Below are 70,918 nucleotides of genomic sequence, written 5' to 3' on the forward strand. Positions count from 1 at the left end.
CTCACCTGCTCAACAAGGAGCTGGCAAATCCCTCCAGTTGAGGAGTGAAGGATGAAGTTTAATCTGTTTCCAGGCCTAGGTGTCAGAGCTTGACCCAAAGAGAGGACCCTAAAGGGAGGAGTTCTATTGGCTGCAGTCCACAGGCAAGGAAGGAGTTTTTTTTCCGCAGGAGTTTTTTCTGCAGAGAGTCCCACCCTCACCCACAGCCATGAGGAACAGAGAGCATCGGCCCCTCAGCCCCATGGGCACAGCAGCCAGGAGGACCCTGCAGGGCCCCCCCCAGCCAAGGTCATTGCCAGGAGCCTGAGACCCAGCGAGAGGCTTCTCTCTCCCAAGGTCCCCACCTCGGCCAGCTTCAGGGGCTCTGGGCTGAGGACAATGCTCACAGTCCCTCCCACGGCTGCCAATGCCCCCACCCCACCCCACCCCCAACACAGCAAAGCATCTGTCTCTAAGACCCTCTTCCTTCTTCTCCAGCACAGGCTCTGCATTTTAAGGGGCGATCCCAGCCACCTCCCTTTGGGGATCCGTGAGCCTCGCACTCCCCCTTCTGGTGAAGCTCGAGGAGGAGACGGTGCCCAGAGCGGAGGGCTGGGTGTCTGAGGCCGAGGTGAACAGCAGTCCCATGTCCCCTCCCTATCCCCAGCTCACCTTCTGGGCACCCAGGGACCTCGGAGTCCTTGGCCAGTACAGACTCTTAAAAATCCTTCTTCTTCTCTTTCCTGGCAGCTGACGCACGCACGGGACAGCACTGTCTCCTCTCGGGCTCAATGACGTCACAGCCTCAAGAGGGCCACCCAGTGTCCCCTCCTGCAGCCGCCTAGGGCTCCTGGGGACACTGTTCTGCTGGCAGGTTTTCACCGGAAGGAACGTGAGCACATCCCTGACACTCTGACCGACGTGATGGGGTATGAAAACAGGCTGTTTTCTGTCTCCATTTCTGCGGTGGCCCCGAAGGCTGAGAACACATCAGTCGTCACCAAGCGCTTGCCGAGGTTCCAATGAGGTGCTCACCACGTGGGCGGGAGTAGCCCAGGCCGTGGGAAAGGCTATTTAAAAAAAAAAAATCCTGGTCCTCTATCCACCTCCAGAGACTCTGACGTGACTGGACTGGGTGTGTCCTGGACACGGGGACCTTTCCAGGTTCCCCAAAGGAGAATCATCAGACCAGTGGCTAGGGGGCTTTCTCAGACACCCCATACACATACTCCAAGCACACACTTGCCTGGGTGTAACGTGTGGCCCCGGGTGCCTGCCCATACACGTGTGGAGAAACGAGATTAAAAAAATACCAGTCCCGCCCTAGCCGGTTTGGCTCAGTGGATAGAGCATCGGCCTAGGGACCTAAGGGTCCCAGGTTCGATTCCGGCCAAGGGCACATACCTTGGTTGCAGGCTCCTCCCCAGCCTGGGCCCTGGTCTGGGCTCGTACAGGAGGCAACCAATCAATGTGTTTCTCATACATCGATGTTTCTCTCTGTCTTTCCCTCTCTCTTCCACTCTCCCTCTAAAAAAAATAAAATAAAAAATCAATGGAAAAATATGCTCAGGGGGACTCCACTCGCCCCGATGCTCCTGGCCTTTGGACAATTAAGTGACAGAGACAGAAACTCCTTCGTGTTTGAACTTCCTTCCCTCTGGGGTCTCTTTGTCACTGCACTTCAGCCTGGGCCTCGGCTGACCCAACCGGTGACTCTTTCAGGCTCTGGTCATCGCTACTGAGATCCACGTGGGCTCGGTTCCTCTTTAGGATCCTGGCAGCATAGGAGTGGGTTGAGCTTCTCCTTCTTTCCGGACACTGTTGCCAGTCGATGAAGAGGATGGATTGCGTTCCTTCGATCTCATTTCAGAGCAGCTTTGCAAAGAAAGCCATCACGTTTGCTGGCCCCTCACCTTCCAAGGGGGACCTGGCCTATTTCACTTATTCTGGGAGGAAAAGGCTCCTGACCCCAAGGTGAGTGACCTTTTGTGAGCCCACGGGAGTGGATTCTGTAGAATCTAAACCTCAAAGCTCTTTCCGTGTGGAAGCTGTGTTTCCCACAGGGCCGGCGAGCCCAGGCTTTGGCCACGCACCTACCCGCCATTCATCCTTAAAAGTGCGCAGACGGGTGACTCAGCAGCCCCAGTATTTATGGGCTAAGTGAGGTAAGTTGTCTGGGGTGAAAAGCAAATGTGGGGCCCTTATCTACTAATTGAATTCCGATAGAGCGGAGGATGAAAGGGGAGGGCATAATGAGTGGCTGGGCAAACCCCTTGAATTTATTTTTCTCCTGATGACTTCCCATGCATCCTTCGGGAAACGTTTTACTCACCCTGTAACCCTTCATCTCAACCCACCGTCCAATCCAAGTCGGATCCCAGCAGGACCCCTCGGGCGATGCTGCAGGGCTTTGGGCAGAAACAAATGACACGAGGCACCTGGTCAGCATCGCAGGGCGTAGCCTATCATTTATTTCAGGGTTCTCGGCAGGGGCACTGATATCGGACCAGGTAACCTTTGTTGTGGAGGGATAGGGGCCGTCCTGCGCACAGTAGGGTGTTCAGCAGCATCCCTGGCCTCTACCCACTCGATGCAGGTAGCTTCCCCAGCCAGTCCTGACAACCGAGACTGTCTCCAGGCACGGCTCAGTGTCCCCTGGGGCCAACGTTGTCCCCTGGTGGAGAGCCACTGCTCTAGATGAATTCCATGCAGCAAGGAGTCACTGCCGCAGCCCCGGGGCCTAGCACAGTGCCTGGCACATGGCAGGGGCTCAATAAAGACCTGTTGCATAAATGTCTGGAGAAGGGTTGGGAGGGGCACACCGAGGCCCGGCCCTGCAGAGGCGCCCACTGGATGGGTACAGCAGGCACGACAGTGTGCGCTCAGATCTCCTGCTCAGGCTTCCCACAGGTGCTCCCAGCCAATGGCCTTGCCTGGTGAGGGCGCTAATGCAGAGGACAAGACGCAGGTCACCTCTGACAGTGGCTTTGGCTGAGGGACACCCCAACAGCCTGGCCAAAACTTTCTTGGGACTGGGCTCCCTTCAGAGACTCTCCCTGCCCACTCCTCCCTCCCCAGAGGTCAGCCCAGCACCATGGTCCGGAGGCCCGCACCGCTTCTGCAGCTCCTACTCGTCATTCTTCCCAGGTGTTTCCCCAGCAGAGCCCGTGCCCCTGCCCGTGCCCACCTTGGCATCTGCTTCTTGCTGGATCTGAGCAGCACACCTGGCCTTCTAGAAGGGTGCCTTTCCCCGGCCCCCTGCCTGGGTGGTGCCACACCCTAGGGCATCTCCCTGGCGAGCTCCATTGCTAAAGCATCACGCACAAGCCAGTTGGTAGCTCATACATAACTAAGAACACCAGACACACACACACATTTCAATCCAAGAGACTCTTACAAGTTAACCTTTTATCGGTTTTAAGGCAGCAAGTAAAGCCATTTTATCCACATGCCGAAGGAGGGAAGGTCAGAGGGTGGGAGGGAATTGGCCAGTGGAGCCCTGACAAAGCACGCTTCCCCCAAATCCACGTCATCTCGTCTCTCGGCCCCCAAGTATGATCTTAATGCACTTCGGTTCGAGAGCGTCCCGTTGCCTCATCCAGCAGAGTCTGCCCGGAGCACCTGCTTGGTCCCAGGCCCCGACTCAGCCAGCTGTGCCCTAGGCCAGGCTCTCCCAGGGGCAGATGACCTCCTTCTTGATGGCCTGGTCACCCGAGGCCCCTGGCCCCGTGTCCTCCGAGTCCATCAGGTAGGTTCCACTCTCCACAGGCACATCCATTTTGATCTGAAAAAAGCTTCAGACGCAAGAGGAAAGCAAGTATGGGGAGTGCAGGGGGAACACCAAATGGAAAGAATCAGTAGACATGCACACCCAGAGACATATGTGTACACATGCACACATAGAGACATATGCACATATATGCACGCATGCACACGCTCACTCACCTGGCCTGAGAAGGTCCTTCCTTCTGGGCCAATAGCCATGAGCCCAATTGGCCCTGGACACTCTAAGCAGGATGCCTTTCCTACCCCCTCCAAACCTCTTTCCCCCCCACACACCGCCGTCACGATGACCTTGGCCGCTCCTCCCCCAGAGGCCTGGGGCTTACACTTGGAGACCCAGCCCTTCCAGCCCATGCCACACCCACCATTGGTGTGAAGCAGCAAAGCAGTGGCATGCAAGGCACATGGCGAAGAAATGAGACACGACAGAGACGCAGTGGCGGTGAGCTTGGCTTGGTTTGTGCTGCTGTTTTATTGTGCAAGGGAACCAGGAGAAGTGGGGGGAGGAGCATGAAATATATACGCATGTGCATGCCCACAGACATGTGCACCCATGCACGTATGTGCACGCCCACAGAAATATGCACACTTATGCACATGTGTACCGACAGACATCTGCTCACATACCCACACACGTGCATACACACACACAGCACCCACCCCCACGGGTTCTTACTTTGTCACTCTCCTGGATTTCAGCCGTGGCAGCTGCTGACCCACATCCCCTAGGGGCTGCACCTTCCCATGGGACACAGGGGGGCACTTGGGCGAGAGCCTGGCAAAGACGGGGGAGGCCAAACAGCCTCGTCTCAGAAAACTGCTGAAGGACAGAGCCATGCGGGCCTTGAGAGGGGCCCTGGGCGGGGGCCGGGGCCAGGGGCAGTCGGCGGAGGCCTCGCCGGTGTCTGCGTTGGAGGGTCCTTGGCCAGCACCGGGTCCACCGGCCTCGCCCTTCTGCTCCGAGCCTTCCAAGGCCAGCGTAATGGGCGAGGGGCAGACGGTGCTGCTGGGCCTCCGCATGAAGCGGCCTGGCGAGGGGAAGGGCTTCCTGGGGGAGCGGCAGGAGGAGGAGAAGGGGCTGGAAGGAGAGGGGGGCACGCAAGTCCCCGTGTACACGGCCAGGTGGGGGCTGGGCGCAGCGGGCTGGCCAGGCTGCGGGGAAGGAGAGAGAGCTCAGAGTGAGTTGGGTGGCTGGTCATGGGCCCAGGGGCTGCCCTCTGATAACTCGGCCCCTGCCCGTGCCCAAAGCACAGGTCTGGAAAGGGCGCCCAAAGCCACCTGTGACGATGGCGCAGACACAGGCCTTCTGCCAAGCCCTGTCCCAAGCCCTGGTCCCCAGACTTGGGCCCTGCATCCCAAGGCACAGACGGGTCCTCCTCCAGGCCTGGGATGCTGGGGTGAGGCCAGGTGAATTTCCAACCCCCCCTCAGGTCCAGTCCCCCAGTGAGAAATGCTCAGTACCTGCCACACGCCGTCATCCCTTCTCTATTCTTGGTTCCCAACCTCAGGGCTGGAGGCATCGGGAACATTTTAATAGAGTGACAGAGATGGCAGGAGAGGCCCCAGCTGGTGCCTGGCTGACTCTTCCAGGCCTGAGACCACCCACACTGACCTGAACCCCTACCTGTGTCCACAGACACGCCTGGGGGATGGATGGCCTGGACCCAGCACCTCCCCGTGCCTCCTGCGGGCAGAGCAAGTGGTTGGGAGGAAAGACTGCGTGTGGGACCTGACAAGCCGGGAGAAGGAGGCAGGCAATACGGGCGGGAGGTTACTCATTGGAGAAGTGGCTCAACCTCCCTGGGCCACCGAGACCCCCGTGTCTGGTAGCACCGGGGCGGGAGGGCGGGGTCAGGCGTGCTTCAGCCAAAGGACCCTGAGAGAGCCTGCCTGAGCTGGAAAATTAAAATCGGCAAGTTCAGGGAGCTCCTCTCTGTCACCTCTCTTCCCTTCCCAGGGTCATGGGCCAGGGTTGGCTGTGTCCCCTCCTGCAAGGACCTGAGGACGCGCTGATGCGGATTGCCATCCCATTGCCTGTGGGGTTTGGCTAGGACATGGGGTCCTGAGAGTGAACTAAAACACCAAACCCACGAAGTAAGCTTTGTTAGGAGAAATAAAGACACCAAAGTGCTCCTCTGCCTTCAGCTGACTGACTGAGGACACCCCCCTCCCCACTCCTCTCCCCCATCCATTCACTTGACTCCTACTTCCTCAGAATTAGTGATAAACTCCTGTTATAATCCCCACTTTACAGATAAAAACACTGAAGCTCATGGAGATGACGCAACTTGACCAAGATCACACAGCTTATGACAGGAGGAGCCCCTCCCTATACTCCCACCCACCCCCAATTCTGTGCCCTCTCCCCCACCTCACTCCTTCCCCAACTCCTCCTCTTTTCCAGGATGAAGCACAGTACAGGTAAGGAAGGTGGCCACTGTCCTACTTCACTCACCTGGCCTGAGAAGGTCCTTCCTTCTGGGCCAATAGCCATGAGCCCAATTGGCCCTGGACACTCTAAGCAGGATGCCTTTCCTACCCCCTCCCAACCTCTCCCCCCCCCCCCCCCCGCCACAGCCGTCACGATGACCTTGGCCGCTCCTCCCCCAGAGGCCTTGGGCTTACACTTGGAGACCCAGCCCTTCCAGCCCATGCCACACCCACCATTGGTGTGAAGCAGCAAAGCAGTGGCATGCAAGGCACATGGCGAAGAAATGAGACACGACAGAGACGCAGTGACGGTGAGCTTGGCTTGGTTTGTGCTGCTGTTTTATTGTGCAAGGGAACCAGGAGAAGTGGGGGGGGGGGAGCATGAAATGGGCAGGTGTGTTGACATGAGGACACAATCACAGGATCGAAATGAAAGGCAAAGCAGATGGCGCAAGAGGAGCGATTCGTTTTCCGTCTAGAAACTGAGTGAGAATTCTAATGAGACCTGTGCCACCTGAACTCCTACTTCCTGGGAGCAGGCAGGTGAGGAGAGGGCTGCATTCAGGCTGAGCAGGCAGTGTGCGCCGTCACCCCCTCTAGTCCCTTCTCACTCGCCCTTTCCTCGCCGTCCCCAAAAGCCAATGAGCAAAGTTGACCCCATGAAGGAACATCCACATGGGTGAGCACCTCCTCTCATCCTCAGCCCCGCACAGTCCTTCTCATTTGGACCTTTACTTCAGCCATGGAACTCAGGACCAAAGGACGGACCAGTCACTACACTATTGCTAGCCAGTCCTCTCGCAGGAGCTGCAGGCAGAGGACAGGAACCAACGCCCTAATCTCCTCCCCTTGGACATGTCCTAATGGTCCCTAGAGAGCTGGGAGGGCTACCCTGCAAGACTTTGAGAGAGAAGAGAAGTAAGATGGTTTAGGTATACCTCGGGAAATGCCCTACATATTAAAAAATAACGAATCACTGTATTGGACAACACTGGCAGGTATAAGAAAGCACCAGCTTACTCTAAGACCATGAAGCTACTAGGGATGGTGAGGAGGATGGTGATGATGATGATGATGGGGTGATGATAGTGATGGTGAGGATGATCATAATGGTAGTGCTGCTGATGGCGGTGAGGATGAGGATGCTGGTGACGGTGAGGATGCTGGTGATGGTAGGGATGATAGTAACGAGGGTGATGGTGATGATCATAATTGTTGTGCAGATAATATCAGCAGCTAGCCTTTACGGAGCACTTATTACATGCCAGGCATTGTCCTAAGCACTCCACTGATATTTTCTTGTCTCTGGCCCACCCACCCTTAGTAATTGTGACTAAGAACAAGCTCAAGAGACACGTCTTAGCAGGGCCTTTCCAGGCAGGTGTAACAGAGGCGTGCAGTGACGTGCATCTATCTATAGGGAAAACCTGCAACTAGTCTCTTGGCGGGATCTCCAACTGCTTTAGAAGCAACGTCTAAGTTGGAGAGATAAGACGGGATGAGGCGCTTCACCGAGCTATTGAAACAAATGTGCCTGACAGAACTATGCCTGGGCTGAGTAAGGGGCAGAGAGGTCTTCTCTTTAATTTTTCAAAGCAAATGATGGAACACAAATCCGCCTGTTTTCTCTCTGATTCTCACTACCAGGACCCCGCTGTGAGATAGGTGGTCACACAGCAACTGAGTCAGGGGACCTCCCCCCGCCCACTGCCCCTTGGTCGTTGGGGTGAAGAGCTAAGCTCACGTTGCCATGGTATTGGGAAGCCCACCATGAAGGAGGTCAGAGGAGTGATTCATTTTCCCACTGATCGGGGATGGACTCTTCTAGACTCTGACCCTGCCTTTGCTTGCCTCTCCCAAGTGCCTGCCCCCGCCACCCCCGGCAATGGCAGATTTATTTAGGAGGCAGCTCTCTTTTGAGTTGGCTCCTACGGTCCAGCTTGCTCATGACCTGGGTGATGTCCACCGTGTTGGCTGCTTCCCGAGCTTTGGCTTCCTCCTCCAGCTGCCTCAGGATGACGGGGCTCGGGCTGGAGCGCAGGTGACGCCGCATAAATGGGAGGCTGGAGCTGGAAGGAGGGACGGCGCTGGTGGTTAGCAGAAAGCCACAAGGCTTGCCCAACCATGGCCTCTCAACACCCGGTTTGGAGGTGGGGCTGGGAGGCCAGAGCTGGACTTGTTCCCTCATGCTCCTGGTGAACTTCAGGTGGGGCTCTCAGAGGTGTGTCCAACCTCAGCCCTTTTCTCTTCCCTTGGAGCATGGGACCAGAGTGAGTCCCAACTGCCATCCGATTTTAGACGAGGCACCAGGGAGCCTGCTTGGATGGCGATGATTAGACACACCTACAATCTTTCAAAGTCAACCTGTCATCCTAACTTCCTGCAGGCTCTTCCTGAAGGAGGGAGCGAGGAGGGTTTGGGTTCCTGCCTCAAGGGAGAGTTGGAGCAAAGCCAAGGTTCTGGGAAGGAGAAGAGCTGGGCTGGTTAAGAGGTCAGTGGGCCGAGAAAGGGGAAAGGGGCCTGAAGAGGGTTGGGGAGCTGTTGGCCTCATGCACATGCACCCAGGGAGTCAGAACCTTCCACGGAGGTTAAACGTGGATTCCTGGGACCAAACTCTCTTGATGTGGCCTTGGAAGAAGCCAGGACAGCGCTCCAGGGGTCTGACTCATATGGGGGAGAGGGAGCCTCTACGCCACCCACAGGCTTGGAGACAAACATTTAGCAGCAAAGGGAGATTTAAAACCCAGGACATCCCCAAATTTCTGGACTACAGGAGCCTGTAGAACTCTATCTACCCTAGGGAGGAGGAGGGCTCCCCCACAGCGAGGCATGCCTAATACTAGATCTCCCCCCAGCCCTGCCAAGGGAAGGCAGAGAGCTCGATGTAACTTGTTCTAGAAAAATGAAGTTTTATACATAGCTTTATACCTGCACATCATGGAACAAACTCACACTCGCCATAACCCCACACAGTTACAGGCGGAGCTTCAATGTCACAAAAGCATTCCCACGCGTATTCCCGCCCACAGCAGCAGTAACAGCATCGCCCGGCTCCAACACCAGCGCCTCGCGCCGCGCCGCACCTGCGGCCTGATGCCAAGGCAGCCCTCCCGGCACCCGGTGCCCAGGAGAAGATCCTCGCTGATTCCTCCGTCTGCCCGGCTCACAGAGCTTCTGGAGAGAGCAGGGCGAGACTCCCCTTCCTTCCCCACTACTTCCTGGCAGGACTTGTGGAGCGATTATGGCCCTTTCTTGTGGCTTAAAGGAGACGCTTTCAAATCCCCAGGGACCCTGAACTCCCTTCCTTCCCCGGGTAACCGAGAAGAATGGCACCACAGAGACCTCCTTTCTCTCCTTTTCATAACAGCGCCATTATCCTCGAGAATGAAACCGAGTTGGGTTTTTTTTTAAGCTCCTTTGATAAAGGCTCCGGTCCAACCACCGTTCTTTTGAATTGACTGGAGATGCTGGATAGGAGCCCAGCGTGGGCTGAGCTGGCAAGCGGGGACATTGACTAACGCCGCCGGGACAGGTCACGCATCGGCGCTAGGAACACCTCCGCCAAAGTCCCGCGTCTTTGGTTACTATTTTGAATCTTCAATCCCCATCGATCAGAGATTTTCAACCGGTGTGCTGCAAGAATGTTTAAAACATGCAATACCTGCCTATCTAGTCAGGGGCACTGACCTCTTCTCCCTAAGAGTGTCAAATAAAAAAATGATGACAGCCAACACAGCAATAGCTGTCCGGTGTGAATGCCCTGTCTTAAACCATAAATATATAGGTCATATAACAGAGTTACATTTATATATATATATATATATATATATATATATATATATATATATATACACACACACACACATATGTATGTGTGTGTGTGTGTGTGTGTGTGTGTGTGTGTGTGTGTGTATTGATTTCAGAGAGGAATGGAGAGGGAGAGAGAGAAGCCTCAATGATGAGAGAAAGTCATTGATTGGCTGCCTCCTGCACGCCCCAAACCCGGGCATGTGCCCTGACCAGGAATCGAACCGTGACCTCCTGGTTCATAGGTCTATGCTCAACCACTGAGCCACACCGGCCAGGCACAGAGTTGCATCTTATTGGTCACATCGCATAATCAAGTTGCATCTGACTGGTTAATTCTTGGTACCACAAATCCGTATGTACAAGTAGAGACACCTGATTTTTTTTAAGTAATTTTGGAGCAAAAAGGGTAGGTGATTACTACTATTTATTTTTTTTTTTGTAAATCAATCAAAATTATAACTTTTTTGTCAAATTGGCAAAAAATGTATTTTTTGGTGTGCTGCAGAATTTTAGTAATTAGTTTATGTGTGCCATGAGATGACAAAGGTCAAAAATTGCTACCATAGAGGTTTCTTTTTGCCAAAAGGAGAGCTCAAACTGCCCCCTCAGAACACGATTTCATGCTTCGTGCCAGGGCTCTGCCAGATGAGATGACCTACATCCCCAGTGAGGAAGGGGCAGGGGAAGGCGCTGACTAACAGACCCTTCCTCACTGAAATCAATTATATATAGTATATATACTTGAGGCCCAGTGCACGGATTCATGCACCGATGGGGTCCCTCAGCCTGGCCTGCTCCCTCTCACAATCTGGGACCCCTTGGGGGATGTCGGGCTGCTGGTTTCGGCCCAATCCCCGCACCGGCAGTCCGACATCCCCCGAGGGATGTAGTAGTGCACGAAGCAGCAGGCAGCCGGGGAGGAGCCCTACCCAGGCCAGGCGCTGAGCCACTCGGGCTCATCCCAGCCCCATTGCACCCGCCACCACAGCTGTGCTCACCAGCTGTGAGCCAGGCTTCTGGGGCCCGTTGGTCAGCTGAGCAGCGCTCCCGCTGTGGGAGTGCACTGACCACTAGGGAGCAGCTTCTGCGTTGAGCATCTGCCCCCTGGTGGTCAGTGCGCATCATAGCAACCGGTCAAACGGTTGACTGGTTGTTTAGGGTTTTATATATATAGATTTAAAAACAAAACCAATGCGTTACAAAAAAATAAATAAAAATGTTTTGATTTAAAAAACACCAATGAGTTGCTTCTATTTGTGATAAGTGTAACTATAAGTCTAATAAGACTCTTGCAAACCAGCACAAGAGGAAAACAGCTCATTGGCCGTAATGATGAAGGAAATCTTGCTAGGATGATTTCAGGGCATCCTGAGGCCAATGAGGCAATCATACCTTGAGAAATACTTCCCAGTCCCCAGTATTTCCACCAAACACACATCTCTCAACCATGGCCACTGGGCTGGAAGAGACCCTCGATTGTCTGTAAACAAAAACAGCAGGCATCCGGCAGGCACAGGCCTTCCACTTGCCTTCTCTTGGTGGTTTCCTGAGGTTCAATCGCCTTGGCCAGCATTTCCTTATAGATGGGAGATTTCAAATAGCGAGCATAGGAATCCTAGTGGGAACGAGAGAAAAACAGTAATTACGAGAGGGAACGTGTCAAATCAAATGAACACGCTTGCCGTTTTCAAGCCCTCCCTCGGCAATTAGATAGCGAGGTTAAGAGAATGTGTCTCCTTGCGTGAAAGGCATTTATGTCCATGTGTGTCCAAAGCAACGGATCTCCAGGGTGGTCCCAACCAGCAGCCCTGTGTTCACCTGGCAACATGCTAGACATGCACATCCCCAGACATGCACCTCCTGAACCAGAAACTCTGGGGGGTGGGACGATCTGAGTCTTCACAAGCCTCCAGCTGATTCGACTGCCCTTGAAGTTCAGTCATCGGAGTCTGTAGCCCCCACCCAAAACCCACGTCCCAGTTCTTCAGCGAAGCAAGCTTGAGACGAGAGGACACCTGTAGCCAACCTGCGCCCCCAATACCTTCTTCCAATGCAGATGAGCAGCATGCGCGGGGAGCCACGTCGAAGCCCACTAACCTCCCCTTTCTGCCCTGAGTGTGGTATGAGGGCAAGAGAAAATCAAAGACCCGGGCTCAGACGCCTCCCGTGTAGACAGCTCCTGAGACCCTAGACAGGTTCAGAGCCGTCGCTTCATGAATGCTTGCTACTTCCAAGCACACTCCAAGCCAGTCTAGGCACAGCAAATACGGGGCAAAGCCCACGGCGGCCACCAGGGATCGAGGATTCTTGCTATTTATTGAAGGAGCGCCATTCCAAGGACTGAGGGGTGGCTCACAGTTGTTCGTATGGAGAACGGCATGCAGGTTATGATTATTGCAATAGCTTCATTAACTGTGTTTTGAGTACTCACAGCTGTAAGTCTACACTTGCCCACCCCAGTATATGTCATTATGAAGTTACCCACGACTCTGGTTTGTTCTGGCTAGTGCTGGCCTCCCTGGCTGTCTCCCTAAAAGTTTTTTTGGTGTGTTTTTTTTTTTAAGAATCAAAATGTATTTTTTTAAGAAAGTGTATTTTAAAATACACTAAGGAAGACCATTATTAAAGAAATCCTGCTGTAAGTCTTCTTATAAGGAAGGCACAGAAAAAGCCCGCTAATGAAAAATGAATGGTAAAAAATGGCTCATCTGGCTTGGTAAGATATTTAAATTGTGACATATTTTCAAAGCAAAGTAAAACCATTCTTTCTAATGCAATAAACACAAAAGGCAACGTAAAAGAAATATAATAAGTGAAACTAATAGAAAATGATATTCACACAAACCTACATCATGTAACGAAGTTTCTAGAGATACTTCGCCATCGAAGGGATAATTGAAGGAATAATTGCCGAGTGAGAAATGGAAGCAACTGAAGGAAGTCTCGTGGGGGGTGGCACCGGGTAGCAGCCATACTAGACAACTCCCCGAAGGCTACGCCTGAGCCCCAAATTCTAATCTCTTAAGAAAGTGATGGAAATAACATTGCAATAACTATGTATGGTGCCGGGTGGGCACTGGAAATATCGGGGGAACACTGCGTAAAGTACATTATTATCTAACCATTACACCTGAAACTAATACAAAATAATATTGAATATAAACAATAATTGAAAAATAACATTTAAAAGAACAAAAATACTAACTTTTAAATTTTTAAAAAAATAAAACAGTAATAGATACTATGTAACTTTCATATCAACGAAAGGAAAGGAAAAGGAAATGTTTAAGGGATTGATTTTCTCTCAGGTTCCCGTTTCTTTTTTAAACACTGTCCTGCAGAGTCCCACATTCACTTTTCATTAATAACCCAGAAGGCTGTCTGACTTCTCACAGGGTTTTGCCACCATCACACACACACAAAACCCTCCCTGTGGGACATCTGCTCTGGGCTGGGCCACCAGGACTCCCGCCATCCACAGGAGGGAGGGAGGGAGGGCGGGCTCAGCCTTCGGCTTTGAGGGGCGCAGCTTGAATCTGGGCTCCACCTCTGGGGAGATCCCCCCCCCGCCCCCGCCCGAGCAAACTCCTAGACTCCGGAGAAGCCATCCCCACCTCGTGGGCTGTCTTTGATACAAAGTTCCATGCTTTGCTGAGCGGCTGCGTCTTGTAAACCCTCAGTCAATAGAAGCTCTCAGAGCAACACTATCATGACAAAGGCATTACTGCAGAGCGAGAGGCCCAGTGGAACCGCATGGCATCTACAGCATCCACGGGGGTCCTCCCAGCCAGCCAGCTTGGGGGCACAAGGGGGTTCCAGCCCAGGGCACGGATGGAAGAGACAGCTTTTAGGGAGACAACACCCGCAAAACTGTACCCACATGCTGTGTCCCTTTCCCCGTATCCAAAGAACTCTCCAGGCACCTGCCCCACCCCCACCCCACCCCCAGCATCATCAGCAAAGACCAACCTTCTTCATGAGCATGTAAATGTGGGTTTGCGCAGCGTCCAGCACGTAGCGGTGCGGGTGCCTCAGCCCCTTGACCGTGATGTCCATGGTTTTGCCATCGATGTTGATCCACCGCCTCGCCCCTGGGGCCAGGAATAGCCTGGGGCGGGGAGGGAAATGTTAGCAAAAAGGAGCTAAACCAAGCCGGTTAATAAAACGGTCACAGCTGCCTGGCTGGTGTGGCTCAGTAGCTGAGCGACGACCTATCAACCAGGAAAGTCACAGTTCGATTTCCAATCAGGGCACGTGCAGGAGGCAGCCGATCAATGATTCTCTCTCATCATTGATGTTTCTATCTCTCTCTCCCTCTCCCTTCCTCTCTGAAGTCAATAAAAATATATGATTTTTTAATATAATTAAACTAGCTTTCCCGTTGCAGGAAAATTCCTGCAATGGGATTTCCTGCTGCACTCTACCCCGCCTCTGTTCCTCCCTTGCCGCCCGCCCCGCCTTCTCCTCCAGCCCGCCAGCGTTTCCCTTCGCCCCCGGCCCCGCCTCCGCCCCGCCCTTGCCGCCTGTCTCGCCTTCTCCTCCAGCCCACCCGCGTTTCCCTTCACCCCCGGCCCCGCCTCCGCCCCGCCCTTGTCACCAGCCCCGCCTTCTCCTCCAGCCCACCCGAGTTTCCCTTCAGCCCCCGGCCCCGCCTCCGCTCCGCCCTTGTCCCCCGCCTCACCTTCTCCTCCAGCCCGCCTGCGTTTCCCTTTGGCCCTGCCTCCGCCCCGCCTCCGCTCCGCCCTTGTCACCAGCCCCGCCTTCTCCTCCAGCCCGCCCGCGTTTCCCTCCGCCCCCCGCCCCGCCTCCGCCCCGCCCTTGTCGCCGGCCCCGCCTTCTCCTCCAGCCCGCCTGCGTTTCCCTTCGGCCCTGGCCCCGCCTCCGCTCCGCCCTTGCCACCGGCCCCACCTTCTCCTCCAGCCCGCCTTCGTTTCCCTTCGCCTATGGCCCTGACTTCGCTCCTCCCTTCTCCTCCCCCCGCCCCCCTGGCTTGCTTGCTTCTTCGAAGCTTTACTCCCCTTTGCAGCTCTTGGCTTCTTTCGACACTGTCTTGATATGCAAATTAGCTGCCATCTTTGTTGGGGCAATTTGCATACTCGTCCTGATTGGTTGGTGGGCGTGGCTTGGCTAGTGGGCGTGGCTTAGGTGTAGCGAAGGTGCGGTCAATTTGCATATTTGTCTATTATTAGATAAGATATATTTTTATTTATTATTTTTTTTAAGTTCGCAGCTGCTTGAGCAGGAGAGACTGACATGACTCAGGTGTCCGGGTTGGAAGGGTCCCTTTTTAGGAGACAGGAAGCATTTGAACAGGTTGCCAATTCGGAGGAGAGGCAGGCCCTCGGAGGGACAGACTTGTTGCTACACTCAGCGAGTGGGGGTAGAGCCGGTAACTGCAACATAAGTGTTGTGCCCACAGCTGTATCCCAAGCTGGGCTCACAGTCCCGGACACTCCCTTCCCCGCATGGGCCTCACTTCCCTAAGATGGCCTGAGGAATAGGTTTCCCCACCTCACCTATTCTCTCTCTCTCTCTCTCTTCTCTCTCTCTCTCTCTCTCTCTCTCTCTTCCTCTCTCTCTCTCTCTCTCTCTCTCCTTCTCTCTCTCTCTCTCTCTCTCTCTCTCTCTCTCTCTCATGCACGCAGGCACGAGCACACCTCTCAGGAGGCCTAAGGGGGTTTAGACAGAGCGCTGTCATTCAGGGCAGCTTGCTTCTTTAACTCCTAAGGAAGCACCTTCCCCCAGGATCAGGGGGATCCTTCCGCAGTGGCAGTGAGCTATTTATAGCATGGCAGGTGCAGGGTTGAGCTGGCTGACACCAGGGGTGTGCGATGACGGGGGTGGGGGAGAGGCCTCTCCAACAAGGTGGCTAATCCTCACTTGTAAATCTCCTCCGCTTTCTCCTTGACCTTGGACTGATCTCCGTACTTCAGATCCTCGCAGGCTTCCCAGAAGCCCAGATTCTCTCCTGCACAGGGAGACAAAAGCCAGACAGGAAACCAGCAGGGGGAAGAACAGAGGAGAAGCGGGTCAGCCAGGATAGATTCAGTTCCCCAGCTGTGCGGTGCCTGTGGGCCGGGCAAAACAACGAGCAGCCACGCCGACCCGTTAGCCTGTGTCTGCTGCACACGTGTCTTTGGCAGGAGCTCGAGGGACGTCGCCATGTCCAGCTGTGCATGTCTCCTGTGACCACTGCTCTGCCCCCAAGGACACAAGCTCAGCTCACGTCAGCCCCCAGAGGCTGCCGTGCTCTCTGTCCTGGAAGTTAGGGGTAGCAAATGTGTGAACAAGGCCACACATGCATTGCTCTGCGATAGGGCCCCGTCTACAAAAATGTGGTGTGTCCACACAATGGAATATTATTCAGTCGTGAAAAGGAATGAGGCATGGAAATGTGCTACCACGTGGATGAACCTTGAAAACACTGTGCTAAGTGAAAGAAGACAAAAGGACACCTGCTTTATGATTCCGTGTACGTGAAACGTCCAAAGGAGGCAAATCCGCGACGATGGAAAGCAGATTAGTGGTTGCCTAGGGCTGGGGGCAGGGAGGACGTGCGGACGGAGGAAGGGAGAAGACCAGGAAATTTCTAATGGTGGTGAGAGTGGTGAGAGTGTTCTAGAATTGTATAGTGGTAAATGATGCACAACTTTGTGAATAAACTAAAACCACTGAATAATACCCTTTAAAAGGGTATGTGGGTCATGGCATGTGAATTATATGGTATGTGAATTTATGGCATGTAAAGTATATCTCAATTTTATGATTTTTTTATAAAGATGATTATTTTAATATATTTTATTGATTTTTTTACAGAGAGGAAGGGAGAGGGATAGAGAGTTACAAACATCGATGAGAAACATCCATCAGCTGCCTCCTGCACACCCCCTACTGGGGATGTGTCCACAACCAACGTACATGCCCTTGACCGGAATCGAACCTGGGATCCTTCAGTCAGCAGGCCAACGCTCTATCCACTGAGCCAAACCAGTTAGGGCTTAATGATTTTTTAATTAAATTAGAAAACTGATGATTCACCTGCCCTGTTCATTCCTGAAGCCTCCGGAATGTCATGAGGAGATCACCAATAGCGCTATTTTGATAATGCAGGGAAATCCTTTCCACAGATTTTATTACTAAGTAATGCGTAGGTGGGAGAGACTTGGGGTGTGGTTTGTGACTTTGCCACTAGATGGCACCCTTTCCACTCATTGGCCAGATGCTTCTGTCTGGTGCTAAAAGCACTCCCCTTCCCCAACCATCGACAGTGGGTTTTCCTATAGCATGGCAATTAGGCTGGATCTGAGAGAAGGATTTTCAAGAATCCATATTATAGTGTAATGTGTTGCATCAAACCGGCTAATGGCATGTCCCTCGAGGGTACTTTCAGGAACAACCCCACAGACAGGTGGGCCTTGGGGAATACGCAGCTGAATGATGAGGCTATAATGTGGTGTTCCCCAGAGCTGGGGGCTTTGTAAGGAAGTAAATGAACCCCATAAAAGTAAATATTTCAGCCCTGGCGGTGTGGCTCGGTTGGGCGTCCTCCCATGAGAAAGGTTGCTGGTTCGATTCCTGGTCAGGGCACATCCCCGGGTTTCCGGCTCCATCCCCAGTAGAGGGCATGCAGGAGGCATTGGATCAATGTTTCTCTCTCTCTCTCTCTCTCTCTCTCTCTCTCTCTCTCTCTCTCTCTCTCTCCCCCCCCCTCTAAAAAAAATCAATAAAATATATTTTTTATAAAAGTAAATATTTCAGTATAAGCATGGAAGCCAGTGGAATGCTCAGCCTAGTGAAATTGGCCCTGCCCTGACCTATGACTCCCCAGGGGTTTCTCAGTGCTGTATATGTAAGAAGTTGCAAGTGTCTACCATGTGAGACATCCAGAGATGGGATCGATCTAGAATGTGGCCCCACCCATGCCATTAAAATCCGCACCCTCCTAAGCCCCGGATGGAAGCGGCGCTGGAGAGCGGCTATCCATTATGGCCACATATTAGAATCACCTGGGGAGTTTTCAAACCTTGGGAAATTCCACCCCAAATCAATTAAAAAGGAACCTCTGGGATGGGACCCAGGCGAGCAGTCTAAACTATCCCCAGGTGACTGGAATGGGCAGCCAGGGTGGAGAAGCTGAGCTGCAGGGGGAACAACAAGAGAAAGCTTGCTTTCCACCTCCCTCCTCGTCGGATTTGCCCTGGGAGCTGCACGGAGCGCCAGGCGCCACAGGAGCTGGTGACCCCAGGATCAGGGTAAGGAATGGGGCAGCCAGCAGGGAGGGGGAGCTTGAAAATGTGAATAATATTCATGTGAGCAAATGAAATTCCCCCCCAACCGTGAGGCCCCTGGGGAACCCTGTGCTAGACACGACAGGAGTGCTTCTAAATGTTAAATCTTTTTTTTTTTTTTAATCAAAGACCCACCACTGAATTCTTTCTTGAGAAAGTACTGGAAGCTCTGGCGCCCCTTGGGGTCTCGAATCAATTCACTGAAGTTGATGGCCCACCGTTCCACGCGCATCTTGGTTGGGATTTCCACCCTGCAGGGAGGACACTGTATAAATGCACCGGACACTCCGTGGGAGGGGGGCTGTGCCAGGCGGCGGCCTGGACTGGGGTGAGGCCTTTAGCTCCCTCCATCAGTCCCACGGCCCCGAGCTCCATCCAGTCCCCCCCACCCTCATTTCTGCACAAACGTGCAATCACTCGTTAGGAAAACACATCCTCAGACAGGGCCCCTGGGCCTCCCAGCAGGAGCTGGCCACCCCACCGTGAGAAGGACCGGCCCAGCGGGCAGCCCGTGCTCTCAGCCTTTGGGGCAAAGGAACAGGAAGGCCTGCTCCGGGGCCTGTGGAGGCCGACCAGCAGAGAGCCAGGCTGCACGCCAGGCCAGGGGGAATTCCAGAACAGCCCTGCAATGGGTGCCATGGCCACAGCCACCCCCTGGATGGCGGTCACCCACCGCACAGCTGGCCCTTTACCTTCAGGCCACACGCCCCCAGGTGCCATCTCTGCACCTCTCCCGGGGCTTCCTCGAAGATGCAAGTCCCATTCCGCTTGGTGTTTTGAAAGGTCTCCTTCCCTACCCTCTCGGGACAGCGCTTTTCCTGGCCAGGTGACCTTGCCCTCTCCTCCCTGAGAGCCGAATGCCACCCATCTTGTCCACAAGGAGATGCAGGCCGCCTCTCCTGTCTGATAACTGGGAGACAGGCACAGACTCCAGAAAACCATCCTAATGACCAGAGCTCCCAGTGGGGGAGGGAAGACCCCCCTCCTCCAGAAGGTGATTCTAGAGTCTTCTGCTCTGCAACTGACACCCCAAACTCACATGAGTGCCCTCCTTCATCATCAGCTGCCCAGGGCAGGCTACCTGGGCCAGGTGAAAGGCTCTCCAGCTGTGCCTGCTTACCTGGCTGCGTCCGGGCTACCTGTGTCCTCCCCATACAGCTGTGATGGCCTTGGCATTGATGTAAGCTTGGTCTTACACTCCTACCAGCCCCTCCTCCCCACTCCTCCACCTCTGCCTTCCCCTCTGACTTGACAGTTACGCCCTTGTCTTCTCCCTTTGCTGGCTTACACTCTCCCTCTGCATTACTGCCTTTGCCCCTCTTCCAAACAACCGGATTATGCAGGCACAGTTAGCAGCAACAGCCATTCAAAATGCACAGCCAGCCTGGCTGGTGTGGCTCAGCGGTTGAGCATCCACCTATGAACCAGGAGGTCACTGTTTGATTCCCAGTAAGGCACATGTCCAGGTGTGGGCTTGATCCCCAGTAGGGGGTGTGTAGGAGGCAGCCAATCAATGATTCACTCTCATCAATGTTTCTATCTCTCCCCCTCTCCCTTCATCTCTGAAATCAATAAAAACATATATTTTAAAATAATAAATAATAAATAAATTTTAATAATGAAATGAACAGGCAGAGCTAAGGAGTGGGCAGTATAATCACCAGGGCAGCGTTAGGGCCCTGCCCTCCAGGAACTTAGTCTGACTCTAATTAGACACCCAAGACGCAAAGCCATAAAGATAATTGTCTTCTTTTCAAAAACATTATGTTGCTCATCACAGAGTTACTATTTGACCCAGCAGTTCCACTCCTAGGTATACACCCACGAGACCCGAAAACGTACGTTCACACAAAAATCTGAACACGGACGATCACAACAGCATTCTTCGGAACAGCGAAAAGGCAGCGACAACCCAAATGTCCATCAACTGATGAATGGAAAACCCACAATGTGGTCTAGCCTTACAATGACTATTATTCAGCCACAGAAAGGGCCTGAGCACTAATACGTGCAGGGTGCTAAGTGAAAAAGCTAATCACAAAAGACCACATAGAATAGGACCCCGTTTATGCGAAGTGTCCAGAATCAGCAAACCCCCATGACAGGAAGTTGTTTAGTGGTTGCCAGCAGCTGGAGGAATATGGGTTGGGGGTGGGGAGAGGTAATAGCCAAAGGGTATGAGAGTGGGGCTTCTCACTTGGGTGATGAAAGTGGTTTAAAACTGTTTGTGGTGATGGTTGTACAACTCCATGAAGATCGTAAAAGAAAAGATTGAATCGTACACTTCAAATGGGTGAATGAATTGTATGGCGTGTGAATAAGTCAAAAAGCTATGTTTAGAAAACCAATATATCGCCGAAACCGGTTTGGCTCAGTGGATAGAGCGTCAGCCTGCGGACTCAAGGGTCCCAGGTTCGATTCCGGTCAAGGGCATGTACTTGGTTGCGGGCACATCCCCAGTAGGGGGTGTGCAAGAGGCAGCTGATCGATGTTTCTAACTCTCTATCCCTCTCTGTAAAAAATCAATAAAATATATTTAAAAAAAAAAAAAAGAAAGAAAACCAATATATCGAATACATACAATTTGGCATTTAAATCCCAGAACTGGGTGTCATCTGTTATCCAGGGATTGCTGGGGAGGCAGCCTGACATGATGGCGTCATTGGACGAAAACTGCTCACTGTACTTGACGATCCTGCAAAGCAAATGGAAGAAATTTCCTAGGAGTTCAACACCCAAGAGTCTAAGTCCATGCTCGGGCTGACTGACCAGCCTGTCCTCCTTTTCTTATCGATTTAGTTGCCTACTTATTACCGCCTTCTCGGGAAAATGCTCTAACAGCACTCAGATTCGCAGGCATCTGACGAAAATCTATCCCCATTCTACTTGTGAAATGGAGTGCTGTCTCCCAACCCAGTCCCTTTTTAATTTAATAAAAAATGCAGGCTTGTGACATTGTATCTTGACATGAAACCCTTTGTGTGTCTCAGATAATGTCCTGCGGGGGACTGGGTCAGGGTAGCCTGAACATTCAACAAACCAAACCTACATTTCCAATGTGTCCTGATTGGATTTTAGGTCAGAGATTAATAACGGACACTTAATAGTACACTGACTCAGTGAACACAACCCACCTTTCCCCAGTGAGTTTGGAAGGTGATGCTAGGAACACAGGCTATGATGGATCCCCGTAGAGTTCAGTCCGTGAACTCTCCCCACCTTCCCACCCACAAAAGAGGTGACAGACTTGTACAGAACCTCACCCACCCCGGATTTTGCCGAACCCAAGACGAGACCTGGAGACTTGCACCGAGTGGACCACCAGTGACTTAACCCCCAAGAGACCCCTCTTGTCCCGCAGAGTTCATTAGGATCTTAAGTCAGTCTATGACCTCTCAAGTTTGCCTTAAAGCAAAAGTTCTCTTCTTGCCTATCTGCTGTTCAAACCTCAGCAAGACCAACAAATTAGGAACATACCCTCCAAGGGACACCGAAGACTTCACCGTGGACCTCATTAAGGCCTGTTGGTAATACATGATCTGGAAGAGACACGGTCGTTAGATGTCCAACTGCCCCACCCTTGGGTGTCACTAACACTGATATTCACAGATGACCTCCAGAACTAGACACCATATACCCTTCACGGCATCCCATTCCATCCCCTCAAGCCAGACACCTCAGTACCAGCAGGGTTCAGGCCCACAGTAGAGGGGTGACCCCAAACTTCAAATGAGGGGCCTTCTTCACCCATCATGTGTTGTTCTTGGAAAAAGCATCAACTGGGGGGGTGGGGGGGGAGGGCAGGGGCGGGGAGGGAAGGAGGTGGAAGAGAGAATTCTAAGAAGCATTAAACCAAGCTATGAGGACAGATGGTTAACCAAGCAGATCTAACCTCAATGGCCAACGATTACCAGGGCTCTGTCTTGGGCCCTGGATACAAAATATGTCGAAATAGGCCATGTGCCACCCTGGGAAAATTCTGAACAGCCCTGTAATTGTAGGACCAGGGCCATGGCGGGGATGCAGACCCTACAGCATTTGATAGGTGCCTCCTGAGAGTGTCTCAGAACCCGAGTCCAGCATCAGCCCCATTCAGATCTCACAGAAGATGCTTTGCCATTCTGTGCTGTCCATTCATTTGTAAACAGTCCTCTGAACTTTACACGTGGCTTTCATTTCATTGCCGAGTGCAGAGCCTCAAGCCCAAGTACATGTAATGTGTTGGAGGATTTAAAATCAAACGTCCCTGGAACTGGGAGGCGAATTACCTCTTTTTTGACAGCAGTGATTGTTTGTTTCTGTAAAACAAAGAAGCCAGAGCCATTAAACAGATGCCATGAAATCATCACAGTTCAAAGGCCCATTTGGAAAATAAAAACACACTCCCCATGAGAAAACTGTCCATCTCCTCTTACTGAGAAGATAGAATTTCCCCCTCACCACCACCTCCACCCTATGCTAGGCAACTATTGGAGAATTCGATCAACTGAGAGACTTGGGGAAGGGAGGTGTAGGATTTACCACTGTGACTTGACCCTGCTCTCCTAAAAGCCAAGATGCAGGAAAGACTAAGTTTGGGGTTGGCCCCCACCTACTGTCGTGCCTACCGGACCAGCTGAAATGGAATGAGAGAGAAAGATGGGGAACCGGCTTGAGTGTTTGTTTCTCCTCTCACAGGAGAGAGAGAGCTGAATGAATGGTGAGACTCATTCCTGATTCATTCGTAACAGCTTCACCAATACCACAAGTGGGGGACAGGGATCACACAGGGGCCCAGCCGGTGAGGCTCAGTGGTTGAGCGTTAACCTATGAACTAGAAGAACAGGGTTCAATTCCTGGTCAGGGCACATACCTGGGTTTCAGGCTCGATCCCCAGTGTGGGGCATGCAGGAGGCAGTCAATCAGTGATTCTCTCTCATGGATGTTTCTATCTTTCTCTCCCTCTCCCTTCCTCTCTGAAATCAATACACACACACACACACACACACACACACAAGAGGCCCGATGCACAAAGATTCATGCAAGAATGGGCCCTCCTTCCCCTGGCTGCCGGCACCGCCTTTGCTCCGGCCCAGAGCTGCCTTTCCGCCTTCCCATGCTGCCCAGAGGCCCGGAGCAGCTGGGGCAGTGCGGCACGCCCGCACTTGATGCCTGTGTATGCAAATTAACCTGCCATCTTTGTTGGGTTAATTTGCATACTCGCTCCTGATTGGCTGGTGGGCATCACAAAGGTACAGTCAATTTGCATCTTTCTCTTTTATTAGTGTAGATAGATAGATATAGATATAGATATAGATATAGATATAGATATAGATATAGATATAGATATAGATTTTTTTTATTTTTTTTTTTGTAAAAAGGCCAAGGAGTATACTATTTTCCTCAGCCAGTTAATAATAACTTATGGGCCAGGAGGTTCTGACCTAGAATGTCATGTACACGTCTCTCCTTTCTAATCCTTGCTGGTTTTTAGTTTGCTTCATCAGATTTTTTTTTATGCACTTGCTTTTCACAGGAAATCCTTTTCCCGGGTGGGGAAGTGGGGAGAGGTTTTTCGTTCCCATTCTGTCTCCACATTGGGCGCCGTTTCAGAAGACACACACTTCGGGTAGGAAAGGCCCCTGGGGCCACAGCAGATTTGCATGCAAACCTAACGTAATCAGATTCTTCTGTTCTAGTCTGCTGAAATGGATTAAAAATGGTACGGACTGGCCTCTGCCCTCTGCTCACAGGGGAAGCTGGACTGTTGCATAACAACCACCACTTAGCAATTAGCGCGAAGCCATGTGCACCTCGTGCAGCCCTGACACCTGTGTAAGGGAGAGAGGTTTTAGGGTTCCCACCTTCAGCGCTGAGACTGGACTAGGTTATGGGCAACTTTTTCAGCAACGCCTTGTCAGGAAGTGGCCGGGCCAAGGTTCGAACCCCGCTCTGCCTTTTGCGAAGCTGAGGAGGGACCCACGAGAAACAGAAAATAGCCTGCTCGTGACCCGGGTTTCCTCCTTGCCCTGACGCTGAGGACGATGCCAAATAGAATGACAGCCATTTCAAGTAAAATTCAAACGAAAAAGAGAGCTGGAGCCCCAGCGCCGAGAAGGAACACAAACCCGGGAAACGCTCTTTAATTCACATCGTGGAGATAAAACCAACTCCGGGCGCTGAGAGAGATAAGATCTGGGGACCCGGTGCACAGCGTGGTGACTGTACTTAGCAATGCTGCAGTGCAGGCCTGGAAGTTGTTGATCGAGTAGCTCTTAAATGTTGTCAACACACACACACAACCGTAATTATGCGAGGGGACAGAGGTAGGTGTTCACTAACCTTATGGTGGTCATGTGTTGCCACATGTCTCTAATCATCACTTAAGCTTAGATATGTTACACGTCAATATCTCAGTAGAGCTGGGAGCAGGGGAGATAGTAATGATGGTAAAGGTCAAAATCGTACGAGGCCTGCGCTCAGCAGCCCGCATCCTAAACACCCTCCTTCCAAGTGCCTGGGTCCCAAGATCCAACTTCCTGTCGGCCACCGTTCTGCGGCCACGGGGCTCCTGCGTGGACGATCACAGACAAGTCTGCCCTGATGTTCTCCAGGCTCCACGGCGGGCTGTCCTTGCGGGCATTTCTACTCTACCTAGCGTGGTCTGACTTTGGCCTCAAATGCTTGTTTCTGGGGCCATTGTCTCAGTCTTCCGGGTTCAAAATGTTTCATAGGCTAATGCACTTCATTGGCTTCTAGTACCCTCTTAGGGCCCTGCCTCGGTGGTGTGGTTCGCTGTTGGGTTTCGGATTCCCGGGATGACCAGCAACCTTCCGGGAATCAGACTGCAGTGAGCTCTCCGATCATAAGATCCAGCTGCATCTGGGGTTCCCCCACCTCCACCTGGGAGGGGCCACGTGGACTGTAGCATTTATTTCTAGCTTTAAAGACAGCTGCCCATAGGATGACTTCCTCTAGATCAGTGGTCGGCAAACTCATTAGTCAGCAGAGCCAAATATCAACAGTACAACGATTGAAATTTCTTTTGAGAGCCGAAAACCGACTTCTGCGCAAGGGCCACGAAGTTTCAGTCGCACTGTGTGTGCGCGCACATGGTATTTTGTGGAAGAGCTGCACTCAAGGGGCCAAAGAGCCGCATGTGGCTCGCGAGCCGCAGTTTGCCGACCACTGCTCTAGATTGACACAGGGCATCTCTGTCCTTCTAGGGGTGTGTGGGTGTATGGGGAGTGGGGGTGAGTGTTCTGGACGTCCCTAAAAGACCAAGAGAAAATCTGATGGGAAGGCGGGTGGAAGAAAGACTGTGGATGTGGGGATCAAACCAAGGTCAAAATCCTGGTTCTGTGGTTTGTTGGCTACATGACTATGGATGAGATTTTTAACATTTCAAAGCCTCTGTTTTCTCATCAGTGAAAGGAGATAGAAAAAGAAGGGATTCAGAGACAATAGACAGGTGACTATGGCCAGTGGCTTAGGGCTCACAGACTGCTGCTGAGAACACGAGTGGCATGGCTTTGGCCCTACTTACAAGATAAAACACAGCATGCCCATGCAATCTTTGGTACATACTACAAAAGTTACTTGTTGTTTACCTGGAATTCAAATGTAATTGGCCATCCTACATTTTTATTTGCCAAACCTCATAAACCTATCAAAAGTATTACTTAGCCCAAGGCCATAAGAAACATTAATTTTAAATAAAGTGAAGTTATTAAAAAATACACATACTTGTAAGCAATTCGAAGTAAACCACCTCCTGATAAAATAATAACATTTTTTGACCCTGGAGTTCACGCACAGATCCCCTGCCTTCCCAGAGTTGGCCCTCCTGGACTGGGGTCATTTCTCTCTATTCCTCATCCGGGTCACACACTTTGCACAGTGAGTTGCTCTGTGTAAGGAATCTCCAAATGCCCTGCATTCTTGGGATTCTAGCTTATTATTTTTCGCTTGCAGATTTGCCCAAATAGGGACAGAGCTAGAGCTTATTGACACAGCTCTGCGGCCACCTCCTTGGCCTTGAGCGCCGGATGCGGGCTGCAGACAATAAACCCAGGGCAGCAGGGGTCAGGGCCCTGACCTGTGAGGCCCTCGGGCCACTGTGCCCAGAAGTGCAGGAGCCCAGAACAGGGACAAGCCAGGACCCTGGGATCAGGCAGCCAGGCAGGGATCTGCAAAAACAAGAGGTGAGGGGTGGGGGTGCGGGGGCAAGCACAGAGCAAACCACAGACGGGGAGAGGCCTGAGGAATCAGGGTAGGCAAGCTTTTGAGAGCAAGTCGGGAACCAGGAAATTCAGAACTGACACAGTGAATGCAAAGCAGAAGAGAGGAGACAGCAGGCAGGCAGCTAGCTATGCCAGGAGACACTCCACACTCTCACCACCCCCTCCTCTCAGGGCAGGTAAACCCCGAAAAACAGGGAACACTGAGTCAAACTGGGGAAATGTTGCAGACAGATAAAACCCAGCAGCAGCCTCTGTTTCCCTAACAGCTGATCAGGCACCCGCTGGGGCTGGCTGAGGGGACAGGAGGGAGGGCCCCGCCTACGTGAGAATTCTTAATTCTTCTTAATTCTCCACAACAGCCAGAGTGCAGACAGGAGAAAGGGAGCTGGAGAGAGAGAGAGAGAGAGAGAGAGAGAGAGAGAGAGAGAGAGAGAGAGAGAGGGAGAGAAGACAATGGTAAACAAAGTGAAAGCAGCCCCGTGGCAAACATCAGCAGACAGACAAGCCCTTTGCCCCACACCCTCTGACCCAGGCGATGAAGAAATGGGCTTTGAAAGCGGAGGGCACAGGAGACAGTCTCCTCCGAGCCTGACCAGGGAGGGCGCTGTGCTTCCCACCTCTGCCCTCCCCACCTCCACCACAGCGGTTTCCAGAGCTGCCAGCTCCCCATAAAAAATGAAAACACGAAAAGCACATCTTCCAGCCAGGTTCAGTATCTGCCTTGATGATTCTGTTTCCGTGGCAACCAAGCGACAAGGCCTCAGCAATTATCTGTCATCTGACGAGGGGAACGTGGAAAAGGCCGCTGAAGGCTGACAGTGTATCAAAGGAAGGGTCACTTTGAGTCGTGGACAAGGGGCTTAGCAATGCCACCCAACCCCGTGGTACCCTCTGGGGACACGGAATCTCTCTCCAGACGGACTCCATCCCTGGGCATCTGTCGAAGGCACTGGTTGGAGGTCCCCAGGGCCATTTTGAGTTCTGGGTCCCAGAGGGCAAAAGTATACAGGTCACAGCTGCCTCGCGGCCTCCTTGTTCCTGCTTCTTTTTCTTTCCCCGCTGACTTCCTTCTCCCTCCTGGATCCCACTCAGGCCTTAAGGCAATACCAACGCTTAGAGATGACACGCTAGGCTAAAGAGGTCACTGACCCCTTGCTGCCCAAAGACAGCGTTAGGCAGAAACCAACGAAACCATCTCAAACCAGTTGCAACGGGGTTTAGGCTGGTATACTGGGATCAGTGGTTCTCATCCACGATAAGTTTGTCCCCCAAGGTGCATGGGACAGCGTCTGGAAACATCTGTGATTGTCAGGACTGAGAGGCGGGCAGGGAAAGGCACCATGTTAATGGCATCCAGTGGGTAGAGGCCAGGATATGCTAACCATCCTACACTGCACAGGACAGCTCAAAACAGTAGTGCTAGGTTTGAGAAACCCTGCCCAGAATGCTCGCTGTTTCAACAGCTTATGAATTGCAGTTCTTTAGCTAAGAAACCATCATAGGAAATTGGCCATCCATCATAAATGGTAGCTGAATTGGGGAAAAAGAACCCCTTTAAAACAAAAGCTTAGGAGAACCTTTGCAAAGATCCCACCCTATTGAGATAAAAAAATAATAATAAAAAAAGTGTGACATTCCAGGATGAAGGTTTAAACCCAAAGTTGACTCCAAGGTTTTAAGCCTGGGGCCTATAAAGCTTCAGGGAGTCCGGGAACTGGCTGGAATTGTATGCAAAATGTCAGTCTAGGAGTCTTTAGGAGGAATGCTTTCATAACTTTCATCAGATTTTCAAAGGAAGAAGTGATTCAGAAAAATCTGAAAGCCAACCATCTGGATCCCATTGGCTCCGACCTGCACTCTAGATCTCTTGTCTTTCTTTATGCAGGGCCCTGGCCATGGCCTCCCTGCCCCCCACGCGGATGCCACAGAGCCCATAGTCCTCCTCTTAGGCACTCTCCAAGGGGAGGTATCATTGCCCCAAAAGACACAACTAGACAATAGACATATGGGCATCTTCCCAGACGAAGACCCTGACCTAGGCCCTGTCCGCCCAAAGTATGCAGCAGAGACCTACCTGGTTTACCTGAACTTCATTCGGATTGGTCACTCGGTCCAGGCCATAGTCCAGCACGTTGTTCATTCCTGGCTGAATGGGATAAAAATAACATAAGGACCACTGCTGGGAGAGTCTCCAGTTTCTAATTAACTTTGGGTCTTGGCTACGCTGCCAATTGTGAGAGTGAGCTGAGAAGGGCTTGTGGCCCTGGTTTACCCAGAGAAGGGGAGCTACAAGGGTGTAAGACTCTCTGGTGAGCTTCATGAGCTGTTCCGCCACCACAGCATCCCCAGAACCTAACGCAGTAGGATGGGGAGATACATGCATGCACTGATGGACGGGTGGGTGGGTGAATAAGTGGGTGATGGGTAGATGAATGGGTGGGTGGATAGATGGACGAGTGGATGAGTAGATGGGTAGATAGGTGGGTAGGTGTATGGATGAATGGAGGGAGGGATGGGTCAGTAGGTGGATAATGGGTAGATAGATGTGTGGGTGGATGCTCTGGTGAGTGGGTGGGTAGATGGATGGTTGCATGGATGGATGAATAAATGGGGAAGTAGATGGGTAATGGATGGATGAACTGATGTACAAATAACACTCAACTTTAATAAGAGTTCACTGAGATTAACACATGGGACTCTCGACTCCTCCCAGGCTCCTTCCCTACCCCACAGTGCAGTGCTTCAGAGTCCAGGCTTCAGCCAGGCACCTCTGGGATCTAATCCTAGTCCTGCCACTTCCTAGCTCCGAGGAAGGTCTTGGAAAGTATTTCTCTCTGCACACGCTTCCTTTCTGAGAAATGGAGATGCTTTTCCTGCCTGTCAGGTTCTTGTGAGGATTTAACAAGATGGAGTGTGAAGCTCGCTCAGCAGAGGGCCGCTATTACTGAGCAAGGGATTGTGTTCATCCCAAGACTGTGTGTGTAAATAGAGGCCTGGCCCAAAGCTGGGTCTCAATCTTGGTCAGTTCCCTTCTCGATCAGGCCACCCGCTCCCCAGCCAATCTGGCCTGGTCTCTCCCAATTCTCTGAGGCCAGCAGTTCGGCTCTTGCACTTTCCTCTGTGCTGGTTGGGTGCCAGGCACCCATCAAGTTCTCGTGTGATTAACTAGGCTGACTTCACTGGAGCAGAGACAGGAAGCATCTGGGCTTTCTCCCCATCAGATTCAGCCTCATCAACAGGATCAGTCACATTTTTTAGCTCAGAAGTATGGTTGCCAAATAAACTTTAGGATGCCCGGTTCAGTTTGAATTTCAGATAAATAACAAATAGTTTGATTATATCATTTGGCCTAAAAATATATTCCATATGTGTTTAGTAGAAGCATACAATAAGTATCAAAATATTGGGACATATATCATTTGCTGTTTATCTGAAATTCAAGTTTAATTGGGCATAATGGATTTTATTTGCTAAATCTGGCAACTTAGCTCAGCAGGCTACCATGCGGGGCAAATGTTGGGCATACCGCCTAGGCAGGGAAGAGAAAGAAAGAAGTAGGAAGTGGGTGGGAGGAGGACAAGGAAAGGGGAGGGCTGTCCTCACCTGAGTTGTTGTTACATGTGGACCTCAGTCAACAAATCTAGCAGCTACTTCCTGTGGCTGGCATTGTGCTCAGCCCTGGGGAGCCCGTGGTGCATGTGACAGGGACCCCTGCCTCCAACATCCCCAGCAGGTCTCAGGAGGAGGCAGCCACTCAGCAATTAATCACACAAATGAGGAACTACAGCTATAACAAGTGCTATGAAGGGACAGTACAGAAGTCCAAGCCAGCCTTCAATGGGCTCTAACCCAGCATAGGGGTGCAGGGGGCCACCAGAATCAGTGCCTTTGCCTACAGTGGGTTCCAGGAATTGCCCCCTCCGTCTGGTATAAGAAACCCCCAGCTTAATTGAAGACTTCACACACACACACACACACACACACACACACACACACACACAAACATACACAAACATACACATACTCACACACTCAAACACACACATATTCTCACACCACTTTCACATCTCACACAAATACATCCACTATCACACGCAGTCGCATTTATACGCTCACACACATTCTCTCACACACAGACCCACTCTGAGTGCACACACGCTCACACTTCCACGGTGCCAGTGCAGTCATCTTGAGTCTTGAATTAGTTCTCCAACTCTTTCCCTTGAACTTGACTCATGCTTTTATATAAATGTGGCCGCCCGAGTGCTCAGTGCTGCACCTGCGTAACCATCATCGGCACAGGGCTGCGCAGACCAGACAGCCTTGGACTCAGAGCTGGGCCGCCCGTGGGGCTCTATTATTTTGCCAGCCTGTCCAGTGCCAGCCCTCCCGGCTCTCTTCAGCTCTACAGAAGGGCTGCCCCGCTGCCCGGGCACCTGCCTCCTCTCGGCCTTTGCATAAGTCTCAGCTGTGCCTATAGAGCTGTGGTCCCATCCCAGCACCCTGCCTTCAAAACTCCCCAGGGGGGCTGCCTTTCTGCTTCTGCCTGTTGGGGAAACCCCCAGGCTCCATTCATTCATTCATTCATTCATTCATCAGGTAGCGAAAGTTTTTGTTCCCACGATAGTCACCAGAGCCACAGTTGATGTGGTATCTGACACGCAAGGAGATGCTTGAACAGAGATAACCCAGAGCTGCCTGTCAGTGCCCAGGAAACAAGGGCAACGGGTCCCTGTGGTGACTGCCAGCTGACACTCCAACCAAGCCCCTCCTGTTCCCTCTCTTGCTCTCCTCACTTTCTCTCATCATCACTGTCTTCCCTAACGTATCCGTTCAGACCCTTTGGTGCATGGGACAGAAAACAAATCTCTATATATAAAAGCCCAGTGACCAATACGGCAAAACGACCAGAACAACCGGTCACTATGATGCGCACTGACCACCAGGAGGCAGATGCTTAGCACAGGAGCTGCCCCCTGGTGGTCAGTGTGCTCCCACAGTGGGAGCACCGCTCAGCCAGAAGCCAGGCTCACAGCTGGTGAGCCAAGGGGTAAGGAGCGAGCAGGCAGACAGTTAGGAGCGAGCAGAGAGGCAGTTAGGAGTGAGGGGTCCCAGATTGCAAGAGGGATGTCTGACTGCCAGTGTAGGCCTGGTCCCCCAAGGGGTCCCAGATTGCGAGAGGGTGCAGGCCGGGCCGAGGGACACCCCCCTCCCCCCATGCATGAATTTTGTGCATCGGGCCTCTAGTCTATACATAAAAGCCTAAGCAACTGTGCAACCGTGTGACTGGTTTCTATGATGCGCACTGACCACCAGGGGGCAGACGCTCAATGCACAAGCATGGAAACATGGAACAAACTGATGAATCTCAGAGGGAAGGGGGGAGATAGAAGGGGGGAGGGTGAGAAGAGATTAACCAAAGATCTTATATACATGCTAGAGGCCCAGTGCACAGATTCATGCACCGGTGCAGTCCCTCAGCCTGGCCTGTGGGGATTGGGCCAAAACCAGCAGTCCGACATCCCCCTGAGGGGTCCCAGATTGCGAGAGGGCGCAGGCCAGGCTGAGGGACCCCACCAGAGCATGAATCCGTGTACCGAGCCTCTAGTAATAAATAAAATTCCAAATAGTTTCATAAACAAAATAAAACCAGGGAAAGAGGCTGAAGCAGGGAGATGAGTTTGGGTAGACAGGCTGGAGAAACCTGCTCGAAGCAGATCTTGGCTTGAATGTCACTTCCACGAACAGGTGTTCCTGGATCCCCCATCTGACGCAGGACCCCGCCTCCCCCAGCTAGCTGCCCTGGCATTCTGTACAGTACAGGTTCACCCGTGCAAGCTCCTGAACCTCCCTGATCCTTGATCTCCCCATCTGGATAATGGGGATGCTGCTACTCCCTACTTCATAGCATCATCCCCGGGTCAATGGGACCATCTGTGCCAAAAGCTTAACACAGGCATGCAGTAGGCACTTGACGACTTCTAGCTCGAGTTATTTTATGCCCAGGACCTTCACGGCTTAGCTGGCACAGAGTCGGGGCCTCGTGAATGTTTCACGGACTAGTGGACAGACCAGTGAACAGGAGAATAAACTGATTGGGTAACTGCAGGCCGTGTCCCGCCCACAACAATGGGTCCCCGTCAGTTCACATGCAGGCTGTCCCACACGCCACCGAGCCAAGTGCTTTGTCTGCCTGGCTGGCTTCATTCCCAGTGAACTGAGAGTCTGTTTGGGTCTCTGGGAGACAGTCTGACAGTGCTGAGCTCCCGGGCTTCCTGGTTTTGCTCAACTTGAAGGCTGAGACAGACTTCAAACTGGACACTCTCCAAGCAGAACATGGCCCTAACCCCAGTGCTCTTGGGCCCCAAGAGGCTGTGAGTGTCTTAAGAAAGTGGAGGGGGCAGGACCCACAGGCCCTCTGGCCTCATCTTGGACGATCCGGTTTCGACTTCAGGGAGCAGTAAGAGAGAGACTGGATGCGAAGAGTTTTGTGTCCAGGGAATTTTTTACAACTGCTCCGCGTGCGTCAAAGCCTCGTTCTGAACTCGGCTCCCCGGTGCTGTCACAGAGGGACCAGGCTCCTGTGAGCCCGGGCGGCCTGGTTGTTGGAGCAGCGGGGACCGATGCCACGCTCTCATGACCAAGGAGGCTGCAAAAGGGTCTTACACGCACTAAGACATCACGTGGCATGGTCCTGGGAGACCAGAGTATAGGGCCTAAGAGAGAAAGGCCGTGCAGTCTGTGGGTTCCGATACTCCGGTACGCACTAGCTGTGTGCCTCTGGCCACTAAGCAACATCCCTGAGCCTCAGCTTCCTTATTGGCAGCATGGAACTCATAATATTGCCTCCCACACCGGACTGCGAGAATGAAATACTCGAAAGGCAGCTATTGTAGATGGATGCGGAGGGCTGTGTTCAGCACACTGAAAATCCTCGGATTCAGGTCGGTGGGGATGATGATGATGATGATGATAATGATAGCAACCATGTCAACCGTGGTGATGGTGGTGATGGAGGTGGAGACAGTGGGGCAATGTGGGAGGTGGTGGAGGTGTGCGAGCTGAGGGTGAAAGCTGTCATCACAGAGACACGTTGTCAAATTTAGGTCCCTCTGAATCATCCAGTGAAGAGCCACTCAGCCACTTGCCTGGTGTGGGGGCGGAGTGCTCACCCCAAGAGAACTGGGGAGAACTTGGATAATCTGTTTTCCACTTTGTCCCCCATAGGCCTCCGGGGTTCAGGGACAGAGCAGAGGAGCGGGACCCGGGGCAGGTCATGTGCAGGGCCAGTCTGTGTCACTTTGCAAGGGATGCAGTCACATGGGCATCCCCCACCACAGAGTCCCACGTGTGCAATGGAAGCCATCCCCACCCTGCAGGGACCAGGATCCACCGGGCACCAGGGCACCTTGCCAAACGAGTGGCTTATCTGCCACTGGCCCTTATCCTCCCCAAGGCTCCCCCTTTAGGAACAGACATCTGAATGCAGGCTGAACAACGCTTGGTCCCCTTCTCAGAGAGCTCACTCCTGCGCTCCAGTGCCCTGGGCCCGGTCATCCATCGTCACCCAGCCCCCGGCACCCGTGCTGGGCGGTGGTCAACTGGTTTACCCAGAGGAGGGGCGCTGAAAGCAAGCAAAACCAAGCAAGCTTCTTGGGGATCAACCCCAGGGCCTTAACCTCGGCAGCAAGTCATCCAAACAAATGCCCCCAAGACGGGACCCCTGTGGGATATTTGGGTGTAGAAAGAAAATAAGCCAAACAGCCAAAATCTGGTAGGCCTGGCGTTCCATCATCCGGGAGCTTTGGCACCTGGACTGACCCGGTTTGCTTCCCGGTTCTGAGAATTTGGTTGCCCGGCGAGCAAGAGAACTCAAGGAGGAAGAGGAAGAACGTTTGTTTGAACTCCTCACTTTTCAGAACGCCTTCCTCGTCTCCCACCTCCCACGATCCATAGGCAGCACATGGGTCTGACACAGGCGTGAACGGAGGCAGCAGAGCTAACCCCAGGGGTGACGGTGGCGGATGAGGCCACCATTTCCCAGGGATGAGCCATGACAAGTCACATCACCTATGTACAGCCTGTCTCTCCGGGCCCTTCAAGCCCCACCGCCCGAGATGCAATGTGCTCTAAGCAAGGAGGCTCCGCACACACTCTTCCTCTCACCTCCTCCCATCCCAGCCTCGGGGGGGGGGGGGGGGGGAGGGAAGGGGGGACCAGGAAAGGGAGGGAGGGGGAGCCATGGCGTTGGCTCTGCAGAGTGTCAATTCTCCACAGCATTTTATTTTCATGCTTTGGAGCCTTTGTCCTAGTTTCTTCTTCTTAAGACTTCTTTTCCAAGGTATCCTGGCCAAAAAAAAAGGCCTCGTCCCCTTAAAAGACAAACTCATTCTAGTTTAATGAGGTTTGATGGCTTAAGGAATTTCACGTGGTTCAACCACCACCAGATGGGCCACAAGCAGCGCCCATCCAGGCGTGCGTTTCCTCCTCCAGCCACGAGGCACTGGACGCTAACTCGACACTGGGCAGCCCCTGCCGTGCGTGCCTCAGTGTTCCAGCTCCAGAGGGTCCTGAGCTGGCAACAGGGGCGGTGAGTGCAGGGTGGGGGTGGGAGGCATCAGGGGCAGAGAGTGCAGGGTGGGGGTGGCAGGCAGGGGAGAGATGGTGAAACCAAGGGAGGAATACTCACAGGGCTTCGGTGGACCAGCCAGTACGCCTTCTCCTGGCAGTCCAGGGCATACCTGTCTGCTTTATTCCTTTCCTTCCCGGTCCTGAAAAGCCAAAAGCCATGTTTTCCTCCTGTGTGTTTTTCAGGTTATTAACAGTTAAGGTTTCCTTTCGATTACAGCTTGCACGCGATATGATTTTGTATTCGTTTCAGGCGCACAGCTTGGCGGTTGGACAGCCATAGATTTTACAAGTGTTCCCCCTGCTATTTCCAGTACCCACCTGGCCCCATACATAGTTAGTACAATATTATTGACTATATTCTCTGTGCTGTACTGTTACCATCCCCGTGACTGTTCTGTTACCAACAATCTGTACGTCTGAATCCCTTCACCCTTTTCACCCAGTCCCCCCAGCCTCCTCCCCTCTGGCCACCATCAGTCTGTTCTCTGTATCTATGAGTCTGTTTCTCTTTTGCTTGTTCTTTAGATGCTAACTCAGCGTCTAGTTAGCATCCTACCCTCTACACCAGGGGTCCTCAAACTTTTTAAACAGGGGGCCAGTTCACTGTCCCTCAGACCGTTGGAGGGCCGGACTATAGTTTAAAAAAAACTATGAACAAATTCCTATGCACACTGCACATATCTTATTTTGAAGTAAAAAAACAAAACAGCAAAAACACCCACGTGTGGCCCGCAGGCCGTAGTTTGAGGACGCCTGCTCTACACCCTTCCATGCTGTCGCAAAGGGTGAGAGTTCCTTCTTTCGGAAGCCATGTTGAAGGCCAGGAAGACTCCGTATCTTCTGCTCAGTGATGGCCCCCATGCCTGATGAGCCACAGCACTCGCCCAATCTGCCCGGCTAATCCGTGTGTGCCGTAATGATGATGACAGCAGCAATGCTCACCGACACGGGGCGCTCGGTGCCCTGCTCAATGCTTTCACCTGTCTAATCACTTAACCCTCCCAGTGACCTTTTCGTGGGAGGTTGAATGTCCCACCGGGGGTCCCACCATCAGCAAGTGGGAGAGGTGGGACCTGAACTGGGATTCTGGTCCCAGACAGAGTCCAGCTCTGCCTGAGATCATGGTGCTGGGGTGCAATCACCCCCAGGGGCAGACTTAGAGTCCAACCTACTCCACCACCTTCACCTCTGGGCCAACGTGGGTGGTGCTCTGTGCGCCATCTGACCGCCTGCCTTCTTCATTTCCCTGCTTTGGTGAACGACATGCGTGACATCTGGACTCGCAGGCAGCCAGCAACGCCAGAGCCCGTGATGGGGAAATCGCTGGCCTCGGGGCGTGTTCGTTCCTTCCTGCCTGTCAGTTCCACTCTGTCACTTCAAAGACAGCGTGCCAAGCCAGGGTTTTTCTGAGCCCATCTTCTTATTCCAACAGGCTTTTTATTTCCCTCTTGTCTCTCCGTCTCCCCCTCTCCCATTATGGAGAGGAAATGATACTGCGCTTTGCTCCTATAGGAGCCGGGCAACGTCCATTATCGTGCCCGGGGCCCCATTCAGCCCCATTTCCACGGCGACCTGCGCTCACACTCGCTGACGCTTGTTTTCCCAGGCAACCTGGGATGACGCACATGCCTTCCACCAGACAGCGTCGGCAGATCTATTTGCCAGCTAATGTCTTGTGAATAACATAACAACATCCAGACACCCAGATGGGTGGGGAGGGCCGTTCCAGTGGGGTGTTGCGCCAACCTCCTGGGGAAGTTAAATATAAACACCGTCGCTCCCACTTTCCCTTGCCAACCTAACTCGATTTTCTACCAGGTTAACTCCCCGCCCCCTGTCCTCCGGAGCCTGGGGCACTGTGAAGTGTCCATCACGCTGGTCAGCCTTGTAAACAGAGTCGCTCGCTAATTTACTCCCATGTCCTTCCCGGCTTCGCTCTGCGGCTCTTCTCATAGGTGTTATTGGAAGAGAGATGTAACAAATGGAATCCAAGGGAGCCAGTAAGCGGGGAATTATTTTAGTTTGTCCTATTATGAATTTTTTTCATATTATGATTTTTCAGCAACAGTGTCACATTCATTTATTCATTCATGTACGTACTGATCTCCCACTACGTTCCAAGCACTGAGAGTACAGTGGTGAACCAAACAGGCTGCTATGGCCCTAGCTGGTGTGGCTCAGTGGATAGAGCATCCGCCTGCAGACCTAAGGGTCCCGGGTTCGATTCTGGTCAAGGGCACGTGCCTCCGTTGCAGGTTCCGCCCTGGCTCAGGCCCTGGTTGGGGCCTGTGCAGGAGGCAACCGATCGATGTGTTTCTCTCACATCGATATTTCTCTCTCTTCCATGCTCTCTAAAAAAATCAATGGAAAAATATCCTCAGGTGAGGATTTAAAAAAAATAAAAAAGACTGCTATGGACCGAATGTCTGTGTCCCACCCCAGCTCGTGCTGGGCACTTACACCATCCGGGCACTTACACTATCCACTCTCCTGGGCTTCCAGCTTGCCAACTAGAGATTTTGGGACTTAACCCTCCATAACTGTAATTCCTGATAATAAATCGATGTGTATGTATACGCGATTGGCTCTCTTTTCTTAGAGAACCCTGACTAACCCACCGCTACTCTGGTTCCAGGCTGCTTCGTGAGAATGGGGTCCCCACCATCCAGCCTCGCCATGCGCTAGCCAGCCTAGAGCTGCCAGGACCTGGACCCGGCAAGGTGAGTGAAGGTGGGCCACCTGGGCTTAATCCACTTTGCTGGCCACTGCATCAGTCCCCAGATATCCCTGACTCCCACACCTACACACAGTAATACTGTACATCCCCATGGCCTGACTGGGTAGCTCAGTTGGTTACAGCATCTTCCCAGTATGCCAAGGTTGGGAGATCAATCCCTGGTCAGGGCCATACAAGAATCAACCAATGAATGCATACATGAGTGGAATAACAAGTCAATTTCTCCTCTCTCTCAGAAAAGAAAATATTGTACATCCCCACCCATCCTCCCTTGAAATTGGGCATAACCATGGGACCTGCTTTGGCTAATGAATCGTGAGCAGAAGTGACATGCAGCACCTGTCATCCTCACAGCCTCTCTCCCCTGGAAACAGACAAAGCCAAGACGGTGCTGCTCCTTTAGCATAGGTCCTGGAGTGGGCACAAAGCATGTAGGGCCCCAGGTGACCCACAGTGGCCCTAGGACACTAGCGAGAAGTAAGCCCTGTGGGGACTGTTTGTTATAATAGCCTAACCTCATCCTGACTAATACACCCTCCCCAGCATTTATATCTGGCTCTTTGTGGACAAGATAGGGCTCTTCAGCCCAGCCAGTGTGGCTCAGTTGTTGAGTGTCAACCTATGAACTAGGAGGTCATGGTTCGATTCCCGGTCAGAGCACATGCCTAGGTTGCGGGCTCAGTCTCCAGTGGTGGGGCGGGGGGCAGGGGGAAGGTGCAGGAGGCAGCCGAACAGTGATTCTCTCTCATCATTGATGTTTCTATCTCTCTCTCCCTCTTCCTTCCTCTCTGAAGTCAATAAAAAATATATTTTTAAAAAAATTAAAATAAAAGAGACAGAGCCCTCCAGAAGGATGTTAGCTCCATTTCTGACGTGAACAGCAGGCAAATGAGAGCAGCAGTGGGTGGTGCTAACATGTGAATCTGATTACATACCTCCCCTGCTTAAAATATTTCCCCACGGCCCTTATCTCCATCCCCACTTCTGCCAGTTCCAAGCTTCGCACTGTCCACTTCTGCTATGAGAAACTGCGTCAAGTGGGCATCCCTTGTCTGCCTAGAACACGGTGTCTCCCACCTCGCCACTCCATGCACCATCACCATCCTTCACCTGGATGCCTCCTTTGCAGCCTCCAAGTTCAGTGTCATGTCTACAGCTCCTCTGCAAACTCCTACCTGTGGCTCTCATCCCACTGCAGCATCACAGTCATCAGCCTGGCCCACTAGACTGTGTCTCTATATTCCCTATGCCTAGCCCAATGCTTGACACATAAATGCCCAATGAAGGGTTATTTTAACCAAAAGGACACAAGGAAGGGAGGGAGGAAGGACAACCAGAGGACGACCAGGACCTTTCACTCACCTGTACTGCTCTTTGGCCTGCATAATGACAAAGTCCCACTTGTAGTTGATTTTTTTGTTCAAGAAATCGTAGTTTTCCTAGGGAAGGAAAACACAGTAAGAACACCGAGGCCCGTGACATATGCCACATGCAGTGGGCAGAAAGCCCTACGTCAACGAGGGCATGCCAACGGGCCTTCGCCCAGCTTTGCAAAGCTGCTCATTCAAGGGGTAGCACCAAATTCTCAAAAAGCCTTTTTTTAAAAAAATATATGTATCTCAAATCTGATTCGGAAGAAGGGAATACAGTGTGGGGAGGAACATGGAAACTCAATACTCAACAACAGAGCATCACAAATCCAAAAAGATAAGACCTAACATTGGTATGATGCTGGCTCTTCTAAAAACATGTTTGTAATGCATAAAACACAGCAGAATTGTTGCCATCTGCCCAGAAATCTAGCCTACAGAGAGGGCTGGGATGTGTTCTTTGAGAAATGACTTCTCAAGCCTAAAACAAAAGTCTATACTATTGTTTTCCCATTACAAACTCAAATTCAAACCTGTTCACCAAATAATATGCATTATCGTACATATTAATTCATATCGTTTGGGGACAGCAAAGGCTTAAATTACAGCATGAGAAACTGAAGCTCAACATAGGGAAGAATTCACTTCAGGGAGCTGCTTCTAAATATATGGGTGGATAATGGACAGAGGACAGGTGGACAGATGGATGAATGGAGGGATGGGTGGATGGACAATAGCTGGATGGATGATAGACAAATGGATAAATGACGGGATGTATTGATGGATGGATGGATGATGGCTGTATGGATGATAGATGAATGGATAAATGATGGATGGATGATGAACAAATGATGGATAGATGGATGATGAATGGATGATAGATGGATAGATGATGGATGATGGATGATGGATTGATGGATGGATGGATGATGGCTGGATGGATGATAGATGAATGGATAAATGATGGATAGATGATGAACATATGATAGATAGATGGATGATAGATAGATAGATGATGGATGATGGATGGATGGATGGATGGGGATACATATGAATGTAGCAATGAGGGAAATGGGGAAAAAAACAACTCAAGACTATATTCCACTCAAGTATAATAACCTTTACTTGAAAGTATCTCTGTACCTTTTCGTGTTCTTCCAAAACCCCTTTCTTCTTGATATTTCGCTTGGTCAGATAGATGGCTGGGGAAGAAAGCAATGACATTTCCCATCATCGTGTTTCAGAACCACATCTGCAGGCTCTCTGTGCCTGAGGCTGCTGTGCTCAGCCCAGTGAAGAGAACGCGGCAGACCCGCTCCCTTCCCGCAGGTACTCCCAATACAGGTGTCCTGATATAAAGGTCATGATGACAGCGAGACAAACGCCACCAAAATGCAGCAAGTAGACAAGCAACACGGTAAGCACTACCAAAGGCACGAGGGGGAGGGCAGTTACCATAGTCTGTATCTTCCGCTGGCCACTGCTGGGTCGGCCAGAAATACGGCGTCTACAAAAGAAACCAAGAGACCTCGCTTAGACAGTGGGCTCTGACCCAGTAAGGCCCCAGCCACGTGGTTTAACAGATAAAACGTCCTTAGCGCCCTCCACTTATTTCGCAAGTCCTGATCTGTGAGGATGTGAAGCCAAGCAACCATCTTTTCAGGTAAGATTAACCCCACATTGATATCCAGAGTCCAGGCCACGACTCACCTGGAATCGGTAGAGGCTGCCGTCAGGCTTGAGCATGAGGTTCTTGGGGTCCTGCAGGGGGTAAATGTAGCCGTACTTGACAATGAAGTTGCCCAAGTTCTGTGCCTCTGGGGAGAAGCAGTGGAAGCATGGAAGTTAAGAGCTGGGGCCGAAGGCAGAAGCTCGCTACCCGGCCCACACACACAGCACCCCAAACTCCAAAAGAGATGCCTCCATCCTACCAGCACGTCAATCAAGGAGGGAGGGAATGCGGTTCCTGGACTTGGCTGTGGGCGAGTATCAGCTGGGGAACGTGCTAATAAGGAGGATCCCCCAGCCAATATTTTGTATGAAACAATTCTGTCCCCCCAGTTGGATTCTGGTTGTTTTACACAGGAAGGCCTTGTCTGTTCAATTCAAATGTCAATTTCTCAGAGACCCAGGCTAAGCCTCCAAGCAGTCTCTACCCTGCGGCGATTCTCGCGGGCTGCACACACAGCAATCCTTGGTAACCCAGGGCCAGACGAGCTCTCACCCAGACTGGAGATCCAGAGCCGCTGGACGAGCCATTGTAGAACATCATTTCCTGCAAAACAGAAATATCAGGCCGTCATCAGAGCCTCCTAACACACCCGCTGGCCTCCACGCTGTTGCCTGGCTGGCCTCCTCCCCCTGCTCAACTGTGATCACGTCTCTCTTCTGCTCAATACTTTCAGGGACTCCCTCCCTCCACCCACCCACCCACCCCCACTGTGTACAGTCCAGACCCTGCAGCCCGTAATTCAGGGCCATCCATGATCTGACTCCGGCCGGGTTTCCCGCTCACCCTCCCCTACACACCCTCAACCTTTACCTCTCTTGTCCTTATTTCCTTACAGTGACTTGTGCATAGACTTAAGTAGAAAGTAAACAGACCCAAGGCCAGCTGTCCATGGCGCTCTAGGTGGAGCCTGGACACATGGGCTAAATCAGAGCCAGGGATGGGAGGAAAAAATGGGGGTGGGAGGAGCTAGGGGGCTGGTTCTCCTATGCCCCCTACTTCCTGGGGGAACTCTGAGAGAGTCAGAGACTTCGAACCCTCGTGAAGGTACTTTTACCAAAGCAGGAGGATGGGACAGATTTTAGTAACTCTTTGTAGGGCGATTTATTACTTTGGACAGTAGAATGTGGGCTCCGTCGTTACTCTTGCCCTGCGTCCTGGGAACAATGCAGAGTGGAGTCTAGTGTGAAAAAAACTAGGAGAGGCAGAGAGAGAACGGCACCCCTCCCACCCAGCCCCCGAGGATTCAGATTTATCTAAGGGCCGAAGCAAGCCAAGCTCCACCAGGTCTAGAACTGCCGCGGGACCGCAGGGAAGCTGTGTGCCTCCTACTCAACCTGGACTCTCCGCCCCATACACAGCGCATGCTCCTTGGAGGAGGAGGGCAGCACCATCGCAGAAGAGAGACAAGCTGTCCTGGTACCGACCACCCCAGTGCAGACACCATCTTGCCAACGCCATCGACCTCCCTTTCCAGCAACCCCAGCCTGCTTTACGAAGGCCACGCTGGTCCCCTGCCTGCCTGGCAGCCGGCCCGCAAAATAGGCCACGAGGGAGCATCAGGGTCGGAGACCCCGCTGCCTGTGTCCTTGTGGCTGGACTGTTGCAAAGGAGGCTTCCCTCCTCGGAGATGGCGAAGGAGCATTTCCTTTGGCGCCTCCAGAAGGGCCCTTCTGCTCCCTCCACTCCCACACCCTCTGGGCTTAATTACCTGCCCACAGCATGGCTGAGGCTGGGCCGCCTGTAACTCCTCCCGCCCCATCCACACCCTGGGGCGCAATAGCCAGCCTTTACCTCTGTCACTGCCCACCTGCCCACCATTATCGCTTTCACTGGATTCTCCTCTGTTTCTCTTAGTTTTATTCCCCCCCTGCAAAAGCAAACTTCATTTAAAATCTGAGGGCTGGCTGTTTTATTTATTTATTTTATGTTTTTATTGATTTCAGAGAGGAAGGGAGAGGGAGAGAGATCGAAACACCGATGATGCTAGAGAATCATGGATCGGGTGCCTCCTGCACACCCCCTACTGGAGATCGAGCCCACAACCCAGGCATGTGCCCTAGACCAGAATCGAACCTGGGACCCTTCAGTTCGCAGGCTGATGCTCTATCCACTGAGCCAAACCAGCTAAGGCAAGGGGAGGACTGGCTGTTTTAGACTTTCCACCCACGTCTCATTGAATGCTACACAGGTTATGCAGACCGAGAGAGAAAGACCCAGACAGACAGCAGACGGAATAGCGCGCTCCACCAAGGAGCCAAGGGTTTGCTCATCCGCTTGACTGCTCCCTGAAATAAGTCAAATGAGTTTACAGGCCCCTGGCATCTGCACCATGTGGTCTGTGCGGGCTCCTACATCAGCCATCTGCGTCCCCAGAAGTCCTGCCATCCGAGGAGATGGATGCCAATTACTCAATTAGCTTTTATTAGTGCTGATCTGCAGCTGCAAGACAAGGCCTTCCCTGCGTCCTGTTCCAACAGCCCCTGGGGTTCACCAGCAGGAGGAGCGAGGGGAAGCATGGCAGGTGGGCACCTCACCCAGGAACCAAGTGCACCCCGTGTGCAAGGGAGGGAAGCAGTGAATGCACATTGATAGGAATAAGAGTATGGACCCTGGAGTCACATAACTGGGCTCAAGTCCAAGCTCGGCCATGTAGGAGTCGAGTGACATGGGGACAAGTTGCTGGACCTCTTAGCGTCTCCAGGGCCCCCTCTGTAAAATGGGGATGATTGTATCTTTCCCTGACTTGACAGAGTCTATCAACTGACACCGTGTGGGAAATTGTGAGCCACTGCCACTCTCCCAGTATCCGCCGTGTGCTGGCCTCAGGCACGGTACTACCTCATGTAATTCCTGCGCTCATTCTCTTAGACAGGAATTGCCACGCCTGCTTCTAGAGTGAGAACATGGAGGTTAGGGCTACATAGCTAGAAAAGGCACCCAACGGATTCAATCCCAGGGAGCCTGACTCAGTGTCAAGTGCTAGACCAGGACTGGCTCACTCACTCAGTGAACTTTTATTAGATCTCTACCCTGACCCCCAGCTCTGCTAAGCGCTGGGGTTACCCAGATGAGCAAGAGGAGATTCTGCCCCTGGTGGGCTTCCGAATCTAGTGGAGAATTCAGGCCAAAGTCAGTGGCAACCAGGGTGGGGAGAATTGCCACGGCTGCCTCTTAACTGCTGGGGGAGGCCAGAGGCACCCTGAAAAGTCTGCCCTTTGATCCCTGCTCTTGGGGTGCCCAGGCTACTCGGGTTCCTAGCCTTTCCCAAGTCTGGCTCATCCGTTTCCCTTTCTTATGTGAGCTGCCCTGTCACATTCCAATCAATTCCTCTCTTGCTCCAACGAGCCAGAGTGGGTCTTCTGTTGCTTGCACTCAAGGAACCCTGAGTGACACATGGCTGGTGGGGGAAACCCTTCTTCCAGGCTGTCATAAAGGGAGCCAGCTTGCCTCTGCAAAGGCCAGGGCACCTGAGTGAGAAACTAATAGTCAGGTCGTGGCGGGGGGGGGGGGGCGCGAGTGAGGGCTCACTGGGAGCTCAGCACACAGCGAGGCCCCAGCTGGCAGGGCAATCTCTGTTTTACAGAGAAATGAGTCTTAGTGAGATGTAGCGATTTATCTAGCGTATACTTTGGAGCAGGGATTTGAACGGAGCATTGTAGCCACCCAGACCCCTAGTGTTTATCTTCTGCAGTCAATATACCTCCATGGGAAACATGCCTTCCGCTGCAACCCCAAAGCATAAAGCGTATGCCACACAAAATGCATTCTTACTTTGGGGTCCGGCTCTTTCTGCCCATGCGCTCAAGTGATGCTCTGCATCCCTTTGTCCCACACCCAGAGAAAGGACACAAGGGTGCCATCCCCACGGGGTGGTCAAGAAGGGTCTGGCCCTGACCGGTTTGGCTCAGTGGATAGAGCATCGGCCTGCAGACTGGGAGGTCCCGGGTTCGATTCCAGTCAAGGGCATGTGCCTTGGTTGCGGGCACATCCCCGGTGGGAGGTGTGCAGGAGGTGGCTGGTCGATGTTTCTCTCTCATCGACATTTCTAACTCTCTATCCCTCTCCCTTTCTCTCTGTAAAAAGTCAATAAAATATATTTTTTAAAAAAGAAGAAGAAGAAGAAGGATCTGAATGTAAATTAGAAGGTAGCGGAGGATAGAACAAAGACCAGTTTTTTTTCTGCCAAATAGTTATTTTCTGCTACCTGATTTCGTTAAAACAAAAACAAACAAGGCAAACAAACAAAAAGTCACAGTAAACGGTTTTTTCAAATGACCTCCTGGGTGGAAAAGCTTCACAAAGTGACCTTCTGAGTCCTTTTCTCCTTCCCTTCTGACCCCTTCTGCAGAAGGGGCCTGGGGCCCAGCAGTCAGAGAACGTATTCTGGAAAGGACTAGAGGGTAAATATTTTCGGTTTTGTGGGCAGTGATACCATCTCTCTGCAAAGCTCTTTACATGGTCGTATAAAAGCAGCCAAAGACAATACATAAGTGGAGATGTGGACATGTTCCAATAAAACTTTATTTATAAATATAGGCCGCGAGCCAAATGTGACCCACGAATGGTAGTTCACCAGGCCCCACCACCACCACCCGTTCCGCGCGCCCCCCCCCCCCCCCATGTGGTCTGTTCCAGGACAAAACTAAGTCACAGGACGGGTTACCTGTCATGGCATGAGGGATGCTGGTGACCAGGATCTTCTGGTTCTGCATTCGGACCCCTGTCTCCGGGCTCTGCATGTCCTTCACTAGCGCTTCAATCTGCAAGGCAGAAGCAATCGGTGTGGCCCAGGGGGACCGTATCAGAGGCTGAGTCGGGCTTTTTGCCCGGCACGGAGGGATCAAGGGACACAAAGATGGACACACAGCGACCCACGTGGGTGGCCCTGAGTAGGGCCACCAGAACTAGAGGAGCAGTGTGCTCCAGGCACCCGTGCCCTCGCTGTAGGAGTGCTCGGGAGACTCGTCCTGACTTGGAGATTCTGCACAGACTTTCAGGAGAAGATGGGACTTGACAACCAAGGCTTTTCCTGGACAGAAAGGGGGAGGATGAGCAAAAGCATGGGAGGGAGTGAGAGGGACAGAAAGCAGTCAGAGGGCGAGGCTGGAGGGACGGGTGGAGGCCCGATCGCAGGGACCGCGAATGCCACGCCCAGCGTGCGGATTTTGTTCCAGCAGCTGTTTCTGAGGGGTGGCCTGCGTTTTGGAAACGTGGTCTATGGCAGAGGGAAGACACTGAAGCCTGAAGAAGTTGCCCCAGTAGAGAAAAGCGGGAGATGTCGCCGAAGCTGTCGCTGTAGTCTGGGCAGGAAGTGATGGGGCTTCACTGTGACACGTCAGCCCCTCGGTCTAGTCTCAACGGAGCGGTCAGAGTGGGTCCTTTCATCATTTTAGAACATGTCACCTCTGTGCTCGAAACCCTGCAAGGGCCATTCCTCCCAGAGCCACTGGCCAAGATTCCCTCTCCGGAAGTCGGGGCAGCTGTGCACAGCTGGACCTGTCCTCGTGAGGGGGTTGCACCTGAAAACCAACCTGTCTGCTCCCCACACTGAAAGAGCTCACTGGTCTACCTCCTCCCCTCGATTTAACCCACCTGGTGGCATCACCATCATTCTCCTGCTATGTAATAAAATACACTCTCTAGGCCTCTGAACACGGCCCCGCGTTACAAAGTATGGTTTTCTAATCTCTTAGAATCTAATTAATTGTGTGAAAATACTTTATAAGGCATGATATATGTTATACTGCATGAAGATAAATAAGGACAAAGTCATATAAACATAAATAGATGCTTTATAAGGAGACATATGCTAGTGGTTATTGACAGAATCATCATTTGTAGCATTTGTACAATTAATGCATCTTTGAAACTTTGCATGTAGGGCTGTGTTCAGATGCCTGGGAATAAAAACCTAGCTCTACTGACCCATTAAATATGTTTACTGATTAAGCACATATTTACTGAGTATGTATTGCATGCCCAGCACTGCGGAGGATACAACAAAGTAAAAGAGATAGTCCCCATCCTCGGAGAGCTGGGAAGACATTTGAAGGAAAATAGAAATTTAACTGAGATAAACACTAGGGACCTGAGTGACTAAAACGCTCCGTTCAAACCCCTGCTCCAAAGTATGCGCCGGGTGAACTGCTGCATCTCACTAAGACTCATTTCTCCGTAAAATGGAGATTGCAAGTGCCTCGCCATCAGAGGAATGATGCGGAGATTAAGTGAGATCGATCGTGTAAAGCACTTAGCATCGAGCCACGCACAAAGTAAGCATGTGTGAGATGGCAAAGGCAGGCTGAATGCTGCATCAAAAAAATAGGGAGGATACTGACTGGAATGAGAACCAGGAAGAAGAGGAGGCTGCGAGGATGAAAAAGCAGTGTGCATGGAGAGAGCAGGATTTCCCTCGACAGGGAGGGAGGGCTGTGCTCCATGGGGGGAGGGGGAGGAGTGAGAAGGCCCGGCTTCTCCACGCAGGAAAGTGAGGACACTGAAATGGGAACCTTCGCAGTCCTCTGTTGATGCGAACCCAAAATGAAAAACAGTATGGAGGTTCCTCCAAAAATTACACGGAATCACCATGCCACCCAGCAGCCCCGCCTCTGGGCATTTCTCAGAAAGAACCGAAATCAGGATCTCGAAGAGCTGTGAGCACTCCCGTGTGCTCTGCAGCATAATCCACTGTAGCCACGATGTGAAAACAACCTATGTCCACTGGTGGATGAACCGGTACAGAAAACGTGGCACATGCATACAATGGAATCTTTTTCAGCCTTTAAAAAAATAAGAAATTCTGCCGCATGCAACAACACGGATGAACCTGGAGGACATTTTGCTAAGTGATATAAGCCAGTGGCAGGAAGCCTACATGCTTCCACTTATGCGAAGTGTCTAACAGGCGAAATAAATCAAAGAGTGGAGGGAGGGGAAGAGGGAGTTGCTAGTAAAAGGGCATAAAGTGTCAGTTAAGCAACATGGATAGATTCTAGGGATCTGCTCTACCATATTGTTCGTACACTTAACATTCTTGTATGAAGTGTTCCACAGCAATAAAACAAATTTTAAAAATAGAGCATGAGCGCCCTGGCTGGCAGCTCAGTGGTTAGAGCATCGGCCACTTGAGAATTCAATTCCCTGTCAAGGTACCTCGTACCTCAATTGCAGGTTGAGTCCCCTAGTTCAGGTGCCTGCGGGAAGCAACCAATCAATGTGTCTCTCTTGGGTCAATGTGTGTATGTCTCTCTCTCCCCCTCCTCCCTTCCTTCTATTCTCTCTAAAAATCAATGGGGAAAATATCCTCAGGTGAGGATTTAAAAAAAAAAGATATAGCATTAGAGAGAGATTGACCCGGCTGCCCTGGAGGGGGCGGGAATCATGCCGAGGAAGCCTGATTTGGACAAATTAGACCTGCCCCCTGCCCCTCGGCCAGCCAGCTCCTGAGCTGGAAGGTCCCCACCTCCTCAAGGAGGGAAGGGTGTGGGACGACGTCCTGAGTCACTGCTGAGGGCTGAGAGTCCACTTTCAATCTGTGGCTAAACCAGCATCTCGAGAAACAACCAGGATCAAGTGCATGGTCAAGGCCGCTCTGGGCACAGTGCCAGTGGCTCAGCCAGAGAGCAAGACTGACCGGGGGCCAAGGGGGGCCTGGGGCTCCTCGTGCAAGACCGACGGCAAGCCGGCTTCCTCTGCGAGGACACTTTCCTGGCTCACAGGCTTGCTCTGGGATGGAAACTTCCTCTCTGCTTCATTCGGAGCCTCGGTCCTTGGTCTGCAATGTCTAGGCCTGGCAGTATCTCAGGCCACTGGGTCCGCAGAGCGGCTACAGCAGGGAGGGGAGCTAAGAGGCGCCCCAGGAAGGGGGTGGGGGGCTGGGAGGTGGCCTCACTCCCCCTGGACGTGGCCAGGGGACCCAGGAGCCACGGGTTGTGGGAGTCACTCCTTCCGAGTTCTCAGCTAGCCATGAGCTGTGGCTTCAAATGCTACTTCAAGAAGCGCCTGACTTTGGGGCCCGAGGGCCGGCCAGGTGAAATCCCACATTTATTGTAAAATGATTTTTTAGATGAAACAGCAGCATTTCGAGGAAACAGAGGGCCCCGATACTGGAGAAGAAGTAGAAACCCACCCCACGAGTTAGAAACCTGAGTTTCCCTGAGAGAGAAAGTCAGGGAATTTGATCCCTTCTCTTCGCGTTAAAAAAAAATAAAAAATTAAAATTAAAATCTAGTTATAAAGAGCTTGAAAATAACCTTCCGAGGAGGAATAATGAGAGCTATTTTTACAACACAATGAGGGGAGTCAGATTTCTTTCTGGCAGGTGGATCACCGTTCCCAGAAAGGAGGGGGCATACACGGACCTCGAGAACATCCTGAGGGAGTTGGGCCCATTGGGATGCCAATCCTTCTCCTCAGGACTCTCCTTGGAGGGTCTCCCCAGCCCCCCAGCGAGGAAAGGCTAGGACTCTGGCTGGTGGCACCGCCTCTGAGAAACTCTGTCAGAGGCTGAACTGCGCCCCCTCCACATTCCTACATTGAAGTCCTAACCCCCAGGACCTCGGAATGTGACTCCGTTTGGACAGAGGGTCTTTAAAAAGGTGAAGGAACCCGGCCGGAGTGGCTCCGTGGTTGAGCGTTGACCTATGAACCAAGAGGTCACGGTTCGGTTCCCGGTCAAGGGCACATGCCCGGGTTGCGGGCTCGATCTCCAGTGTGGGTTGTGCAGGAGGCAGCCGGTCAATGATTCTCTCCCATCATTGATGTTTCCATCTCTCCCTCTCCCTTCCTCTCTGAAATCGATACAAATCTATTGTTTTAAATAAAAGAGGTAATGGAGTTAAAATGAGGCCATTCGTGTGGCTCCGACTCCATGACGACTGGTGTGCTTTTCAGAAGGAAACGAGGGCACAGACACACGCGGACGGAAGACCACAGAGGACACGGGAGAAAACAGCCATCTGGCCGCCCAGGACAGAGGCCGCGGACGAAACCAACCCCGCCAGCACCATGATCTCCAAAACTGTGAGCAAATCAAGTCCCCTTGCTTGGGCCCCCCAGCCTGTGGCACTTGGTCACGGCGGCCCAAGCCAGAGAATGTTTGCTTTGGTCTGTGCGTTGCCTCCATCCGAAACCCCTTTGCCCATCGCAGACAGGAGAGAGCCCGGCTATCTCCCAAGCTCTCCAGGGAGCGACAAGCCCGTGTCTTTCTGCTCCAAACGGCTGCCGACTTCCGTCCGGCGGGCAGTCCTCTAGGAACGAGGGAGAGGATGGCCATCCCCACCCCAAATGTCAGTGCCCACTCCTAACCAGACTCAGCTCCCGGCGCCTCCAGGCAGCCACGTCGCCTTCCCAGGCAACACGGAAATGTCACAGATCCAGGCTGTGCTGGACCCCGCCGGACCCCGTGTTGGGGGCAGGGGTGGTGGGGCGTCAGGCCCACGTTGCTTCTCTCAGATGCCAACGTGCTGCGGTGTGACGGCCGGCGTGACAGGGAACCCCCACATCACGAAGGAGCAGAGATGAGGGCTTTGACGGCCTCCGCATCCCACCCTCCACGCCCACGCCCGTGCCTCGCATTAAGGACCTGTCACTCATGCGCAAGATCTGTGGGGCTGGAATTTTCCTTTCAGCCTAGGAAGGCTCCCAGGGGGGATGATAATAATCAGGACGTTTCTGTACACAGATGGGGAAAGCGACCAGGACCAGGAGGTGGTTTTGCAACAAAGCGGAAGGGGCTCCTGCTAAGGCGCCTGGCCACACGGAGGCCAGCTGACCTCCCGGCCATCGGACCGCGGCGCCTGGAAGACCCTCGAAAGCGCCATACCCTAATGGGGGCTCACAGTCTTTCCCCAAAACCTGCTCTTTACACCCTGGTCAAAAGCCCCAGGAGCGTCCTCGGTGACCCGGGCCGGCAGCGGCCAACCTCTGTGGACTCTGCTTTTGTGTCTGACGTGTCTCCTCTCTGGCCCCCATCCTGGCTCTCAGGCTTTGCCCACCTGGCATCTGCCCTCTGAAACGCACCCTCCAGCCGAGGTGCCGCTGATACCTGGGGAGATCCGTCTGGGCTGTGGGGCTGGCTGTCCTGTGCACCCTGCCTTGACCCACAAGATGCCCATGGCATCCCCCTCCCCAGCGGTGACAACCCAAAATGTCTCCAGAGTTGCTCAAATGCCCTAGGGGCTTTCATCCTAGCTGTGCATTCAATCACTTGAGAGGCTCTATTTAAAATACCTGTGCTGCCCGGCTGGCGTGGCTCAGTTGGTTAGAGCAGACTCACCAGGGGCTGGGATGGTCCAACATGCCAAGATTGCGGGTTTGATTCCAGGTCAGGGCATATACAAGAATCAACCAGTGATTGCATAAACAAGTGGAACAAGTTGATGTTTCTCTCTCAAAAAAAATAAATAAATAAATAAATTAGCCCTGCTGGGGTGGCTCAGTGGTTGAGGATTGACCTATGAACCAGGAGGTCATGGTTTGATTCCCAGGTTTCAGGCTTGATCCCTCGTAGGGGGCATGCAGGAGGCAGCCAATCAATGATTCGCTCTCATCACTGATGTTTCTATCTCTCTCCCTCCTTCTCCTTTCTTCTCTGAAATCAATAAAAATATTTTTTTTAAAAAAAACAATTTAAAAAGCCAATGCTTGGTCTCTACCCCACTTAATTACTTAATTACCTCTTAAGTGAATCAGAAACTCTAAGGAGGGTAACTTGAGAGCAATATTTCTCAAAGTGCAGCCAGGGTAGAGAAGAACTCATACCCTCTCATCAGAATCACCTTTCTAACCTGTAAACCAACTCATTTCATTCATCTCTGATTTTAAAACATCAAACAGCTTCTCCCTGAACACAGAGAGCAGCAAACTCCTCGGCACAACATTCGAAGCCCCCAGTTCTGGGCCCTTCCCTCCAGCCTTCCTGTCCGTCAGCCTCCTGCTCACTCCGGACCATCCCAACCCCTGGTGAGTCTGCAAACCATCATGCTATTTCACCTGTGCATGTTTTATAATGCCACTGTCTTAAGGAATAAATGAGATGGTGTATGTAAGGCCCCCGTTGGGGAATACAAATACTTCATAAATATTCCTTGACTGTTTGAGTAGTGAATGGCAGGTGCACACAGGCCCACAGGCCTTTAGTCCGGGTCCTTCGGCAGGCTGGACATCTAGTTCAGCAGGTTCATCACTAAGGATCCCCTGGCGCGGGCTCCTGAGACCTGCTCTGCACACCTTGGTTCTATCCTGCCTCCTGCTCTAGGGAGCTGTGTACCTGGCGAGGACCTCAGTAGTGAGGTGGAGGAGGGTGAGGCAGGGGTGGAGGAGGGTGAGGCTAGGGGATGGAGAGTGGGGGAGGGGTGGAGAAGGAGGCTGGGGTGGAGGAGGGTGAGGCTAGGGTGGAAGCGATGGAGAGTGGGGGAGGGGTGGAGAAGGAGGCTGGGGTGGAGGAGAGGGAAGCTGGGGTGGAAGCAGTGGAGAGTGGGGTGGGGTGGAAGGGAAGCTGAGGGGGGTGGAGGGAGAGGCTGGGGTGGAAGCAGTGGAGAGTGGGCGGGGGGGGGGGTGGAAGGGAGGCTGAGAGGGGTGGAGGGAGAGGCTGGGGTGGAAGAGGTAAGAGTGCGATGGTGGGGGGAGAGGCTGGAGACCAGACTCCAGTCCGAAGGCCAAGGTAAAGAGAGGAGACTCTGCTAGACAACAGCCATGATGGCAAGAACGTCTGAGGTTCGGAAGACAAGGAGAGAATCTCCAGACTGTTCCTCCCCGGGCCTCCAGGCCTGCCTGTCTGGGGGAGGAAGAAGGCAGTCTTGGGGAATCCTGGAAGATGACCATGGCTTTCAGATAGGGGGTTTAGGTGGTCTCCTCTGCGTTTAGGAACTGGTGTCTGCAATATCGGCTCTGGGGTCCTTTCTGACAACCTTCCGCCTGTTTTATGGATGAGCCTCACACCTCCACTGCCTGGATACAACACAAGCTCCTAGAAGTGGGCGAAGGGGTGTGGCCAGCGGTCCAGTGCGCCCGGCACTGTCCGGGTTTCAGCATTGAACGTCCCGGGCAAATCAGGACCGTTGGGCACTGACTACACCGCGTACTGAGCTCCAGGGCCTCAGGGCTCCACTTGTCACCGGGCATTCGGCTAATTCCACTCAACAAGATAAGCCTCAGGGGGTGGACACGGCGCCCATGAAAGGCAGCTGTGGACGGAAGGAAGGGTGGACAAGTGACCGAGGACCTAATCCGCTGACGATCTCTCCAGACACTGGCTATCTGAGGAGTTCACAACAAAGTGAGCCACTTCGTTTCCAAACACATCCCCCGGCAAGACGCATGTTACCGCCCCGCGACCACGGAACAGCCTGTGCCAGGCCACCTGGTCTGAGACAGTCTGTGGCCGAAGAGAAAGGTTCCGACTTCTGCTGCCGGCACAGAGACCTGAGATAACAGATACACACGCTCCAATGGGGGGCCTGGGGGTGCTGGGCGTGGGGGTGTCCTTTATCCTACAAATATAGCATTGCATGATCGATGTGTACACAGTCACCCCCCCACACACACACACACACACACACACTCACACACTTTAAAATACTGCAGTTTGGGATCTGAAAAAATAACCCCCCAAAATGTTAATTTAACATCTGGGTGCCTTATAACGATATCCGGAGACAGTCTTGCAGGTGACAGCCTGGGCTGAACTGCCTCGGGCACCCTCCTCTCCTGAGTAACAGGTAGTTCTGAGCCTGCAGCAGACCATCGCCCCTGGCTTCCGGTCTCCACTACAGACAGGTTACATGGAAACCTAATGATGATAGTCTTTCACACACACACACACACACACACACACACACACACACACTGCAAAGAAGTCGTCTAATAGCAGCAGCAGCAGCATTAACGGACCACAAGGGATGCCCTCCGCTCCTGCCCACACGATCGCGCTGAGCCTGCCCAGCATCTCCGCGGACACTTCTCAGAGTTGGGTCCCCGCGCACCTCCCAGAGCCCAGGTGACAGACCAGCTTACCTTCTGGAGAAATGCCATCCTCGGCCTGTACTGCTGGCCCTGGTGCCGGATTGTCATCCTGGACCCTGGATGAATTCAGAACCAGAACACAAAAGGGAGAGAACAGGAGAAGCCCGCAAGTGAAAGGGCGAGCGTGCCTCGCGCACACCCTTAAGCCCAAGAGGAGGTGGGGGGGGGGCCCGGAGAGCGCGGGGCGGGGGCGGCTGCTGCCTGCGGCGCCCCTTTACTCGCGCTGAGCTCCCGCCCCTGGGAAGCAGCGGAATCCGCGCCAGCCAATCAGCGAGCCGCGCCGCGGGCTCATTAGCATGCGCTGCGCTGGCGTGCACCTGCCGCCAGGGGGCGGTGTGTGGCTCTGCCGGAACCCAGCAGAGCCTCAGGTGAGACCTGAGTGGGAGGATCTGTCACGAGATCCTTTCAACTCTGGGACAGATCCGCCCACTCGGAACGGAGTTCTGTGCAGAAGTGAGACAAGGCAACCTCACTAATGAGCGCGGTGGAAAGCACAGCTCCTCTCCCAGCTCTGCCATGGCCAGCTGGGCAACCTTGGGCAGGTTCCTTCAAGTCTCTAGGTCTCCATTACCTTCTCTGAAAAGTGAAAAAAGGGAGATCATATCCAACGGAATGATTGGGTATATCATCGAATGGGGAAATGTTGTAATACAGTGCTTGGCCCTCAACGAATGTTTAAAAGTGTTTCGGGGGCAAAATGATCAGTGGGATTGGCGAGATGTTGGTTAATAAAAGAAAGGAAGTGAAGAAGAAAGGAGTTCATTGTAGTCCCTACTGCTGGGCCAGCTGCCTGGTCTAAGCAAGTTCTATTTCACTACTCCGGTCCTTAGTGTTTTCATAGCTAGAAAATGAATGGGTGACCCTCCTACGCAACCATCAGAACCCTTCGTGGCTTGTCATACAAAGCACCTTTTCTGTTGTGTACAAGTTGGATGGCTATTGATTGTAGCTGACGAAATGTTTAAGTTGGAAAAGAACAACAAGGGATTTGCCTCAGGAAGGCACAGTCAACCATGTCCCTGGTGCAGTGGTTCTTATCTGTATTTTTGGAGGCACATCCCTGTAAGAATCTGGTGGAAGCTAGGAACACTCTCTCAGGAAACATGGCTGTGTGTGCCTCTTTACACATCCGCACACGTATTTTGAGTCTTTGTTTCTCGTAACCAAAAGGGTCAAACATGTAGTGTGATGTTAAAAGTTAATGACTATGTCTCGGGGGAAAAAATAATTTATTTAATTCACCTATTCATTTAAACGATGAATGTGTTGTATGTCAGGCATTGTGCTAGAGTCAGGAATTCAAAGCAGCATATGACCCAATTCCTCAAGGAGCTCACATGTTAATGGGGAGAATTATAAACAGAACCTATCTATAATGGTGATGCAGTCAATGCAGTGCTGGAATTTGTTGCAGAGCACCTTACCCAGCCAGAGTGGAAGAGAAGACCAAGAAGACTTCCTGGAGGAGGAGTCTTAAAGGAAGCTGGGAGTTAACCAGTGAAAAGGGATAAGTGCAGGTACATCGCAGAGAACAGCACAGAATGGGCGCGAAGGCAAGATCAGCATGCCTTGAGGGTGGTTACAAGAAATTCATTGGACACAACATCCTATGAGGTTGGGGAGATGGAGATAGGGATCAGACAGTGGTTGGCTTTGATGGGGTTGAGGGGTGGAGAGTTTGGGTCAGGGATTACATGGACAGGGGCATAGGGAACTGTCTGAAGTGACAAACGTTGTATATCTTGGTAGGAGGGGTGGTTACAGAGGTAAGTTTGTCAAAACTCATCTGTCTTCTTAAAACTGGGCGCATAACATTGCATGTAAACTACACCTTGAGGAAAGGATCGACCCAAAAAGCAAATATTATCTTGCAACATGACAGAGGGACATAGCGCTAAAATGAAATCCTCCTGTGACTCCGTCAGGTAAATGGACCCCCCATCATCATCACCATCGCCACTCTAGTCATCAGTGTCCTCCTCCTCAGTAGAAGGGCGTGACTCGGGGCCTGCATTGGGGTCAGGCTGCCCTGGACGCTGTACAGTGTGACCAACATGGACCTTGTCCCTGTAGGATAAATATCATCCAGGCACAACTGTGTGGCCATCCACCCAGGTCTAAAGTCACCTCCCCAGGAAAATGTCTCAGCATGCCCGGTCAGCTCAGCAATTTACTTCAGTTCACTGTGCTGAGTGCTGAGGAGATAAGGCCTGAAAAGACTCAGGAGGATAAATACGCCAACTCTCCCTCTCCTCCTGCTGCCTCCCATTGTTCAGTCCAGACCGGAAGCCGGAGGCAATGCAGCCTGGGTGATGCAGTCTGTTAGGGTCAGCCTCCTGGGACAGAGAGCAGGGCAGAGGAGGGCCAGGGATCCCGGTGGAGGGGCCTCGGGGCGAGGCAAACCCTGCCGAAGCAGCAGAGTGGCTAAATGTCTGTGACCGTGTGGACTCCCAGAGGAGGGTCCTCAGGGTTGATCCTGTGTCCCCAGCTCAGTAACAGCACCTCCTGCCCCTGGACAGACATCTCCCCGACTCGGAAAGAAATCATGTTGAATTCATCTGTCTCCCGGAACCACTGCCCCGACTCCACCCCCACTCCCGTTTGCATTTCACATAATTCTATCTCGTTTGAATGTGTTACACTTGTGTATTACATTTGCAGTTCTAAAGAAATCATACAGAGAAAAACAACACCTTAGATGCATGCACGTTTCTTCCTAACTCCTGCTAGGGAGGCAAGAGCTCGGGAAAACAGATTCCAGCAGGAAAACCAGAGGCCCTGTTGGCTACCCAGCGAGCATGCAGGGCCCACGGGACAGAATCCCTCTGCGGCCCGCTGGTCAGCGCCAGGTCAGCAGCAACGCAAGGAGGGGCGGAGCACAGCCACCCGTGACCCTGTACTTTCACCTTCTGCACAAAGAAGCTATTTTAGGCCTCTGGAAGCTGGCCACGCTTGGTGTGATGGGGGGCGGGGGGAAGAGGAGGAGGAGGAGGAGGAGGAGGAGGAGGAAGAGAAGGAGGAGAAGAAGGAGGAGGAGGAGGAGGAGAAAAGAATGAGAAGAAGAGTTGGAGCTTTTCTGGAATGTTTCCTGCCTCTCTCTTTCTCATGCAGGAATTGTTCAAAAACTATTTCGGTCCATGGTGGCCACCAACTACATCACAAAGTACAGTCCTGTAAACACCTCGTCCCTATCTCTTTTATCCTCAATGGAAGTCTTTGGACCCATCCGAGATGACCTTTCTCACAAGCATTGCCAGGCGTAAACACAGGTAAACAGAGCAAAGTCACACCTCGCTCTGCCCCCACCTCCTCCCAGCTGCTCAGGTTCTCTTCTGTCTCCCTGTGCCTGCTATTGCCTTGAGAAGGATGTTCTTTAAAACTCACCGAGGATATGTTTTTATTGATCTTTAGAGAGAGAGGAAAGGCCAGAGCCATCATTACTGCATGTGACCGGGGATCAAATCCACAGTCGAGGTATGTGCCCTGACCGAGAATTGAACCCGCAATCTTTTGATGTACTGGGCGACGCTCCAGCCAGCGGAGCCGCCCGGCCAGGGCTTGGTAAGAGTGTTCTTATTTTTCAGTATAGAGACTTTCGAACAGTGGAGTTTTTGTAAATGACATTATGGGAAAAGGTTTCTTCACGACTTGGAAAGGCTGGGATAAGGGGAAGTGTGAAAGCCTCAAGGCACAAGATGTGTGTTCTCGTCCCTGCTCCGCCTCTGACTGGAGGTGTGACTTTTTAAACAGCTCTGCTGAGGTGTAACTAACATCCGCTCCGCTGTGCGTGCTTCGTGTGTACAGTTCGGTAAGTTCATGTATGTGTACACCCGTGAAACTACACCCAGGATCTAGACAGGGAGTGTAGCCATGCCCCGCCAAGAGCCTCCTGTGCCTTTGTGACCCCTCCCCCTGCTGGCCCCAGACGGCCACTGACCTGCTTTCTGTCACTATGAATGAGTTCGCGGGTGACTTTGGTCAAGTTGCCTAATCTCTGATTCTCTAGTTTCCTACCACTAATAAGAAAGCATTAGCCCTAACCGGTTTGGCTCAGTGGATAGAGCGTCGGCCTGCAGACTGAAGGGTCCCAGGTTCGATCCCGGTCAAGGGCATGTACCTTGGTTGCGGGCACATCCCCAGTAGGGGGTGTGCAGGAGGCAGCTGATCAATGTTTCTCTCTCATCGATGTTCCTAGCTCTCTATCCCTCTCCCTTCCTCTCTGTAAAAAAATCAATAAAATATATATTTTTAAAAGTATCAGATTTGATGAATTCAAAAGTCTCCTCCCATTTTACAAATCGTATGACTTTTGTATTCTAAGCAGAATGAAAAGCTCAAGTCAGCCAAAGGCTGGCAAAGTGGGGCTCAGCGCTCCTGACAAAGAGAGGCTCCTCTGGACTTGGGCCCCACCCCCCACCCCCAAACACACACACGGGATTCCGGGTGACAGACATTCAAAAGAGCGTGGCTCAGCGGTGAAGCGTCAACCCAGGAACCAAGAGGTCGGGGTTTGATTCCCTGTCAGGGCACGTGCCCAGGTTGCGGGCCGATCCCCAGTAGGGGCCATGCAAGAGGCAGCGGATGGATGATGTTCCTCTCTCTGTTTGCTCCCTTCCTCTCTCTCTAAAAATCAGTAAAAAAAAAAACAAAAACAAAAACAAAAAACAAAAACATTTTAAAAAAAGAAAACAAAAGAGCTGAACGTTTCCATTGACGTTCCCCAACCAGTCCTGCCACAGTTGATCAGAGGGGGTGGGGGAGGGGCAAGCAGACCCCACTTTGGGAGAAACCCACCCCCTCCCCCCAGGGAAATGTACTACTTGGTGCACCCCTCCTGTGCACCCAGAGGCTTGCTGAAGTCTCTTCTTTTGTCTCATATGCTCGAAGGCGGGTGAAACCGAGCGCACTCCAGCTGAGGGCCCTGTACCAACGCCTAGATGCTCCCGCTGCCTCTGGGGGTGGCTCAGGCACCCCAGCCCAGGTGCCCGGCCCCTCCTCCCGCTTCCAGAGCCATCACTGCATTTTCGAGGAGCCCAGAGGGCAGCAGAGAGCACGTGTCTGTCTTAAGGCTCCCAAAGCAAGGGGTTTTCCAAAGCTCTGGCCCTTCTGCCGTTTCCTTTTCTTTTCCCGGGAACGGCAGCGTCTGGAAGGGAACCGGAAGGTGACCGCTACAGGAGATGCAAAGAAAATAAAAACATTAGCCCCTGCAAGAATTGTTTCACACATCCCTAACTTCCACTCTACTTAGATGCTGTATATGAAGATCTGCTCTGCCCACACTCATTTCTCTTTGCTCCATGTGCGGATCTAATATTGCTTTCTCTCTCTTCTCTATCTCTTCTCTGGATGTATGGATAGATAGATAGATGATAGATAGATAGATAGATAGATAGATAGATAGATAGATAGATGATAGATAGATAGATAGATAGATAGATAGATAGATAGATAGATGTATGTCTGGTTATACCCCCTGAACCTTGGAAAAGGTAGTTCTGCCCGTTCCTTGCTCTCTTTATCTTCGGTAGACATCCCTTCTGAGTTCAAAATTCAAGCCACTTTACAGACCCCAAATTTAGTGTTGTGTAAAAAGTCCACACCTTTAGGGTAGGAAGGAATAGGGAGTGACTGCTAATGAGCGTGGAATTTCTTCTTGGAGTAAGGAAATGTTCTGAAATTAGATAGTGGTTGTGGTGCTCAACCTTGTGAATATACTAAAACCACTGAATTGTACACCATAAAAGGGTGAGCATTATGATATGTGAATTATAGCTCGAGTTTTCTAAGTGCAAATTCAGGGATTTAATATTCCCAAGATATTGCTATTGTAACCGCCCCCCTCCTTTTCTGCAAAATCTTCAGTGGCTCCCAGCCTCTCTAAGGCAATGGGCATTGGTCCTGCCAACCCCCCGCCAGGGAAGAGATGGCTTCTAAGGCAGAAAAAGGAAGCAGTCGGTCAGAAAGTCCCCTTCCGTACCGTCTGTTGCTGGAACTCACCTGCCCACTGTATGAGAGCAAGTCCAGGACCAGGAGGAAATGGAGCTGTAATCCCCAGGAATCCAGCCATGTTTGGGCAGGGAAATTGTTCTAGCTTCCTGTGGTTCTTTCTCCTCTTGTTTATCCTCTAGGACCTATTACACGTTCATTCATTGTTCCAACTTTCTCTGCTCTGCGTTAGGAAGTAGTGAGTTTTGTTCAACAAGCCTTGACTGAGCGCCATTTCTGGGGTGGGAACTATATTAGGCACCCATGGTGTAACGGTAAATAAGGCCTGGTCCTACCTTCAGGGGTGTTCGCAACTGGTCTCGGCCTATTAATAACCCACCTTGTAGCTGAACCAGCCTTTGGTTCTTATTATGATCGCAAGATGCCCTTCAGCAATAACCACCAGGAAACTGAAAAGATACAGGTTTATTGCTTGCAGGAAATTACACAGTGCACTGAGCTACACAGCAAAGTTTACAACAAGTGGGGGCAGGGGAGGGAGAAGGAGAGAGAAAGAGAGAGAGAAAGGGCCTGGGGTTTTTTTTTTATTGGGGTCGACAGTGAGGGGCTGAGGGTTTCTCCTGGCTCACTCTTTATTGGTGAATTTATTTATTTTTAATGGATTTGTTGTTGTTGACAGTATTACAAATGTCCCCCATTTCCCTCCTACCACCCAGCCCCCACCCCACCCCAGGCCTTCCACCCCACTGTTGTCTGTGTCCATGGGCTAGGCATATACAGTGTTCTTTGGTTAATCTTTTCCCATCCCCCCACCCCTCCCCCCTTCCCCTCTGAGATCTGTCAGTCTGTTCCATGCGTCCATGCCTCTGGACCTATTTGTTCATCCGTTTATTTTGATCTTTAGTGACTTTAAAACACAAGAGCCGGAATTTAAAGCACAGGAAGAGAAAAGCAAACAAGCAGCCAATTGGTCAGCGATTGAAATCAGCCAAGACCTTCCGAACAAAGGAGCCTCAGTGTGGAGGCGGCCTGGCTCCCCATCCAGGGTCACGTGGCCAGCAAAGTGTTTACTGGGACAGCTGTCTTTGAAGTGGACTCCTTGGCAATCAAAGCTTAAGTCGGGCAGTTGCTTTATAAAAAGAAGTGGCGGGGGGGGGGGGGGGGGGGGGAGGCAGGGCTTACACTACAAGGGCATCCCCAGTAGGGAAGAAAAATATAAAATATCATTCTGGGAGTAATGCAAGGCGATGATACTGGAGTATGTAGAAGGAAAAAAAAAAAAAGTGAAGAAAGGAAAGGTGGTAAGAGCCTGCTCACAGTCATGGAAGCAGGAAATGATGATAATACACACATACCAGGAGGTATTAGGATACCTGCTCCCTTCATTTAGTTCTCACTACAACCCATGAGGAAGATGTCTATTATTAATATACCCATTCAACAAATGAGTAAATTGAGACTCGGAGCAGATAAGTAGCAAGTGGAAGTTCATTCACTTAGGATACAGCAGGGCCAGGACTGGGACAAGGCAGCCTTGGACCTCATACCTTACCTCCAAGCCATACCGGGATATATATATATCTATATATATAGATATATATATATATATATCCCGATATATATATATATATATCCTCACCTAAGGATATTTTCCATTGCTTTTATTTATTTTTTGTTTTTTTAATGTATTTTTATTCATTTCAGAGAGGAAGGGAGAGGGAATGAGAAATAGAAACATCAATGATGAGAGCGAATCATTGATCAGCTGCCTCCTGCATGCCCCCTGCTCCCACCCCCAGGATCCAGCCTGTAACCCAGGTATGTGCCCTGACGGGGAATGGAACCCTGACCTCCTGGTTCATAGGTCCATGTTCAACCACTGAGCCATGCCCAGCTGGGCATCCACTGCTTTTAGATAGAGTGGAAGGGAGGTTGGTGGAGAGAGAGAGGGAGAGATACATTGATGTGAGAGAGACACATCCACTGGTTGCTTCCCCTACTGGGATGGGGATCGAGCCTGCAACTGAGATATGTGCCCTTTACAGAGAATCAAACCCAAGACCTTTGGTGCTGGGGCCAACTCTCTAACCACTGAAAAAACTGGCCAGGGCCATGCTGAAATGTTCTGATGGGGCCAGGCCTGAGTTGAGTACTCACCTCCAAAGTTAATTGAGAGCTAGCTGGCTTCCTACAAAAAAAAAAATCAGGGTTAAAATCAGAAAAACAAAAAAAGAAAACTGAAAGTTGGACAAGCAAAATCAACAGTTGTCCATTGTAGAATCACTTCAGAAATGGAGCTGTCCTTTCTTTTGGATTATTTGCTTGGGATCAATTTTCCACAGATGGTCTAATGGGTCAGAGCCCAAACATATTCAATGGTTTTTGAAATAATGTCCAGTCGTTTTTCAACGGGATTTCATATTTACATTGTTTGACCAGAATGAACTAATTTTGCCACACCCTTATTTGTGATGGAGGCTATTACGTTTTTTAAACCTAGACAATTCTAATTTTACTAGGTTCTGTATTTATATTTGCATAATTTTCTTTCTCTTTTTAGAGTAGAAAATTCAAATAAGAGAGTATTTAAAAGTTGGTTAACATGAACCTGGGAATCAACAGATAAGCCACTTAGGGCAGTGGTCAGCAAACTGCGGCTGGCGAGCCACATGCGGCTCTTTGGCCCCTTGAGTGTGGATCTCCCACAAAATACCACAGCCTGGGTGAGTCTATTTTGAAGAAGTGGCGTTAGAAGAAGTTTTAAGTTTAAAAAATTTGGCTCTCAAAAGAAATTCCAATCGTTGTACTGTTGATATTTGGCTCTGTTGACTAATGAGTTTGCCGACCACTGACTTAGGGCCTTGGGGGTGGGGGGAGGACAGGTGTGCCCATTCATCACTGCAGAGTTGTGTCTGAAGACACAAGAGCAGCAGGGCCGGCCCCAGCCTGGAGTTCAAGTTCAAAACGTACTTCAAATGCAAAACTTTTTTAAAAACGGAGAGTCACTTTAGCAGTGTTATTGCATGAAAGGTAGACCTCATGTCAATAAAAAAAGAATGCGTGTGCGCAAGCCAAAAACTGCTGAGGAGTTTTGGGGTGCCCTGTCGCGTTCCTGCACCTTCGTTTTTTAAAATCTCCATAGGAGCAATTTCCGACTCTGCCAGGAGCGCTGCCGGGTGCGCTCGGGTACGGAAGCGTGGGAAAGCGTCCGGAAGACAGGTGCCCGCGCTCTACCCGCAGGCCCAGCGCCCCTCCCACCAGCCACCGCGCCACGCCAGGTCTAGAGCATAGAGGTGCGGATCCCTCCACACGCCTAGAGAGGAAACGCAGGCTCCCTGGGGGCGGACTTCCGGCGGCGGCCCACTTCCGGCTCCGCCCCGCCCGCCCCAGCCCCCTGAGTACACAGGTATCCAGCCCGAGGCGTCTGGCTTGCTTCTTTCTGCGAACCTGCTCCGGGTCCGGGGTGGGGGTGGGGAGGAGAAAGGGGCGTGCGACGAGGGCGTGGACCCCAAAAGTCGAGCTTGGAGCCCTGGGAGGCGCTTGCTCCGCGGACCCACGTGCGGCGGATTTGAGGGGCGGGAAGGGAGGCGTCATGGAGCTGCCACTTTGAGGCCGAAGTGATGCCTCGGGGTTGGCCCCGCGAATACCCAGCGCCGCGGACTTATTTCTTAGAACTACTCGAGGCCATCTGGCTCGTAGAAAATAATGGTGATGCTCCAATATAAAAATAGGTGATTTTAGGGCCTGTTTCGAGTATCTGAGAGTACGACCCACTCGCCCACTTTTAAAAATCAGGTAACTAAAAAATGCATCTTAGTATTGAATTGTGGCCAGATAGAGGGGAGAGAGGAGTTAAGTGAAACGATGAGGAACTGTGGCCCTGGAAGAATAGGGTACAAGGGCAACACGCACAGTGCCATTTGGAAGGATGGAGGTACTGGGGTGCAGGGGGTCGGAATGCCCCCCCCTCGGGGGGCGGGGGTGTTAGAATCAAGTTCTCTTACCAAGGAGAAATGGGACTCGCCGTTTTAGATTATTTGCAGAATACTGGTTTGGGTTCTTTTCCAGGGTAGCCACTGGCCCTAGGCGCTAACTGCCTGAACTTTTTGAACTGGAGTTTCCTCAACATTGAAATGAGGATACCCGCCCTGGTCGGTTTGGCTTAGTGAATATAGCCTCGGCCTGCAGACTGAAGGGTCCGGGGTTCCATTCCTGGTCAGGGCACATGCCTGGGTTGTGGGCTCAATCCCCAGTGTGGAGCGTGCAGGAGGCAGCTGATAATGATTCTCTTGAATCATTGATGTTTCTAGCTCTCCCTCCCTTCCTCTCTGAAATCAATCCTATATAATAAAAGCTTAATATACAAAGATGGACCAGTCACTATGATGTTCACTGACCACCAGGGGGCAGACGCTCAATGCAGGACCTGCCCCAGCCCACAGGCCCCACCAGTTGTTCCACAGAGGGAGGCAATTGGCTGATGCAGTGGGTGGTGGTAGGGCTGGGAAGTGGGTGGCGCCGGGCCAGCCAAGGCCGGTGCCAGCGGGCGCCCCCTGATCACCCCACAGATCGGCCCTGATCACAGGCCAGGCCCAGGGACCCTACCCATTCACAAATTTTGTGTACTGGGCCTCTAGTAAATATATACACTGAGTGGCCCCATTATTATGATCTCTGAACGCATAATCTGGCCACTCAGTGTATATTCTATATAGTAAAAGGCTAATATGCAGATTGTTCCCTGGACCAGGAGTTTGACCAGCAGGCAGACCGACCAACCCCCATGTCCCCTCCCCCTGGCCTGGTTGGCTGGAGCCAATTCATGCACCGGGCCTCTAACACACACACACACACACACACACACACACACACACACGCACTCTGAGTGGCCAGATTATTATGCGTTCAGAGATCATCATAATCTGGCAACTCAGTGTATGTTGAAAAGAGAAGAAATGAGGATGCCTGCCATCCTGTCCTGTGTGTGGTTGTGCAGTGGTATATGTCCGTTTACGAATCGAATTTACTTTCTCGGACACTATTTTAAAGATTGTGTTGGAGGAATAGTTCATTTAAAGAGGCTTTTACCATAATGTGTTCCTGAAGGGGAACTAAAAGATGAACAAAGGAGTTTGGGATTTGAACTACGGTCTCTGAGCACAGTGAATAATAGATTATGAATTTGTTCTGAGAAGCCCTGCAGTAATGGAACTCTTCTAACTTTGATTAGCCTGGTGTTTCTCAAGTGTTGTGACTGGAGAAACTTGAGTAGCACCCTATTAATATCTCTCCAAGTGGTTTTTCCCAGGGCATATTTTGGGAAATGCTGACATAAAGAAATCACTTACCTGGGGGGGCTCAGATCTGCTCAAAAGGCACTCTCACTTCTCAAAAGACACTTCAGAACTACTCTTTAAAAGTCATCTGACTGGATTTCACCAAGGGTAGTTTCCATTTTACAAACATTGCAGAAAACGGTCTGTAATTAATGAAGTACTACAAGCCCCGTCATGGCTGGAAAAGGAAGTGAGCCCTTCCGGTTCCTCCTACATGCATCATGCACAGTGTGTAATGTCTCAATCTCATTGAGCAAATATCACCAACATGTAATTACTGACACAATGGAGGCGATTATTTGGAAAAAATATATATATGTAAATTGTTCCAAGTGGTAATTGTACAATTCAGGGTTTCTTAAACAGATTTCTTAGGAAATTTGTTCATGGGTTCCTAGAAGAGCCCAATTTAGTAAAATACAATTAGCATTTTCTCCTATAAAGAGAATGTAATTTAAAACCATTTAAGTGTGCTCAGCTGGCATGTCTCAGTGGTTGAGCGTCAACCTATGAACCAGGAGGTTGCGTTTCAATTCCTGGTCAGGGCATACCTGGGTTATGGGCTCGGTCCCCAGTGTGGGGGGTGCAGGAGGCAGCTGATCAATGATTCTCTCTCATCATTGATGTTTCTATCTCTCCCTTTCCCTTCCTCCCTGAAATGAAATATATATATATATATATTATTTATTAATATATATTATTTTTAAAGAAACATTTAAGTGTGTTGTATGTATACATTAAGTGACATTGATGGGAAACTTGCCCTAACAGTTTAGAATAAAATTAGTACAAGCATCATCTTGAACTTCATTCAAAATCGAAGTAACAACAAAAGCTCTTAATGAGGTAGTTTCACATGTTTGACACAAGTGTCTGTCAAGGAGAGCTTTGAAGTGACTTCCTAGTACGTTAGAAACTTGCAGTTTCAAGCAAGACCTGCCTAAGGATGACAGTAACGATACATTGGAGTGTCCTTGCTCCAGTGCCTGGTCTTCCATTCTGTAGGGCCAGAGACCTAATTCCATTAGCTCACAGAGATAAGCAGGCTTCAGAGGGTACACTGAGTTTGCTGACCAAACTCAAAAGGGACTAAAATGTGAGCTCATTCCTTTCTAGTGAGAAATATGAAATATAAAAATATAATTACCAGTGTTGGGTAATTTTATTTGCCAACAGTGTGTTCCTTCTTGAAGGAAAATTATATGGAATCCAGATTCGTATACTACAGTATGGAATCAAAGCGATGGAAATGATATCCAGGTTTAATGGCATCAGGTGTCTTCACTCCATAGATACACCTGTCAGGTTGGCCAGATACTCATTTTCACGGGTGAAAAGTACTCTCTTCCGTGGTGCTAGGGGCAAAATAAGTCATTTTGCCTTCATCCCTTTCAGAGATGCTCCCCCGCCCCCCCCTTTTTTTTTTTAATTTTCTTTTTAGCGATAGTGGAAGGGAGTGAGGAGAGAGACAGAAACATCAATGTGAGAGAGGGACATCGATTGGTTGCCTCCTCTATGCACCCTAACCAAGGCAGGGGATCAAGCCTGCAGCCCTGGTAGGTGCCCTTGACCGGAATCAAACCTGGGGCCCTTCTGTCCAAGGGCTGACACTCTATCCACTGAGCCAAATCCTCATATTCTTTCTCAAGCTAGACTGCAATGCTTGAGACTTGGTTTAAGCTTTTTAGTTTACAGTCCCTATCCAGGTCTACCTCCCTAAAGTTTCACCCAAGTCACCCAGTTTGGATTTGGGGTCTTCACAAAATCTCTTGGGTCCTTTCTCTTGATGACTGATTTCATTCTGTATATTTCATTCTGTATAAGTTTAAGTGTCTATTGCCCCCCCCCCCCCCCCCCCCCCGTTGGTTCGAAACCTTAGAAGCTTCCTGGGTGAAATCTGAAAGTGGCCCCATACACACGAAGGCAAGGAGAGAGGGAAGAAAAAGGCAGTCCACTCCAGATTGCAGGCGGTGTTACCAAACTAAAGGGTTTGCTTGCCTGCATGCATCCAAGCCCACTTAAACACCAAAGGAGTTTGTAGCCAGGAAAATAAAGGTTTGTTTTATTATTATTAATTCTTTTCAATCCTCACCTGAGGATATTTTTTCCATTGCTTTTTAGAGAGAATGGAAGGGAGAGGGGAAAGAGAGAAAAACATCGACGTGAGAGAGACACATCAATTGGTTGCCTCCTGCACGAGTCCTGACCGGGGGCCAGAGATCAAACCAGCAGCCCACGTATGTGCCCTTGAGTGAGAATCAACCCTCGACCCTTCGGTGCTGACTCTAACCCCTTGCAACACCAGCCAGGGCAAAGGTTTGTTTTTAAGGAAGTGGCACCACACCCAGAGTCACAGGTGAGCTCGTGCTCAAAGACCTGGCTCTCTGATGGCTTCCACGGGGTGGGTTACATTAATCATGGTGACTAAGGGAGTTGGGGTCATGATCTCTACTGATTGTGTTGGTGCCAAGGTAGGGGACAGGTGACCATTGCTTTCCTGATATCACTTCAGCTAGTTTCACAAGGATGGAGTCGGTGGATCGGTTCACTTTTCTGAGTCTGGAGCCGAAACACAGCTGAGGCCTAGATGTTATCTTTTAGTTTGACTAAAACTGTCTCTGTGGTCAGTAGGCCTGAGGCTTTGTTCCTGGCGTTGCTTAATGCTGACCGGGGCCTCATTATCCTGAGGGCTTAAAGATTAAGGGAGTGGACGTGCAAGGGAGGTAAGGTAAGCCAGGGTGCTGGACTAGGCCAGTTTGTTTCATTTTTAAACTAATTTTATTTATCTTAATTTTTATTGAATTTATTGGGGTGACATCTATAATAATAGAAGGGTAATATGCTAATTAGACTGAACAGCCGAATGACCTTCTGGACGACCTTCCGGACAAAGCCAGGGCTATGAGGGCCGAGCCCCTTGCACGAGTTTTGTGCATCAGGCCTCTAGTTAGTTAATAAAATTATATAGGTCTCAAGTGTCCAATTCTATAATCATCTGTATATTGCATTGTGTTCACAACCCAAAGTCAAATCTCCTTTCATCACCACTTATCCTCCTTTTACCCTCTTCTTCCTTCCCTACCCCCTTTTCCTCTGGTAATGACCATACTATTGTCTGTATGTATGAGGGTTATTTTATTTTATTAATCCCTCCACCCTTTTCTCCCAACACCCCTTCTTCTGACTACTGTCAGTCTGTTTTCTGTATCTGTGAATCTATTTCTATTTTGTTTTTGTTTTGTTCACTAGATTCCACATATAAGTGAATCCTACAGTATTTGTCTTTCTCTGACTGGCTTATTTCACTTAGCATAATACTCTTCAGGTCTATCCATACTGTTGCCTAGGTAATATTTTATTCTTTTTTATGGCTGAGTAGTATTCCATTGTGTAAATGTACCACAGATTTTTTTATACACTCATCTACTCTATGGCTGCTTCTAGATCTTAGCTATACTATATAATAAAAGGCTAATATGCAAATTGTCCCCTCGACTGGGAGTTCAACTAGCAGTTCAACCAGGGGTTGGGGGATCGGGGCGGGCCGGCTGGACCCCACCGGGCTTCTAGTTGTAAATAATGCTGCAATGAACATAGGGGTGCATATATTCTTTTGAATTGGTGTTTCAGGTTTCTTTGGATATATTCTCAAAGTGGAATTGCTGGGTCATAAGGCAGTTATATTTTTAATTTTTTAAAGTAACTGCATACTGCTTTCCACAGTGGCTGCACCAGTCTGCATTCCCACCAACAGTGAACAAGGGTTCCCTTTCTCCACATCCTGAACAACACTTATTATTTGTTGATTTATTGATGGTAGCCATTCTGACAGATGTGAGATGATATCTCACTGTGGTTTTAATTTTCATTTCTCTGGTGAGTAGTGACCTTGAACATCTTTTCATATGTCTATTGGCCATCTGTATGTCCTCTTTGGAGCAAAGTGTTTATTCAGGTTCTTTGCCCCCTTTTTAATTTGGTTGTTTGTGTTTTTAGTGTTGAGCTATATAATTCTTTTTTTCTTTCTTTTTCTAAAATATATTTTTATTGATTTCAGAGAGGAAGGGAGAGGAAGAAATAGAAACATCAATGATGAGAGAGAATCATTGATCAGCTGTCTCCTGCATGCTCCACACGGGATCGAGCCCAAAACCTGGGCATGTGCCCTAACCTGGAATCGAACTGTGGCCTCCTAGTTCATAGGTCAATGCTCAACCACTGAGCAATTCAGGCTGGGTAAGCTGTATAATTTATAAATTTTAACATTAACCCCATACCAGATATATGTTCTCCCATTCATTGGGTTGTCTTTCATTTTATTAATGTTTCCTTTTGTGCAAAAACTTTTTAGTTCGATGTAGTCCCATTTGTTTATTTTTTTTTCTTTTGTTTCCCTTGCTCTAGGAGATATATCAAAAAAAAATATTGCTATGAGAAATGTCCAAGATTTTACTGCCTATGTTTTCTTCTGTGATTTTTATGGTTTGTTACATTTAAGTCTTACATTTAAGTCTTTAATCCATTTTGAGTTTATTCTTGTGTCTGTATGGTAGAAGAAGGTGGTCTCAGTTCATTTTTCTGTGCATATCTATCCAGTTTTCTGAACACCATTTATTGAATAGACTGTCTTTACCCCATTGTATGTTCTTGCCTGGATGAGGCTAGTTTGAATCAAAAATGGGGAAAGGAGAAAAGGTCATATTAAAGAAATGAAGTTTTTGCATGGTTGCAGTGGCAGGGTTAATAAGCCAAGGAACTGAGACTTATCTTGGGCCTCTGCCCAGTGTGACACCAAATAGACAGGCCCATCAGCCACATTGCCGCTGCCTCTGATGTCTGTTGCAAGGCCTGGTGGCTGGCACTCCACCGGGGAGGGGTTCTGGGCTTGTTTAAGATGTGGTGGAAAGAGATGGAGCATCCACAGTCCAGGAGCTTTGCCCGAGGGAGCCAGCTGATGACACAGTGGAGCCAAGAGCATGACTAGGTAGCCTGCCACATGTGACCTGCAGCATCCACAGGCTCTGTTCCAGTTCCTGCCTGTCATCTCTTATGTCCTTCCTGGCAGCCCTGACCTTTGGGGGAAGAGGGGAAGTGGAGAGAAAGATCTCCAGCTCTCAAAAATGCTTTCCTCTTCTCCTTAGGGAATGAGTTGGGCTTAGGCAAGGCCTACAAAGAGTAGGGATCTTAATGAGGCTTAGGCGGATTTTGTTTCATTTATATATTCCTCCATTTAACAAACATTTATTGAGCTCCTACTGTGTGTCAGACATTCATAGACGCTGGGATAGCAAAGACATTTAAGACAAGTGGCTTCTAGTCAAGTAGTAGGAGACAGCCACATACACCAAGCCAGCGGCAGACACCGGTGCCACGACAGACACCTGGAGGGCAGAGGAAGCGCGTAAGTGCAGGCATTTACTGTGGTGGTTTAGCTGCATCTTGAAGAATGTGAGGAGGTTCTTGAGGCAAATGGGGTGGGACATGGGGGAGGAGATAGCCAATCAATGTTTCTCTCTCATCGATGTCTCAATGTTTCTATCTCTCTCCCTCTCCCTCTCTCTAAAATCAATAAAAACATATTTTTTTAAAAAAAGAAGACAACCCAACTAGTTCTCTGGCTCACATCAGAGT

The 70,918-nt window shown here is 51.1% G+C and overlaps 1 protein-coding gene and 1 long non-coding RNA gene across 3 annotated transcripts in view; one reads left to right on the forward strand and one right to left on the reverse strand.

Moving 5' to 3' along the window:
• Positions 1-3,637: 3,637 nt before the first annotated feature.
• Positions 3,638-54,053, reverse strand: RGS9 (regulator of G protein signaling 9). Of its 2 annotated transcripts, none has more exons than XM_008149397.3 (19): positions 53,997-54,053; positions 45,646-45,742; positions 41,475-41,525; positions 40,961-41,067; positions 40,706-40,757; positions 40,394-40,452; positions 39,243-39,319; positions 35,202-35,283; positions 28,596-28,658; positions 22,559-22,588; positions 21,768-21,829; positions 20,872-20,985; positions 18,426-18,541; positions 15,883-15,970; positions 13,972-14,110; positions 11,532-11,617; positions 8,144-8,261; positions 4,439-4,914; positions 3,638-3,773 (listed from the first exon to the last, which is right to left on the reverse strand). In XM_008149397.3, the coding sequence occupies exons 1-19, from the start codon at positions 54,051-54,053 to the stop codon at positions 3,638-3,640; spliced, it is 2,010 nt and encodes a 669-aa protein (XP_008147619.1). The 2 variants fall into 2 exon arrangements, with proteins under 2 accessions (XP_008147619.1, XP_008147618.1); XM_008149396.3 differs by having other exon boundaries at positions 28,587-28,658.
• A 9,280-nt stretch (positions 54,054-63,333) lies between these two features.
• LOC114234387 (uncharacterized) overlaps positions 63,334-70,918 on the forward strand; it is a 15,206-nt gene continuing 7,621 nt past the window's right edge. Inside the window, exon 1 of the long non-coding RNA XR_008554865.1 lies at positions 63,334-63,357. This is a non-coding gene — a long non-coding RNA (uncharacterized LOC114234387). The remainder of the gene's footprint in view (positions 63,358-70,918) is intronic.

The sequence above is a fragment of the Eptesicus fuscus genome, chromosome 20 (genome assembly GCF_027574615.1).
Source record: "Eptesicus fuscus isolate TK198812 chromosome 20, DD_ASM_mEF_20220401, whole genome shotgun sequence".
NCBI classification, from domain to species: Eukaryota; Metazoa; Chordata; class Mammalia; order Chiroptera; family Vespertilionidae; genus Eptesicus; species Eptesicus fuscus.

Coding starts and splice junctions, on each gene's coding strand:
- RGS9 (XM_008149396.3), bottom strand. CDS start 54,053: ATGACAATCCGGCACCAGGGCCAGCAGTACAGGCCGAGGATGGCATTT. Junction 11,618..13,971: donor TTTACATGCTCATGAAGAAG/GTTGGTCTTTGC, acceptor CGTTCCCACTAG/GATTCCTATGCTCGCTATTT. Junction 8,262..11,531: donor CAGGAAACCACCAAGAGAAG/GCAAGTGGAAGG, acceptor CCCTCCTTCCAG/CTCCAGCCTCCCATTTATGC.